Raw genomic sequence first — 72089 nt, forward strand, 5'->3', positions numbered from 1 at the left:
GATGCATGATACCATAAAGGAAAATGAAATATTAAAGTCAGCCTTCAGAACCATTTTCACTTGGGGACATGAATTTTTAGATATTACCAAAGAATTTTCACATAAACAGATTCTTGAGAGAACATTGGCGACAAGGTGGCGCTTTAAAAAGAGAATTTTTTATTTGAACTGATTTTCCTAAGAAAAATCTGCTCCTTAGCATTTTGATTTCTATAGTTGTGTTCTGGGAATACCTAATTTTAAGATTAAAAATGGTGAATTTATTTAGGAAAATCAAGAGGAGCATGATAAAAATAAATCTGCATGGTGAAGAAAAGGGACTGAGGGGTTGCTGTCTGGCTGTTGGAGTAGAACGAAATCACCGTGTTTGCTCCGGTATGTGGCGCTACTACACCTAGATGTTTTAAGCAGGAATTGGCTGACAAGAAGGAATCAATGCAGTGGCCAAAGAGCTGTGCAACTACCTGCCTTTACATACCTTTAACTGCGTTTGAAATGTTGGCTGTTTCACTGTGGGATTGATCACGCTAATACATTTGATAGTGCATAAAGCAAGCAAAAAGAGGAAAAGCTTTTCTTAACTTGAAAACTTACTGAAAGCTATTTTGATTAATGATGTGAAGGAGCTTTCTTAAAGGTAGATCCCTTGTACAGTCTTCCTAATGCTTTCATCTCCTTGGTTATGAATGCTGCTTTAGAATTTCAAGGAGCAATTACATCTAATACAGCTTTAGCTTCTTTCAATGATACAAAGAGTCCAGAGATAAGCTAACTATATTCCAGTCTTCCAGATGTTTTCTTCTATATAGCTGTGTAAGTTCGAACATGGCTTATTTTTTTGAAACAAGATTTTGAAACGGTGTTTACATTGCTTAGCTGGAAAGGCTTCCAGAAGGTAGCTAGTTATTGTTGTCATTGCAGAGCAGGTTTGTATTTGCCTTTAAGTACTGTATATATTGTTTTCATGACAGAAATTATTACATTTCCACTTGAAAGAACAGGCTGTTCCTGTCATGTTCCACCAAAGCATGTTGTGAAACCCTAATAGGCCCAATTTTACTACATATTAGTCCTATGTTCTCATCAGCTGTGCCTTCCTTTAGAGCGAGGAGGTTCTCTGGAACTGTTAACAGTTACACATGCTTAAGCGCTTCAGACATCATGATCCTGGGTACATTATTTTTCATACGTGGTAATGTACTGCACAGAAAAATAAAGTTTAAATTAGAGTCCTGAGCTGTTGGGTGACACTCGAATTTAAGAAAGGAGCAGCTGCAATTTAGTTACATCAGCCCTCTCCTGGTATAGAGCAGACCATGTTCCTTCAGGCAATGTCTCATGCAGGAGAGTTACCGATGTCAAACTGCACACACAGCCTTGCAGGGAGCTGTTGGTTTTGTGCATAGGTTCAGCAGGTTTCGATTTCTACGTGGACCCGGTGTTGCAGAGTGAAGTGGTTTTCTCCTGTGTGCCAGATGCAGCATTTTCACTGCACTTTGAACAGCAGCCTCTTGAAATTTCATGTCTTTCAAGAGAAGGAGTGAAGCTGTGAAGAAGCCCAAGTCTTGCCAGTGCCTCAGATAGCTGACATTTGCTGTGAACTTTTGAACAGCCTTCACAAAGATGCAATTTCTGTGAAGCAGTGATCAGACCGGTGACATTTGGAGCGCTTGTTTTTAAGTTGCCCTGAACACTACTTGCAGACAAAGTATTCGCCACACATTGTGCTAAAAATAAGCTTGTCTTCTACTTGAGCGTTCCATGCAAGTGTTTTCCTTTGGCTTTCAAATTTGGTTCTCTAGAGTAACCCTGTTTACCACTCCTCATGCCATAGGTCTTCAAAACACTTCACATTTCATAGATCCTAGCACTATTCAGGGCAGATTCTGGTCTCTAAAGTTAGTAGATGAGGAAATCACACTGCTAAAGGCCGCAGGTCTGCAAGTTATTCCTCGTAAGTGGGCATCTAGACTGAAAGATGAAGTGAAGTAGCTCAAGAAACTCTCTCCAGAGCACGTAGCATTGAGCCACAGGAACTCCCAGCTGCCTTCTCTTGGCAAGAGCCACTTCCAGCCCTCAGTAGGTGAGTAAAATGACTTCCTTCCATTATATGCAATAGGAAAAGGGCTGGGACATCCCTTATGCAGTAGTTCTCAGGTTATGAACTGTTATTCTGCAGAGTGATGAACTGCACTGAGACACCAGTGAAGTGGGGGATTTCAGTGTTTCAAGATCTAGTCCTTTAGTGCAGAAGTGGGCACAGGAATTCTGGATCATTTCTGAGATGATATCGATAGCGTTGCCATTTTTTGTAACTGGTTTTGTTGCATATCCCCAGCTGTAGGAATTTGTGACATAAAAGGCAGCTACATGCAGCATTATAATCTGACATCAAACAGCAGCAGTTTAGAAGGAAACACAGAATTTCAGTGTATTTGCAAAAATGCTTCAAGTTTAATGATATTGGCTGCTGATGGTTTTACTTTGACAAACTTTGAATAAGCTCTAGTGCCTTTGAAGGTGAAAGACTGATGATCTTCCTTGAAAGCAACAGTCTCCTTGGAGAGTTTAGAAAGTGTGTATGCAACGAATGAAGAGTTCTCTAAAACATCATCTGCATTTCAGAATATGACCTAATTCATTGATTTAAAGAGGTGATTTGAATATATATGTTGAAAAATTTGTCAGAAAAATCTGTGTAAAGAAATCTAAGCTTTAATTATGTAAGACAAGATAGCTGTAATAATCCTCATCCTTGTAGAATTCAAGTTTGGGCAACCTGTCCTGAATTAGGCACAATAGATACCTAGAACAGGCTCCAGAAATCCAGTTTGCTGAGTGTGGAGTTGCATCAGTTATCCAAGGAGGAGTGCCAGGACTGAGGGAGAAACAGAATTGCGAATTTATGGACAGAAATTTGCCCTTAGGAACACACTTTGCACTAATAGAGCATCTTCCACTATAGGAAGCCAAAGCCTTTTACAGATTTTAATGCTCTAAGCTCCCTGACACCCCTTAATTAAAATGATATTTTTAACCTTGTTTTACTAGCGGGATATAGAAGTTATTTTATATAGTGTACTGGGTCTGGCTGGGTTAACCTGCAACATACATACCCACAGGAAATCCACAGCAGCTGGAACAAGAATCTGCCTCTATTTTTGGTCTTACACTTCAGTATCTGAGGAGGCATCCTAACTGGTGTATCATGAGAACATGTATGGAAGAAATAATTAGAAATGTAAGTAAGCTTCTTCATAAGCTTCTCTCCCGCAAAGGAAATGGAGCTCTTCTAAACATGTGTGTGAGCCTAGTTCCTTAGCAGAGAAAGCAACTGGCCAGAAACAAACCAACAGAAGAGTCTTCAGCTGCTGGCACAGCTGGGCTGCTGCTGGCTGGAAGATGGGAGATGTGAGCATCAGTGCGTAGCAGCCAGCACTGGCCCCAGCTTCTGGAGGGGATGTTGTCAAGTACAAATAAAACAGCATCTGGTAACCAAGTTATGGGTTATTTTTAAATAGTGTAAAATTGATCTCAAGTCAGGGAGTTTCTACAAAAAGGGCACTGGAATAGTGGATGCACATTGTGCCTATAAATTCTGGGCTGTATGCCTGTTTTCATTTTGAAACGTTGTCTCTGATGGGTGCGTGTTCTGGTGGGCGGACAGGACTGTGGATGGAAACCTCCATTTATAAAAAGGGAAGAGCGTTCATGTTACTGACTTGGAGAAAGATTTGCTGTCCGTTGTATTTTCCTCCCTCTGACAGCCCCCTGCCTCTCCCCTTCCCTCCCCAAACACACCCAGCCACCCACCCACCCGAACGCAGTCTCTCCAGGTGGGACCCCAGCCCAGGCTCAGCTGACACCCAGCGCCTGCTGCAGAAAGAGGTGGGGCTGCCACAGCCACAGCTCCCTCCCGCCTTCCCCACTGACCTGAGTTCATGCTGCTGCTGCTGCTGCTTTGCCAGTGGCAGCATTGTCCCTGTGCAGTGTAATCCCGGCATCCTCGGAGCATCCAGCAGCTGCCGGGCACTTGCAGCCCTGTCAGGAATTTTTCTTCTCCAAGTGGCTGACTACTGTTTGAAGGCTACTGACTTCCATCTCATCACAGAACACTGTGAGTATAACTTCTACTGTGGCTCTTTAGTTACTGCCTTTGTGAAACTCATCTGTCTTGTACTGAATAGTACAAGTAGTACTTGTCTTGAACTACTAGTATTTGAACTACTACTAGTAGTTCAGAGTCTCTGTGAGGTTTGTTGTGGTCTCTGCTCCTGAGGTGTTCAAATAGACCTTTAGCATTTTAGTTTTTAGCTGGATTAAAACGTGAAATCAAAACAACTCAAAATGTTGGTGGCTTCCTGGCTGCCGTTTTCCTACTTTGTAGCTAAATTGCTAGTGTGTCCTTCTTTTAAATGCTGGTGCCTAGTGAAGTGGAAGTGTGAAGAGAAGCATTTCCATCCCTGCTTGTTTGCTGGAGCCATCTTTCTAACAATCCAAGGAAGAGAAACTTTAATGCATATTCATAAACTCTTGGGATACTGAGGCAGGTAATCCTGTGGCTTGCTGAAATGTAGCTAGCAAGGGAAGTTTTAGAAAGGAGGTAGGTGGGGGGCTATCTGTCTCTCTCATTCCCTTGAGTCCCAAAGGTGAGGTAAAGGAATACATGAGTTTAGGGACCTCAGATGGTTGCAGCAGTGTTAATGGCACATTCAAACTAACCATCATCCCAGAACGCTGAGGCCACAGCAAAAGGGCCTGTTTCAAGCTGTCCTGTTTCCTGACTGAGCTTGGTATGACTGTGAACTCCATGGTGTCACCACAACTCTGTCTTCTTATAGACAGTTCCCATGTATGTTGTAGTATCTGTGGGTTATCCTCTAATTGCATCACTCGGAGTTGCAGAGAGGATGTCAGTGTGTTAACACTTCAGAGGCATCACAGACTAACTTTTCATATTGCCAGTGCCCAAAGGCATTCTGAGTTGGAGAGCACACGTGTAATTCTGGCCAAGTTCCCAATAAAATTTGCACAGTTGCCCAAAATGTTGTTTTGTATCTGCAGAAAATCTCACATAATTTTGTAATTGTGTTTTACATTCTGAATTGGAAACTGGAAATGAGCATAGCACCAACTATTTGACATAGAATTGATTCAGGACACCAAAATAAGGGACACTATCTGAGACACTTGACTCATTTTTTTCTTAAGACTTTTTCCTGTGTTCACTTGTCTTTCGTTTGTTTGTTTTCCTCTTTATGTTTACTATCCTCTTCCACTGCACTTTATCTTGATAGGAAGGACTGAAAAAAAATTTATCAGGTGTTTTAGTGATGTTCTGTCTAAACCTGCTTTGAGCATATGGAATATGCATCGTAGGAAAACTGCTGTTTTCCCAGATGGAATCATGTATAATAATGACTACATATTCTATAGCATTTGAAGTTGTCATTATGCCTCCTGTGCTATTACTCTTTCCATCTCAGGTTGTCCAGATAGTTTCTGTGTTTTACATATATGCTAGAAAGAATTGTGCAAAAAGTTTGCTTAATCTTCTAACATAAGCCAGAAAGAAATTTGCTTTTTCCGGTCTTGCAACAGCTCCTGAATGAGTTCATAACCTGCCCACACTCACCCAATACAATGTAATGATCTGGTTTACTGTTCCGTCATCACCACCATTCTGAGTTGGACTGTTCCATGAAAGACTGGCTATTTCTAACTCTGTTACTTGTTTGCACTTATTTAAAATAGTATACCAAAAGGGTTCTTTAAGCATTTGCTATTAATCTGATTTTACTGATGATCTAAGCACAGGAGTTTAAGGGAAGAAGTCTTGAGCTCAAGGAGCAGTTCTGATGTAGGCTACGATCACTTCAAACTTTCTGCTTCGGGTTTTCATGTTCTAAACAGCATTAACAATTTCTAGGTGCAAACCTAGCTCCATTGTCAGGGTTTATTGACTGGTATATATTCCATGGTTTGAAAAGAAATATTTTTCTGTATATATGCATAAATGATCTCTTGGGGTACTCTTGAAAGTTATGTGAGAATGAACTACATAATGGTAGAATCACTGTGATTTTATACACTTTCTTTCAGGTATCTTCTTGGAGTATGGAATTTCTGTGGAAACGAAGGTGGTATCTTCAGCTGGGGTGTGTATTGATACTGAATTTGGTATATGCCAATCCAGACTATCAGAAAGAAATTCCTGCAAGCCTGGGTCAGATTGACCACCAGTGCTGGGAGGTGTCATCCCATGGACTGGTGGAAATGAAGAAACTCAAGGTAGCAGATACAGTCATTGATCTCTGGGACTTCATGATGTTCCTGAAGGAATCCCCTAAGCCCAAGCACAATGAACTCTTCAACGATTTAGCCCAGAACTTCTGGGATATGTATGTAGACTGTGTGCTCTCGAGATCCCATGGAATGGGCAGAAGACAATTAATGTCTCCCAAATATGCTTCCACATACTCACATAGAACTTTAGAAGGTAACTACAGGATATGGTGTTAGTCTGTTATGTACCAACATTAAACTGAACCACTGTTCCATCCTTGTCCTTGATTGTTTAGACAACTCAATACAGTCATTTCCAGTTTCTGTTTCTACTTGTCAGAAGTATTTGCATCTTCCAGTGGTAGCTACTTTCACAATATGTCAGTCAAAAGTAGTTAAGGTACTACACTTCTCTATTTAACAAAGTGTAAAAAATGATGGGTATGCATGTGGGAGTGTGTGGAAATGGATGCTGCATTCTCTGTTTATCACTGTGTGCATATAAATGACATTACGATACTAAAAGTTCCCTGGTACTTGCACTTCAGGCTCAACTTTGGGGAATCATCCCTCTGTGAAAGGGAGGCTTAAATCTCCAACCACTTGAGCGCTGTTCTTCCCATTAAAACTGTTGAGACATAATGTGTTCTCATGGTCACCATGAATCATCAAACAATGAAAAATTCTGGTCATCATGGTCTGGGATGAGTCTGAACTGAGATCATATAGGTGATTGGCTTTACATCTTATTAACCAATTCTAGATCTGCTGCCTTCCTTCATCCTCAGCAATAAGACTTTTTCTGATGTACCCAGACATTTTAGTCTCCAGAGTGAACATGCATAACACTTAATCCTAGCATTCCTAACCATATTGCTTGGAAAATAATTACGTTTCTTTCATAATCTTGCAGGGTCTGCATTCACCAACCCATTTTAGACCAAAATGGGAGAAAATGAAGATACCTCAGCAAGGCAACATCAAAATGAAGGAGCACAAAAACACAGCATATACTGTAGATGCTTTGACAAATTCATTGGCATGGATCAACCTTTTTTTTTTTTTTTTTCTCTTTGTATAAAGTATGGAATCACTGCTAAACTGATAAGTACATGAGGTCCCACATTGTCACTTTTGCTTTCCTGTCCTGCAGTCTACCAAGGTTGCGTTTTTCCCACTGCATGTGTGAATGCTTTTGTGTTTTGAGTCAACACCTTTGTTCTCTCAGGTAAGCTTGTAAGTCTGAACCAGTGGCGTATTTTTGTAGAGGCTCATTTCTTCCAATAATTCTCTTTTTTAAAAGTTAAATTTGATGGAAACCCAATATATTTTTATACATTAAGCAACAGAGAAGATGTCAACAAACATTTTATACAGTGTCTTACACACACAATCAACTTTACTTTTAAGAATAGCAAAAAAGTGTGACATCAAGCTAAAGGGAAGAATTATGTTCATTGTAATGTCCTGTGCAGTCTAAACTTTGTATTTTATCACTGCTTAGTCTAGGCTATGGATTAATTAAAGTATTTTTCTATGCAGCAAAGTTTGAATAGTAGTAATTTTCTTGACTATTAACATGTTATTTGGAAAACCACTACTACATTACATTAAGAACAGTAACAACACTGATCTTTATTTATGCATTCATACAGGTAAATTAGGTGATACAGTCCATCCCTGTCATAGCAAGCAACATCACAATTGAGAAGAGACCTATGTGTCGAGTGGTTTGACAGAGTGAGAGACTGGCTTGACTACTGCTCCCATTATAAGAAACCATCCAGCATAAATAAACTAATTCAGGGAGATTAACCAGATAGTTAATCCATTTCTCCTGATCACAGAAGGCCTGAGAAGAAATGGGAATACTCAGAAATGCTGACTGTTCTCTGCTTTACTCCTTGGGCAATGCAGCTTGTTCAGTCCCTGTTGTGCCCTAGCCTTTTATGGGATCCCAACTGGGTTTAATTATTGTAGGAAACAGCACTTACACAGTGAGAGCATATAAACCTTCATAAGTAACAAGAAATCCATCCCACATAATGCCTAATTCATACATAGTTTGTAAAATACCCAACAATTCCAATAGATTTGTAAATGTTCATTTAGGTAAACACAATATTGAATGGCATCTTGTAAAATACATCTCCTACAGTATTCTGGAGAGGGTACAAAAGTAGTGAGAAATTTCTCTTACCCATGAATAGCACTGTAAGTTCCTGATACAAAAAGTATTTTAAATACACCTTTTCTTTTGAGCAAATAGAGGGAGTCATGACACACCCAAACCCAGCAGTTTCAGGAACTGATACATTATGATGAGCAGCTATTTGACAGCCATTGTCTAATCTGTTCCAGCAATGTCCAGTTTATAAAGCTGGGTACTGCATTGCATTTGCAACAAATAAAGTGTTTCAACTGTCATAAACCAAATAAATTGCCCTTGCTCACAACTACAAATAATTTTATTCATCACCTACAGCAGTGTAAAACTATAATAACACTTTAAAGGTAGTGTTTCCTACAGAGTGATCTTTCAATTGAATGCCAGAGCAAGGTATCCTATGCAGTTTTAAAAGCTCCATCCTTCCTCAGACTGCAAGCCTTTGTTGTCGTTATCTTTCTATAGGAGACAAAGGTGCTTAGGATCTACCATAACTGGCTCCAGAATGTTTGAACAATCTATTGCTACGGTCACCCCACAGCGTCTGCCACAGGGGCAGGTGATTGTTAACAACAGGAACGCAGGATCATATGCAGCAGCAGAAAACAAATTCCAGGTGGACATACCTGCTTTGTCTATGACAGAGGCATGGAAAGCCGGCTGGCTGCTCCTGGGGTGTCTACGAGAGCGATTAACAGTGAACGGGATGATCTTTTCCTCCACCAGTACTCGGCCCTCCCTCTCTTCCCATCCCTGGGTTACTGCAGGAACAGCAAGCCCAGTTTTCTTGGGTTGCCCCCCAATAGCCAGACCATAGTCCATGGCTGGCTGGCAAAATCAAATGCTGTCTCTGCTGCTCTGAAGCCTTGTGCTAGTATTCCTTTATGAAGTATAAGCATTTTGGGAAATTCTGTCCCCTTCCTTCTCCAGTTTTTGTTACAATTAACGAGCATTTGCAGCTACTTGCCTGCAACATCAGGGTGTCTGTAGCAGCACAGCGCAGTTGGGGGAGGAATGCTGTGGGGCTCACTTTGTGCCCCGTTTAGTTTTTATATAAGCATAAACATAAACTGACTTCCAGTTAAAAGATCTTTTATATCCATACCTTGGCTACACTGTAGTGCTGTAGCTTTTGCTCAGAAATTGGAAGGACTTACATGAGGCCTGTATGGTTTTTCTGGAAAAAATGGGCCAGTGCCTTGCTGCCAGTAGTAATGAGTCACCCACAGATTCACATATATGCAAGCATGTAAAAAACTTCTAAATGTCACAGTCTTTTTTTCTCCTAGTCAAATATTTAATGTTGGATTTTAATTGTGAAAAGAAAATGGAGCATACTTTCTGTGGCCCCAGTGTGTAGATATATTTTCACATTCTCTAAAGCAGTAATAAAGCCGCATAGCTGCTGAAGAGCTGTCAGAGAAATACAAACACAAATAAATGAGCAAGACTTTACTTGACACAGAGGACTTTAATTAGATAATCTCTATATACCTTAGCTTACCTTTCATGCAGGCAGGCAAGAAATACACATACAGGCTTGTTTAATAAAACAAACTTTATGCAGATAATTTTGGGAAAAAATATCATAATGAAACCAGATTATACTTAAAAATTATCAGTTAGCAAAGGACCAGCATAAAAATTAAATTAAATTAGCACAGCTCGATTTAATTTCTCTAGCTTTAAGTACTAGATGACTGTCTTACTCTACAAAGTAATGTTTAACAGACCTGTCCAGAAGAAAATGCTTCTGATCTTTGAAAACTACAGATGGAGATTTATCTAAAGTTTAAATACCACTTCATATGGCTGTTTTATTTCATTATTTTCTTAGGGTTCTTATTTTTATAGAATTTAGGTACACAATTTTGAAACAAAAATCTCTGCCTTTATTTTTAATACCAGTACTGCTATGTCTTGTTACAGGGACAAACAGATTTTTAAGAAAGGCTTATACACACCCCACTCCCATCCCTCTTTCAGGACGTAAAAAAGGGAATTGGAAACTAAGTTCTACCTGATTAGCTCACATTTATTTCCATTAACAAAATGAAAGCTTGTACTTTTCCCAAAATTTTGCTTACAGGCAAAAATGACAGACTACATGCCAGAGCTTGTATGTCACAGAGCCCCTTGCAATGTCACAGCAGTTTATGCCATAGCACTGGATAGCAACTGGTTTTAAAATGAAGTAACAGCCTCAGGGAATCTTGCTGTATTGTAATATAGCAAAGTCTGGCTTTGCCCAAGTTAGGAAAGGAGACAATAGCTTAGAAACAGAGTCATCTACAAAAAGGTCTACCGCTCACAAATTTGTGTTGGTATTCTACAGGTGCTAGAGTAGAAAAGGATGAGTTCTTGTTGGAGACAATATGGACAATAAACCAAGAAATACTTAGAATAGTAAGATCTGTTAAAGAGCTGTGAGAAACCAATGAGGAGCGGGACATTTCAACATGTCTCCAACAGGCCTGGAGAAACTGTTGGCACAGACGAGCTTCTTAGTGGGTCTTTAGATGAAAGCTGAGAGAATAGAAGTCAGAAGTCCTGATGCTAAAGGTGGCAATTCAAGAAACAAAATGGACCTGGACAAAATCCATGTGGGTACATTATCCAGGAAAATGAAGAACCAAATGTGTTTGTGTGAAGGCTCATCACCCAGCTCAACAAAAGAGATCATTAAACTGCAATGTGTGAAATGTGTCAACAAGAGATGGAAATCTAAATAGTGGACCTACTGATAGTGGATCAGAGTAATCTGACACTAGCACACAAAATTATTAGACTCAACATACCTTTGTACCATACTGTACAGGGTACTTTATTAATAAATCATCCCCATGCTTGTATTTGTTAAGACAAAATATAATTTCACTCTCAAAAGAAACTATGCAATTCATCAAACAGATTTTATCTTGTATCTAAAATATACATACAGTTAACTAAATATTAAAAGCACTGTTCAGAACACTATTCTACAGGTACTGAATCTTTCTTGACTGAGTCCAACATTTTAACTCTTTTGATCTTTTTTAAGGCTCCTTCACAAACAGAGGGGTCTGTAACAGCCAGTGGCCCTCCAACTAATTGAGGAGGTGTACTTTGGACAGTTACTAAGCGACCAGATCCGATCTGAAAAACAAAATAAATACATTGCTTGACATTCATGTTAGCATTTAAAATGAGATGAGAGTTAAATCATGAACCGTCTTTCAAAAATATTATTCAGCTGGTGGAGATGCATGCTGAGGTTTCAGAGGTCCACTCAAGCTATCCTTTATATTGAATTCACAAATTGTTCCCATCAATACAAAGGAAAAGACAGAGTGGTTTTTCAGCAGGTACCTTTATGTACTCTGCTTTTCTGCCTTCATGTCTGATCTTACAAATAGAGCAAAAGAAGATCAAGCCTTTATTACATTACAAGTTTGTTGTGCAATGTCATTTGCATTTGTATATAATATCAGCCACAGTTTTTGTCCTCAGAATTTCAATATACACTAATACTTCAAAGAAAAAATATGGAACAGACCCTGTTTCTCTCAGAATGCAATTGTCTGTAACTACTGCTCCAGGAAAACTCCAAGACTGAAAGGGACATACACTTTCCAGTCTCATTACTACTCTTTATACTGAACAGGTTTGGGTCTTTGAATAAAAATCCCTGAGTGACACCTCTATCTTCTAACCATGACCTACTAAAATAAACAATGCAACTCTTTGAGTGCATGTGGCTCACATGTTTGATTACTTGACCTTGCCTGGTTTGCAACAACCATCTTAGCTTAATTTTCGTATCTCCCTACTAAGGGTGTTCAGCAGAGAGGAGGGAAGAAATTGTTCCATGAAAAAATTTGCCAGCCATATTTGTCATCTGTAATTCTAAGCAATGTACCCAAGGAATTTTGTCTGATGTTGCTGATGTGTTCGTTTTCTTAATACACTTGTTCTGCAAAACGGAATAACCTCTTCCTTGTTTTTGTCTACAGTTATTGAAATATTGATTATAGAACCATGAAGATATTTTCTCGTCAAATCCTCTCCCTCCAAAGAAATGAATAATCTTGGCTTGAGGTCCACGTCTTTAAAATAAAATCTAACAATGTATTTTTCTCTACCAAGAATTTTCAGAATATTCACATTTATATCTAAATTTTTCAGATACTTTCTGCAAAATATTGCTGATTAACAGTCTCACTGATATGTGCACGTAACTAAATCATTTTTCCAGCCAACTTCATCTTGCATTCACAGATGTGTCCCTCCATAGCTTTTGGAAGTTTAGGGCAAAGATAATTTGATAAAAATCCAGCACTCCAAGACCATGCTTCCTAGTAAGCTCCTCCTTGCTTCATCACATCAAACATGAACTGCCTCTTTTCTTTTTCAGGACGCAGCCACCTTAGTTGTCATCACTCATTCATGGTAGAGAGCCCATGATAATAGAAACTCTTGCTTTGAAAACAGCACCTCTTGTTTTTTCTTCCTTGTTTCTCCTTACATGTAAAAGTAACTTACAAGCAACCAAGATACTATCCCTCCCCCTGAAATCCTCCTCAGCTGTGATGCTTACACAGAAATCGTTCAGCTAGCTCAAAAATAGATACTGACTGGAATGGAGATTCTTCCACATCCTACCCCAGCTTGTCAAAATTCAACATCTAAATATGCTGTTACACCCGAGTAAGACCTTAACAAGAGCTTTTATTTTCTCATTCAAATTAACTGATAGAAATGAGAAGAAAAAAAACCCTTTTCTGCAGATGCAACGAGTGGCTTATCTGCAAACAGTCAGGAACACTTTTACTGACAAGGGATACCTCTACTGATGTATTAGATTTACTCAATGATAAATGAAGGTTTTGACCTCAGCAAGGTTTTCATAAAAGGCTGTCCCACAAGAGGTACATGTCAAGTAGCATAGGGACCATCTTGCCCAAACTTTTTATGAGTAATCTGCAGATCTGAATCTCATCTGTTGTTTGAGGATATGTCAGAAGGAGAAGTGTGCTTTGCAGGAGATACAGATTCTTTCTTACATACTTGGAGCTTGTCGACATAAACATTATTAAAGAAAGAGTGAGCAGCAGCACATATACAGCCAGAATAAACCCCAAACCACTTACATGTTAATGAAAATAAAAGTGTCACTGGGGTTTACTTACTGTTGTACTGAGGCCTTTAATATCAGTAGAATGGACTGCTCCACTTTGAGTCTTCAGTTTAGATCTGGAAGCCTCTACTGATTTTTCCTGAAGCCTTTTGGCTTTCTAAAGATAGTTAGAAAAAAGGCAAAGTTGTTTTAATCAGAATGAATTGTGTCATTTGCACTTGTTAGAAAATCTACAAACAAAATGACAAAATAAATGAGATGATAATTCTATTGTCCTTTAATCTCTCTGGTTTGTGACTCTCTCTTCGGGACCTGAAAACAGAATAAATGGACATGGCTTCGCAAGGACGAGAAGGGAATAATCACTTGCTATGACCTGCGGGCTTATTCTAATGTGGCCGTATATGCTGTTAGCCTTCATCACCACAAGAGCACACTGTTGCCTCATGTTCAGCTTGTCACCCCATACACTGTACACATCTACTTCGCCAGTCAGTCCCCAGGCTGTACTGATGCATGACAACCTCAGTACATCCCAGATGCATGACTTCACATTTTCTTTTCCTGAACTTTTGGTCGGCCCAGCCCTCCTCCAGCTTGTCAAGGTCCTTCTGAACAGCAACCCTGCCTCCCAGCGTATGGATTGCTTCCTCCAGCTCAGTGTCATGCATGAACCTGATGAAGATGCATACTGATCCAGTATCCAAGACATTAGTGAAAATGTTAAATAGGATCAACCCTATAACTTACTCTGAGCAATATCACTCAAAACTGACTGCTAGTTAAACTTTAATCACTGACCACTGTCCTTTGAGCCCATCACTCCAGCCAGTTTTTCATCCGACTTGTAGTCCGCCGTATGTAGTCCAGTCCATATCTCCCCATTTTGGCTACAAGGAGACTACACAAGACTGTGCTGAAAACCTTGCTAAAGCCAAGGGAAATAACATCCATCTTTCTCCTTTTCCAGAGCAAATAATTTTATCACAAAAGACAGCCATGTCAGCAAGGTATAATTTGTCCTCGGTAAATTCATGACAGCCATTACCAAACACCTTCTTGTCTCTCACGTGCCTAAAACAGCTTCCCAAAGACTCAGTTAAAACTAACCAGCCTGTAGTTCTCCAAATCCTTTTTCTGGCCCTTTTTGACTTCTACTTCTAGCACAAGATCTTTACCATAGGACAAGGAGGTGCTTGCCCATGAAGAAAATTGTTATCTTTTGCATCTCCTTTAGGAAATGAAAAAAATCAAATTCAGCTGCCAAAGCATTTCTTTTAAGCCTGATTTTGTTCATTCTCCAGCTTAGCCTGATCACCTAACCAGAACTCTAATATTTTTTATGTTCTTTTGGAAAAGCACAAATATTACTAAAATAAACTCCTTTCATCATAAAATATTTCCCATCTTTAAAGATGTTTGCTGTACTGAAAATAGAGAATGAGATATTACAAAAAATAAAGTAAGAATGACTAGACCTTTGCTTTCAACAGTTTCAGGACAAATATACATATACATATATTTTTATATATATATATATATACACACACACTGCCCCCCCCTCAACTGCAAGTGCATAACCAATGTTGATCCCCAATTCGTGATTGTAATCAGAAGAGCAGAAGAATCAAAGATTGCCTAGCTGTGCCAGTACATTTTATGGTTCATTCTTCTATGTCTGTGTGAATATAAAATTTACTACAATTTCTACTTGAATACTCTCATAATTCATTAAGAAATGTGTTTGGAACTTCGCAATTATTATAACTACACTGTGGATGTAAATTTTGCTCTATCACTCAGACTTCTTACCTTCAATGCCTCATAGTTTGATGTCCGAGTCAAGAAATTTTCCCAAGATTTATTTACTATTTCTCTCTGCTTATGGATAGCTTGGATCTGTAATACAAATGAGATTTTCAAGATGCAACACAATTCTCTTCTCACAAGCTCTTCTGAATTCTTTGCTTGTGCTGTTTGAATAGTATGTTCACCTGTGTCCCTTTGGCTACCTTAGCTCATCCCTCTCCCCTGAGATTGGATGATAATGTTGTAGTAATGTACTTGTCCTTTAAAAACTTTACTTATTCATCATCTTTAAAAAAAAAAAGAAAAGGCTTACCTTCTCTGTGCAAACTAATTTTCCCCTCTTCCAACACAGATGTTGGAAGAGCTCTTTCAGGAATACTTTCTCTATATTCTCACCCTCAAATGCTGAGTAACAGAGGTGGAATCAGTTCTGGTGGCAAAAGTGCAGGCATCATAATGCATGACAATCCCTCAAAAACAGTAGCATGAGATTTTAGACAACTAGACCAACTTATCTTACTCCTCAGAAAGCACAAGAGGATAAGACAGCAGATGAGCAAAAATGCCAAATGCTTGCCTTACAACCTTGTAACGGGTTGACGTAGTGCTTAGGGATATGGTGTAGATGAGAACGGTCAGTGTTAGGTTAATGGTTGGACTAGATGATCTTCAAGGTCTTTTCCAACCTAGATGATTCTGTGATTCTGTAACCAAAGCAGGAAAACGTCTATACCTGCTCACTTTCAACATGCTGGGAAGCACAAAGCCCTACTTTCTGAAGTAATGATGCTCTGTGAATATTCAGCCAAGGGAGCTTATAACAGAGGCATATGTTTCATTTTAAGAAGCAGAAGTAGTTGTAATAAGTACTTTAAATTGTTATCTGCTACAGATTAAGAGCTGCAACTCTATGGAAACATAATGATCACTTCCTACTACACCATTGCTGGTGCATCACTGATGATATTGCTTCATTTTTCACGCTACTCTCTAAATACTGGCAAAATTATACAAATTGGGAGAACTGAGGCTAACCTAATAACTTAAAGTTAAAATTTTACTGCTGAGACAGATTAAAATATCCTCAAGCAGTGGACACATATAGGATTCTCAACATTATATAGTAAGCAAATCTTCGTATAAATTGACAAAAAAGCTTACATGGGCTTTACTTGTTTAAATACTCCTTGTCTTACTTTTGTATATGTTTTTTCCTCTTCTTGGATTTCTTTGTGGTGTTGACTTTCAAGCACTTCAGTTTGCAGAGTAGCAACCATTCTTCCAGTATCTTCTGATACCTTTGAAATAAATTTCAAGGCCTCTTCATCTGGTGTAACAGGCCTGAATTCTTCTTTTAGTTCTGCACACAGTTCACGCCAAACTTCTCCAACCTGTGTGTGAAAAATATATCTCTTTTTTCAGTTCCAATTATTCAAAATACAATAGAGCAACCATCTCTCTCCTTATTGTTTCAGTTCCCAGAATTTTTATGCAAGGTTAGACTTCAGTAATGCTATGCCAAAGTCATTCATGGTAATCCTCCCTAAGCCTTCCCAAGCCCAAGCTTGACTCCACAGAGGAGTAAAAGGAATGCTGATAACTACAGAAATTCAGAAGAAATACAGACAGCTACAAGATACCAAATTACAAGAGTGAAGTGTTGTGTTCTACTGGCTGCTGCTTAAAATCTCAAATTGCACACAGTATCAGAGCAAACTGCAACATGAGACATAAACGAAAGCTGGAATTATCAACTAAAGATTGAGTCTTGCTAGTTCCTGAACATTTCAAACTCTCACAGATTTTGTTCCTAAGCAGAAAATTGACATAAACGAAGCATCTTTTGAGCAGGATCGCTCCCACAAATCTTGTTATCCTGTTCTTGTTTCCTATAGGCACATCATTCTTAACTTTTGACAGTATGGATGGATACTGCATTTGGGGACAAAGATGGGAAAGCACAGAAAAACCTTTATCAGAATGTGTATTTAATGTCATTTTTAATAGGAAACTGCCCCCGTAACTGATCTTACTGCACAAAGAGACAGTCCTACTCTCCAGCCCTTTCCCAATTTCTCACTCCTATCCTGGCACATTCCTGTTTCTTGAGCTGGCAAACAGTTAAAACTATTTTTTTTCTGAGTTATTTTTAACTAGCATTGGTTTCTAGCCTTATTTTCTATGCAGTCACAAACATTTGTAGCAGTACAAAGGAAGAGTCTGGGGAGTGCTGCAATGATGGAGGTGGTATTGTTTCTTTTGATGGTAAATACTGGCTTACACCCTCTCTGAAACTACAGGTGACTTTTGAAGGCTTATTTGTTTATTGTATCCTGAGATATACTTGCTATTTTGCAAATGCAGGTACAGCAATAATATCTTCTTCCACAATACTCACTTTAAAGTCAATGTAATGCTCTATGATAGCAAGTGTGACAAAATCCTTAGCAGACAAGCCAGGTAAATTTTCAAAACCTAAAAGAATATTAACCATGTCAGTATTAGCAGCATGAATTTATCTTAAAACATAACATTTAAAAAAAAGACACCATCTTATTTGTCATATAATCACATGCAAAATCTTCATCACACATACACTAGTCAGTCACTCTTCTAATCCTGAGCAGGCTTTTGGTGATAAAAAAATGTTTTCTCCATAATAAATTCACTCTATACTAACTCTTTACTTATGAGTGGCTCCAGTGACCTTCCAATCACTTGGAGAGCCAGGATAGTACTGCATTTGCTGTGCTTTTGTGGTAAGGGTTTGATCTTCTGTTAAAGCAGACAAACAGTTGAGTCCACAGGTCACAGTCTCTAAAGAAGAAATTCAGCACAAATGGAGTTTGTTTTAGATGTGAAGTAGCCAACAGGAGAATCATATTACAAGGTGTCCGGCACTTTGTTTCAAAGCTGTGTAATGAGGGTGTCCTCCATCTCATAGACTCGAGCCTTGAGCATAATGCCTTGAGCATCATGACTCCATCTTTTAAAAAATATGTTTACAATACGTCTAAAAGAAGAAGGTAGAGAAGTATGGTTGCTGAGACTATGCCTCATTTTTTGCATGCTGAATGTTAATTATACTTGATTTTTTTTTTTTTTAAATCTCTATATAGTTTATCAAATCTCATTCTAGACTTCACCATACCATCTCTGTGGTAACTGGGAATGTAGCATCTGTCTATTAAGAGTATAATTACATCATGTTTTGAAGTTAAGAAATACCATAAATAAAGACCAATTAACACTGGTTTTCTAGATCACCATATTACAGGCTGTTATGGAGCATAACTACAGTAAGAGGAAGACGCTGAGAAAAGGTTATAAAAATCTTTCCTTTTTTTATTATCCCTTTCATGTCATTTCAGTACTTCCCAGGAGAGACTACAATGTATATAACTAACATGAGGTATGTGTGAATACAGGAGAAAGCTGGATCAAAATCTCATGCCTTTTTGTTTTAATAAAAAATTTAGCTGTGATCCAACATTTAACATAATTAACACTAATAAAAACTTGTGAGAACCTGGGTTACAACAGAGGAAGAACTAGCTATAGTTTATTAGAGAAACTTAAAGATGTTTTCAAACTGGTTGGTTCTCTAGGTTACCCAGGGAACTGGTTGAAGCAATCTCAGAACAATTACTGATCATCTTTGAACCTGTGGAAGATGGATGTGAAAAAACAAACATAATGCCTATTTTTAAAAGGGGAAAAGGACAAGCCAGAGAATATGGGTTCAGTTCGGTTCCTGAAAAAAGACCGAAACAAATAATTAAACAAATAATGTTTATGCAGCTAAATGGCAACAGTGAAAACATTTATATCCAGCATGAATTAGTAAAAACTAACACCTAGCTTTTGTCTACAGCCAGATAAGAAATCTTATGGATGTGGAAGAGTTTATCATTTAAGAGTTTATTTTGACTTCGGTTTAAGTTTTTAGACAAGGGTGTAATGAGTATTCATATTCAGTGTGCAAACAATATAGAATTAGGAAGGACTGAAGCATTTTGAAGGAAAAGATTAGAATGCAAATTAATCTTGCCAATCTGAAAAATTATCTAAACCCACAGAATTTAATTCAGTAAGCATAAATAAAAAATTCTAAATGTAGGAATAGTCATCTGTACAAATCCAGATGACTGTACAAGATCCTAAGTCAAATGAGCAACAAATATCATGCCACTATGAATACAGCAATTGTTATATTAATGTCAGAATGTTTATTTACAAGATGAGTAGAATAATGTAACTCTATTTGGCTGTGAGGCTTCTGCTGGAGTACTGTGTTCAGTTTTGGGACACAACAGATCAAGAAGAATGTGAACCAATTGGAAAGACTCAATAGAAAACAGTAAGAACAATTACAGGTTATGCTAGAAAATGAGATCAGTGAGTAACATCTGCAGAAAGCAGTATTTCTTAATCTAGGGAAATAAAAGTGTTAAAATATGTGAAAGAGCTTGTGGGAAAACAAATTACAGAAAATTTCAAGCAAATCTTAGGTTTAATTCTAGGAAAACTCTTCGTAGTGGTAGGAACAGCAACATACTGGGGAAGTTCTGAAATCCCCATCAATAAGGACTTTTAAGAACAGGATGAGCAAGAATCTATTAATAACAGAGTGTTCATGATGCATCTAAAATTTTCTTTTGACCTTTTTTTTTTAATAGTGAGTTTATTGATTGCCAGTGAACAAGTTCAGTTTAATGACAAATATGACACTGACAAGGCAATTCACTCGTCTTACCTAGCTTGCACAACAATGAATAAATTTTTGCCCGTATGTTTTCTGAAATTTCCATGATGGCAAAGCTGGGACAGTTGGCAGGCATGGGGACGACCTCTTGTTGTTTCTGGAGGCTGCTAGCAATAGGTCTCTTCATGTCTAATAATTTCAAAACACAGAACCAGAGTAGAAGAATGAGGAGGTAGTATGTTCCCAAAGCTATTAAACTTAGAGGAAATTCTATGTACTGAGGTATGAGGATCTTTAGCAGGCAGCTATGGACACATTCTATGATGCCTCCTCCAAAGGAAGACAGTTTCATCTTCTTTGTGGACACTATGTAAATAATTTTGATAGTTTGGCCAGGAATTTGAACATAATTTGGGTCAGGAAATATTAATCAGAATGACTAAAGATTTGTGAGACCATAGCACTCTTCTTACTTCTTTTCACAACATATAACAAAACACAATGCCTTTTGTGGAAGAAATTAAGTAGTTTAACTGTCCAGTATTAGAAAAACTGTTCAGGATACTAGTCATGGTTCTGTTCATTACCTGGTTCATTCCCAGCTGATGTAGAAAATGCCATCTAGTGGCCAGACTCTAACGAAATAGAAGGTATTTTGGGTTTGGTAAGAATTACTGCATAAATCTATAAATATTTTAATTTACTTTCATCAGGATTCAGACTGCAAAATAAAATACTGTTTTTGTTTTACTTTATTCAGTGGAACTGCTCACAGTTTCACATGCACCATAAAACTTACCAACAATCCTTCCATATCGATCACGTTTGACTCCCAGCTCCAACTCCTCCTGTCTCCATAACTGTATTAGAAGGTTAGCTGCTGTTTGATCTTTCTCCCCTCGCCAGGTACTGATGTGGGAGGTGGTTTTAGGGTTGTCACAAAATTCAACCAAGATTCCAAGAATTATACTGTACAGGTTCTTTTGCTTTAACTTGGTGAAAGGAAAAGGAAAAAATGTTTTAAACTGTTCAAAAGACAGTAATGTCTACCTTCAAAAAAAAAAAAGAGAGAAATCGTGTAACTGCAGTCAAGAGTAATCAAGTAACTGCAAGCTTTTCATCACAACTATTTGCACAAAACTGGTGTATAAACTTGTAAATCTTTCAAGTTGCTGGAATCCTGCCACGTAAAGTTCCATAAATCAAGGAATATGACAGGAATGAGTGTAGGATCATGCAAGATGCACATACCTCTGCGTAGGATTACATAACAGGTTTTGTACACATGCCTCTGGGCTCATACGCTGGAGAATATACTACTACCAAGATTTAATTTTGTAAGAAACAGACTCTGAAGGCAGTGGCTGAGCGGTACCACACAGCACCTGTTCTATTTTGTGGTCAGATCTTTTAGCAGCAACTGCAAGGGCATCAGAGGCTGGCAGTACAACTGGTGAGAATGAGGAGGGAATGAAACATGGAAGGTGCATGCTTATTTTGTGAGGGGTGAAATGCCTGTGCCAGCTCTATGTCCAAGACCCACAGAAGTAGCTATACATACAAAATACATGTACAAAGTAACTTTAAACATCCAAACTTTCAAAGCCTCAAAGGGTATACTAACTCTGCTCTTACTAGCTTCAATACGAAGTAAGAACAGAGATATCATCCAGAACAAGAGCGTAGTTTGAGTTTTCTTTTTAAAAAGAGTATATTTTTGGTAAACTTAAAACTCTGTCAAATACTTATTTTTAAAAAAGATACATGGAAAATTCATCCAGTCATTTCTCAGCAGATATCCTGGTTTGTGATTACCCTCCTATCTTGGGGAATTATGTACACTGGTCTCTTTGTTAGTTGTATAATAGTCTTAGGAGATACTGTAATAAAAGTAATGCAATTTTCCATGTTGTTTTACTACTCTTTCATTCTATAACAACAATAATAAAAATACCTACTGCCAACAAATCCAGGAGGAGAAAAATGCCCTGCTTTTCAAGAAAATAATCCTCTGCAATGTAACATCCAACAACACAGGACCTTAAACAGAAATAATTTCACTGTGTAGAAACATTTTTATGCTTTAGAACATTCTACAAGCATCCAATTTATTTCACTGAATTGCATAAATATATTTGGTATGCAATACGCTTCTTACCTTCAGGGAGTAGAAAAATCATGTTTCACATGCCTTTTCATTTACAGTGTATAACTAAATATACCTTACTTGACTGCTCCTTCTTCTCTTGCAGGTGGCACACCTTCTTTGTAGCAGCCCAAGAAATCTGATGGCTTCACAACGGATTGGGTTAGAATATGGATTTGAACTAAAACTAACTCAGTAAAAAAGGCTAAAATTCAGCTACATGATGTCCCTTATTGCAGGGCTGCATGAATATTTCTGCCAGCAGAATCAAGAGGGTGACACAAGAAAGACTGATTTATTGGCAACAGTGTTTGCTTCTCCCAGCTTAAAATGATTATAAAACCAGCATTCATGTTGCTATTGCTTCCTTATTTCCTCACTTACAGCCATTAACACAGAAACTGACAGGATCACCTGCATCAGTCTTTTATCCCAGACAAACATATCATTTGGCTTTCAATGTATTTATCAACCCCTGCCTTAAAACAAATTCACTTTTGGTTATCCTCCTATGTATTGGCATTCTCTGATAGAATCTTTAAAGTATTTCTAGCCCAATATAGCCAGTTTACAAACAATTCTTATGCTTACACAGTTTTTAGCTAATATTTGTCTATTTTTGCCTTCTGTTTACTTCTCTGAAGTTATTTACAGACTCTAACCATACCCCTCTCTTAGAAAGTCTTAGGTAACTCTGCATGTCAGAAGGTCACTCTGTGTGGGGAGTTAGACTGACATGTAAGGAGTTAGGTTTTCATACTGAACCCTTATTTACATGAGAATACATGCACAATATTCTGTTTATTTTGTATAATTTTTAATTAGTCAAATTGTATGAAAGATTTTTATACATTTTAAATAGAAGAAAGGCCTGTATGTGCAGGGAAAGGCCATAGTATTGTAGACCTTAAAAATACAAGACTTGAAAGTTTTAAAAGTTACTGCTGCGATAATACTTTACTAACCACAAGCAATCGAGTGCACAGAAGAGGAGACAGTTGTGGCCTAATCCACTATATAACTTCTTTGGATCCATCTGAATGAATGGGATAAGTATATCCACTCCTTCATAGCTGAAGAGTTCCTGTTGAAATGTTAATTAAAGCAGTATGTTTCTTAAATACTTACGAAATAGCTACATATAAGAAAACACAAAGGAAATTGAAAAAATTTATTATTTAGATTGCAATAAATTTGGCCCACTTCTTAAGAGCAGGATATATTCCTTATGATATACATACATACAAAAGAGATTTTCAGTTTTTCCAAACTGCTAATCTCACTTGTTAACACACTTTTGTAAATTAGCAATTAAATAGGTGAAACACTTCCTAGTGGAAATGAGTGATTTTGCATTTTAACTGTCACTGTCACAGAAACCACTTATCAGACCTGACTTTTTAGTGATGAACTACAGCTGACATCTGCTTTTGAATGCAAAGAAAAAGGAGTATTCTTTAAATGAAAACATACCATGGCTTGACATTTTCTGCACAGCATGAGGTAGAAGGATACATACCTTTCTGTGGAGATCATTTTCACAGAGAACAGACAAAAGAAATAATATATTAGCTTGGATTTCCAGTAGAATGGCATCTTCTTTCTCTTTAGATTTGTTTGCTGCATACTTTAGGATGTCTATAAATAAATATATTTTATATATGTAAATATCCTATACACAAGTCAGAATTCTGTAAGAGGTGCTCATTTTAAAAAAATCAAATTTACATCAAGCGATTTTTAAAGGAATCTACTTATGCTGTTCAGTTTTAGCTCCTGTGTTTTATAAGTTTATGGAAATGCAGCACTCTGATGCTGTAGTTTCATGGACTTTACTCTTGCTGACAGAGTTAATGATAGCAGCTTGCATTGACTTCTTCCTTGTTTAGTCTCTGTGCTGCCCCTTGTATTGTGCCAGTGCAATAAATTCAGGGAACTATCTACTGATCTGAATTAAGAAACTCTTAGAAAAAGGCAATGAACTTACTGATTTCTCTACTGTACAGCTTCACAAACTGACAGTGGAAACGTGAGAGAGATATAAAATACCACTACTGTTGAGAAAATCAGCCTTGGAATCACTGTGAAAGAGGACATTCAAACACAGAACTCCCCCATAGAAAAGTTACTTGAATCTGATATGTAAGGCATAGTGTTAATTTGGCTTTCACTGTAAATTCCCACAGAGTTTTCACTGGAGTTCAACTTTCAACTGAGGATCTAAAACCTTTTATTTCTAGGCTTTCTATTAGAACATACTCTTTGAATTCTAAAGGATCTTACCTATTTTGTTTCTTCCAACGTGAGTCTTTCACAGTACTGGATACTTTTTATTATTGTAAGGAAATAACTTAAACCAGTGGGTATTGGAACTTAAAACCAAATGTAACAGTGGGCATGTGTTTCTGAACAATAAAATGCTCTAAAATTGCAGGAGCAGTGGTTAAGCAGTTTTATTCTGCTTTTATTCTTCATGATGTTATTCATATAAAAGTACCATTGTTATTAATTTTCTTCTAAAGAGGAGTTGTGGAAAGTGGGACCATAATAGACTTAGATAGAACAAGACTCATGGGTGGAGTTCCTAGGGGCTACCACAATGAAAATAAGATGTAAAAAATACAGTATAATAAAGGGAGAAGGGCCATCTTTCACTTTGAAATTCAACACCTATGCTTCTACAGGTGTCTGTTTTGCTTAATTAGTTCAATTCTGTGTGTTAAAGTGTAACAAAATTCAGAATAAGATCAATTACATCTTGGATTGTGAAGTTTTTTAGTTTTTTGGCAGTCAAAGGAGTAACACACTAAAATCACAGGGCACAAAAAAGCACAAACACTCTTACTGTCAACAGAAATGTACTAATTTAAGTACAGCAGTACAAACTGTGCTTTACCCAGCAGCTGGCTAATTGCTCCCTGGTCACACAAATTAAGGTTCACAGCATCATCATGAAGGGACACAACAGATCTCAGCACTCTCAGGCTGTAGCGCATTTGTGCAAGTTTGTTGCCACGACCACCTCTTCCATGGAAACTGTTACCTTGACCAAAGAAAGGATCTGTGGAGCAACCACAATGAATATTTTTTTTGACAGACAGCGTACGTTCAGAATAATAATGTGCTAAGAAAAAAAAAAAGGCTTATTAGTGTAAGCTAAGAACAAATAAAAAAAATCCCTTAATGTTAGACAGGCTTCTTGTTTAAAGCCATCTAGTAATGAGCCCTTCTCTATAGGTCAACCTTCTGATCTCCATTAGACCCAGATAAGAAATTATTCCTGGAAAAACTTACCAATTTTATGATGAAAACTATCTATCCCCAGAAAACCAGTCAATGAAAGTGGGTGCAGTTAGTTATCTTTTTGCTTAGCTCATACTCTTGGCTGATGGCCACAAGCCAGCTTTATTCTGGAAGCTGTCTTACTGTGTACAGTTCTAAGTTTGACTTATTGCACCCTGCCTCTTGGCAGGAATGACTGGTTGGACTTGTTGCCACAATAAGTGTATCTGACGAGCTTAAAACATGGGCAGTAGAGATGTGTGGCCACCCACATAACTGAAGGAATATCAGTATAGCGGTACACAAGAGATGGGGTACCAGCTTATCCTTCTGTAGAAAAAAAAAATATTACGGTCATTTTTTTAGAAAGATTCGTTTTCTAAGTGACCTACTGAAAAAGAATCATTCTAACTTCACAAGTTTTACATCTTTCCTTCTTGTCAAAGAAAGTTAAGTCCAGCTGAGTTGTGTTTTGAGGTTACTGTGCATGAAAGCCATGAGCATCTACTCACCTTGGCCTATACACCATTCTAGAAACACAAGGAGAAGAGTATTCGCTTGGCAGGACAAATATTTATCTACTAACAAGGGAGCCACTGAAGCTAAAATAGCAATTGCATGAAGCTGTAATTCTTCATATTGGGCAGTAGACCAGTCATGAAATCCAGGCTTTTGATTTGGTTTTACATAATAAAGCAAAGCTGGCATCACATCATTTTCACTGAGAAGCTGCAGAATCAAGACAAAAGAGAGACAGCTTACAGATTTCACATGTAAATAAGAAAAATTGAAAGCAATGAGTCAACTTTATCTGTCCTACACTAAGAAAATTATTTTTTATTGAGAAAATATGTCATGAACGCTACAAGTACAGACAAACTCTGTTTATATTCTGTAGCATTCCCACAGACTGTGGTTTGTTAAACTTTATTATGTTCTTCACATGTATTTCACTAATGCTTTGTAGCCACTTGACAGCTAATTTCCCTAGCATGGGCTAGGTTTGTAACTTTTCTAACATACAAACTGTATGCTGCTTTCAAACAGCAGGACTTGGTCAGAAGCTATGTATGAATTCTTGATTTGGAGAACAGCTGATTTCAGTCTACTAGACTATGCCAGATGGACAGCTAAATAACATTCCTGTGATTCTTTTGGCCTTTTTTTTTTTTTTTCTTATTGTATCTTCTGGTCTGTTAAAACTTACCTGTACAGCACGTGGGTCTTTAGATAAGAATCCTATTACATTAAATAGTAACTTCTTCAGCTCAAAGTCCTCATAAGAGTAGGTAAGTTTAAGACCTTTTACCAAGGGATTGGGAATTTTAACTATGAAGGAAATTGTAGATAAGTTACAGAAAAATCATCATTAAAAGTAAAAATAGTGTAATTATGCAGTATGAAATCTCTTACCTTCAGTAAATGTTGCAAGTACTATTAACAGCTTTGTAAATCCACTTTCCTAACAGGCATTCAAAAAACATACGTTAATTAAATTAAATTGCAGTGAAATTAAGACTTATGATTTAATTTTAGTTTTGCTTTTTTCTTCAGAACACAGAGCTTAATGTATCCTATAGCAGAATAAACAGAATTTTATCAAAGAGATTAACCATTTGGACATTGTACAATACTAACTAACTACAGTCCTAAGGGTACAATTAGTTAAACCCATGTCTCAATTCAGTACAAGTCTGAACTTGTATGGGGAAGTCCCAAACACATGTATTCACTACTATAATCTACCACACAAGAAAACCATATTCTCAGTACAGTTAAAGTTGCGTTTTTTAAAATGCATTTGTGCACATGTAAGTTTATACATCAGGGTCATCAGTACATACAATTTTGTGCCTTCAGTTGTGCGTACTAATACACTAATATTCCATTTCAGCGCATTTACAAGTAAGCACATGAAAACTGCATGTATGAGCAACAGGCATTTACAAATATTACATACTAAAAATTCAGAAAATAAAATCTTGTCATTCACAGCTCCTAGAGAGCTAACAGAAGAACAATTATGTCTAATATAACTACAGATAGAACCAAGGCCAGGAGGTGTCTATGCAGCACACTAGAGGCAAAAGAGCTTTGCTTCTGAGGTGAATTAGAAGCCATGGTTACCAGGACATTGGTCTATTTGAGCAACAAAATACATCAGCTTGGCCTCAGTACTCTGGCAAAGCCACCACAGAGCTTTCCACCAGCTCCCACCAGGAGCAGAGCTCACAGAACACTACACACACATCCCCACAGAATTAAGTGGTTCTATTGAGTTTTGCAGCAGCTTCTTAGATGCATCCCCATAAAACTGGGCTCAGATTTCTTCAGCCCATCTCTGCAAGTTAGCATACACCCAAATGATTTTAACAATCAGGAAAATATTGCAAAAGTAATTTTAAAGAAAATATTTTAGTACACAACTATATTGCCTATTAGCTTTTGTCTCTATGGTAGCTATACTCTCTTTACAAAGCCATTGCAAAGTGGTTAAATAAAAAACAACATTAAAACTTACTAATGGTTTCTCCTTGCTGATTAACGTAGTACTAAATTCTGATGGAAACTAGTAAGCAATTACCAAACAGACAGTTTTGTTCTCAGAGATAATCATAATGAATATCATTATAAGCTTTACTTTCCATATAATTTCCACTTTACTTGTGGTGAGAGAATGATTTTCCTTTTCAAAGGCTCAGATTCCTGTGCTGATTTCTAAATTACAGTCTTGTGAAATACAAGAGTTTTCTGAAGTTGCTTGGATAGCATATTAAGAACAAAACCCCAAACACTCTGATGATAATTTCTCTGGTATTACCTACAAGGCAGAATTCAATAGTAATGTTAATGTTTTTGTCTACCTGATATTTATACCTTGTAACTTACCTCCACAAGCAAAGTAAGTTAAAATCTCTAGGGAGGCTGAGAATACAGAATCTAAATGAAAACATTTTCATTTTTTCCTTGCACTGAAACAATTTTTCTTTCTTGTAGTATAAGGAATTAGAATAATGTGTCCTGGTTATTTATCTTGTTGGAAAAAACTGCCCTGTTTCTACAGCCAGATAAACAATTTGAATGTTTTAGACATCAAATATGTTGCTGCAATAGTATAACAGACATTTCATAATGGTTAGTGATAAAATGGAAAGCTTGATTATAATCTTTATTACAGACTATAAAATCTATTTAAGTAATACAGTCAATTGGGAAACTTCTACTCAAGTTGAGCAATGAATTCCCTGAACGTAATCCATTCCTGAACAGCCAATAGATCTACAGGAATTGCTTAATTATTCAGTATGTATGTCACAACTTCATGTAAAGTTCTAAATCTCAACTGTAAAACAGGAGAGTAAAAGAATATTTATGAAACATTAACTTCTCTGCAGTTTTCTCATAAAAATTCTGGAGTATTATAGAAGAATGAGTCATCTACTTTTTAGGCAAGTCATGATTGCATTTTGGACTACATTTATGTCACCTAGTCTTAGAAAGAATTTATGTGCCTCTTATTAACTGGATCTAAGTAATTATTTTCTCAGCATCTTATTTAGAGCTTCTGAGCTGATTTTTGGAGGACCTTCTTGTTCCCAGTTATGAGGCACAGATACTTCGGTTGAATTTGGGCCCTCTGAATACAGCCTGTACTACTACATCTTCAAACAACAAATGAGGTTTCATGCAAAACTCATTGTAACAGAATGGCACATCTGAGAATCTGTACAAGAATACAGGAGTTAACATTAACTTTTGCACATGAATAGTTAGTGTAAATTTCTAAGTATTAAATTAGGTTGATGCTAGTACTCCAGGCTAATGACCTACAGATCTGAAGTCTCTTTGAGGTAAAGGGAATTGCAGAAAGAAAAACGGTTTCTTGCTCAGCAAATCTAAGAAAGAGAAAAGCACTGGAGACAGAGCAGAACAAATACTAGAACCCCAATGGGGAAAAATACCGAGTATATAATATCAAAGGAGAAGTTATTAGTCTCTGGAATATAACTATAAATACTTACAATCATAGGTGCTGCAGGGTTTTGAGCCAGTAACATGGCAATCACCAAGAGGTCATTCCGTAGCTGACGATCATAATGCCGGAAACCATGCATGAGAAGGTCTACAAATACTTCTTTCAAAGCGCTTAAAAGAAAGTGAAATGCATTTTACCTTTTCTTTTCATATTCTAGTTTTAGACAGCTCTAGGTATATGAATCCTCATTCAGCATCACACTTTTCAAAGCCTTAGGGTTTAACTGCAAGAGAAGTAACTTAAAACTTTATTTTGAAATGGATTCTTATGTATACCACTAGACATCCAATTTAAGCATACATGCAAGGTGCATGTATTACCAATTGCACCTTCCACTGTATGTGTTATAAATGATTAATAGAAAGACATAATATTTACTCAAGCATGGAAATGGATGCTGTTGAATGATTACTGAGAAGAAATGGTCTAATCTTAAATAGTTAAAACAGTGTAACTCACTAAGGGAGAACTTGTTATTTACTCCAGCACAGGATCTACAACTAAGCCTTGTATATCATAGGATAGAATTTCCTACCAATTTTATAACATAAGCACTTCAACAGTGCAGTAATATTGGCCTACTGAGCCTAATACGTGAGCCTGAAAATGGTGCAATTAACTTTTTCATCATACAGAGCAACAGATAGGGCTATACCTCCTGCACTGTGCAGCAGAGCACCCTGATCTCCCTCTTGCCCTGTAACAGAAACAACTGCTGGTGGATTGCTGTGTTCATGAAATAAAGAGAGGCTTGACAATGAAATAGTTCTGAAGATGACTGGATGTGCTTTTAACTGGACCCTGGCCACCGAGTTTGTAAGCTATCTGCCAGGCACCTCTTGCATCATACACCATCTTCTGGCATCTCACAGGCCACAGTGCTACCTATAACTTGCTGAAACAGAAATAGATGCCTGAGGGGTCTAAATCATGGGCTACTTGGCTATGAGGTCTGATCCAGTAGTACTTCCATTTTGGAGAATCAGATATGTTAATACTGAAAACTTAATGAGGACTTAATGAGAGACCTCCATTCCCCTTTTGTATTTTCTCTCGATTAATTTCAAACAAAATGCTACACAATAGCAATGCTTTAGACGTCTCCAAAATTACAATATTAATCCACAAAATGCTTCCCTATACTTACTATACACATTCCAAGCTACTGAGCTGATTAACAACTTCTTCTTTTGAGGTGTTTTCTAACAGGTTCCATAGGATTTCTGAGGAGCGGAACACCAGCTGTCCGGAGGGATCAACATCATTTAGATACAAACAGAGTCTGCTGGCTGCTTGGGCCTTCATCATAAGTCTGCAATTTACTCCTGAAATTATTAAAATCTGAATAATTAATTCCCTGTAGGTCAGTAATTGGTTTAGGCATGTTCAGAAAACAAATGATCTAAGACCAGAAGTAATGAGATTGCTGAAAGAACAGTTTGTACTAACCGGAGCTGGAGAGATGCTGGAGAGCTTTAAGTACCCACAACTTCTCAGTAAGTTGATTTTCAACTAATGCTAGTGACAAAACCAGAGTTTCTGCTAATCCTCCTAACTCAGCCATCTGAATTTTATAGTTTGCACTTGTTGGCTGGTAACCTGCACATACAATAGCTGAAGTTATAATGCAGTAAATATTCAGAATTTTGGTTACTTTATAAAATATTCATCCCTTCTCAAGAAAGGATTGAGAACCGAGTATCATATTTCCTTGGCCCAAAATTCAATTGAAAAAAAAAAATTAATAACCAACAAGAGCTGCTTTTCTTGTATCTGAGTATTAATAGTGCTTAGAGCGTATCCAACAGACTTACACATGCTATATAAACAAATTAATTGCTTCGTAGAATTTACAGAATGAAATAACGAGCATGGTTATAGAGGGGTGAAAAACCTTCTTCAGGTCATGCAGTAAGTTGTTGGTGCAGGACCTAGTTCTCTTCTGTAGCCTATTCACTAGAGAATTGATACCTTTTATTATCGCATTACTTAAAATATGTGAATCTAACCCCTGATTTATAAGATTGCCTTTCTAATGTGTCCCTGTTTTTACTTTTGTCCATGCATACGCAAATCCGTATTTCATCACTGAACTATATGGGAAGGGGAAGCATTAAGAAAAGAAATTTATATATGCTAACTCATGAAAGTAAAATTTATCTTAAATAGCTTATAAAATATATATATATTAAATGACATGAAATGTAGGACTGATGAATGCAGATAACGCACATGGTGAAACGAGTCTTAACTAAGCATAAACTCTGATAGGCTCTAAGTATTACTTTATAGGTAATAGAACTCTGCAGGATCAAACTTTGGCAAGGTTTACATATATGCTTAGAGATGAAGAATTTGACTTTAAAAAATCAGACTGAAATACATGCTTCATTTTTGAGATAACATATCTTATTTACTAAATCTGGAGGAGAAGAATAAAATCCCTCAATATTTAACATTGACTTTTTTCTATTTTTCCCCTTATTTTTACTAGGGACCTTAAAGATCATCTCGTTCCAACCCCCCTGCCATGGGCAGGGACACCTTCCACTAGACCAGGTTGCTCAAAGCTCCGTCCAACCTGGCCTTGAACACTTTCAGGGAGGGGGCAGCCACAACTTCTCTGGGCAACCTGTTCCAGTGTCTCACCACCCTCACAGGAAGGAATTTCTTCCTTATATCTAATCTAAATCTTCCCCCTTTCAGTTTAAAACCATTACACCTCATCCTATCCCTACACTCCCTGATAAAGAGTCTCTCCCCATCTTTCCTGTAGCCCCCTTTAAGTACTGGAAGGTGCTATAAGGTCTCCCCGGAGCCTTCTCTTCTCCAGACTGAACAACCCCAATTCTCTCAGCCTGTCCTCACAGGGGAGGTGCTCCAGCCCCCTGATCATTCACTTATCTTGATGGAACTATTTACAGATATACCATTAAATGCACGCATAGCTGCTTGCAGGATTTGAGTTGTTTGTAAGGCAAAACCAGATTTATACACTTTCATATTTCTAGAATCTTGTGAGGGCTGTTGCAGCTGCAGCTTCTCTAGGCCTCCTAAAATAAATGAGAACTAGCAAGAGGGCACAGAAACTAGTGCCACGCTCTAGGAACACAGCAAGGGAGCACACTGACATCCAGCATGCTCCCTCACGTGCACTCTGGATCCACACTGTGACAAAGTTCATCTGTAGCTTGGCTGCCTATAAATCTAGTGCTGTCTCACGTGATCCTGTGCCCCTCTAGGAAGGGATCCTGACTGACTTTGCCTGATAACAGCCTCTGGCACCATCATAAGGGTCAAAGGAATAAATAGTACTGGATTCTGATGACAGTTTGCATGCCTATTTATAATACCAGAGGATCATGCTTGAGTTTGTACACAGCCATCATCAGCCTCTTTCTGCAGAGACAACTCACAAAATTTATTCAAAGCCTATGCTCAACTGTGTCCATATAATACGAACTCCATCAAATTTACATGGGCTCAGATCTATCTCTCACAAGCAACATAAGTGAAACCAGAGCTGCTTCTCTCCAAGCCACATATACAAAGTTGAAAATTACATTTCCCTTCTTATAATTTTGATCCTAACTACTCTTTCTTCCTCTGTTCAGAGAACTTGTGACTACTTCACATTTTCTGGATACTATTTAATCCTAATCCCATAAATGTAATAATTAATTCCTTGCTAATTGATGAACTAATTTCAGATTTTGAGTATGCATTTCTATAAAAACATGTTAATTGCACATTTGCCGATGCTATATATTTAATATATGAGATACGGTAACTATAGTTATAAAGAAAAATTAATCCATGGCTAACTAAAAGCATCATTTCAAAGTAGCTGGGATGATAAACACTTGATTTCTTGTGACGCTTCAAAATACTGTGCTTTACCTGAAAGCAGTTTTCTCGGTAGCTCTGTATTATAAAAGCTAACAACACACTTACAGATTTGTATTCTAACTTGAGAGCTTGGAACCCTCATCAAATAACCTGTCAGAAACAGAAAAAAAATGTAATTTACAAAGTTCTTAATTTTTGTAGAAAGTAATCTTAACAGTTCTATTTACAGTACTTAACGTTTCCTTTGGTAATACCCCCTACAAATCTGTCATTTCATGCGAAGTTTGATTATAAAACACTCAAGGGACAGGGACTCCCACACTGAAGAGGAAAAAGGGGCCTTGGAAGAGTAGCGTAATTTTAATCAAAAAGTGATCTCCTCTGCTTTATGGCTACAGACCCTTGTAAGAGAACGGATGTTATTCTAGAAGTTGTGGAATTCAGGAGCAAGCTACTACACTAGGTTGTTGTCATCATTACAATGTCAGAAACTCTTCTTCTAGCAAACATGATATGACATAAAGAGAGCACAGAAACAGACCTTTTCCCACAAGATAAAGAGAATTCCATTGAGAGCTACCAGTGCCTAACATGGATAATATAAACAATCTTTTAGGTTTTAGTGTCTTTTTGTACATGCTACTCTAAAGAGAATCTGAAACTATCTGAAACTAGGAGGCCATCCTGCTATCTACTTGGACCTGTGAAAACAGACTTCTACAAGTATTTTTTTCTCACGCATTTCAAAGGTAATCTTTTTTTCATTTGTGACAGGCTGATTGTGCTACCTCTTTACCGTTAAGTGAGCTGATATACCACTCCTGCTCTATTCTGAATCCTTTTTGACCTACAGTGCTTGCAGTATTTTCTTTGAAAATCACAAATGTGACATGCAAGCTTGTAAAAAGATATTTTGGTACTAAGAGGTCCAGTGATATTAAGTCATGACTGACACTTTTTCCTCAACAGGTCTCTTAAAACAGATTTCAGAAAGATAGAAACTCATGGCTCAGATGCAGCAAGAGGCTGAAGTCAGAAAGTGCTGCTCCTAGCAAGGCATGGCGCTAAACTGACTAGTATTTTGCCTTTGTAGGTGATAGGTCTCAGGCTTTTGGGTTTTGAAGGTTTGAGTTGGGAGTCAGGAGTTACCGTTTCTCACTTGTTTCTTCCATTTGGTTTCAAAGAATCAGGAAGGATACATGTTCCTCTTATCCCAGGCTTGTGTTTATAGTAATACACCCATTTCTCAGAGCAAAATGAAATGAAACAGGCTATAGACAGGTTTAGTTCTTCAGCTGTACTGATAAAGTTATCTCATGTACCTTCTGACATTGGCAAATAGGTAATTCTGCTAGCTAATCTGCAGACAGAGGACTGAATGAATAGTTGAAAAAAATTACATACATTTACAAAGGAGGTAAGAAATTAAAATTGCGCTAATAGTACAGTTAATTTTATTATGGCATAATAATAATTTTATTGTAGTATATCAGTTTACGCTCACCCAGTTGTGCAATGGATTTTGAAACTGCCACAGAATAGCTTATTTCATCAGATAATTTCTTTTTTTGGAATGGTAACCTGCAAAATGAAATTTAAAAATATTACAACTATTCTTAAAACACTGCAGAAGAACAGTTTAATCAAGTCACCAGAAAAGCTCAATAGATTTTCTCTTATTCCTTGACATTTTTTGCAAATAAGGACACTTTTCCCAGGACAAGCACATTCTTGGCAATGTTGATTCTACACTGAAGTTCCAGTTCCATAATCTGGCAATTACATTTTGGCAAGTAGTGGAACATGTTCATAGATAATATCTTCATAATTCATATTTAATGCAACAAGAAATAGTGAATAAACAAATGTCACTTAAATGTGGAAGATTAAATACTGGAACCTAGGCGCTATCAGGCTATTGCAGAGCTACGCTATGCACAGACATATGCAGAAGTGGAAAAAAAGAATCATATCCCTGGGCAAGGCCTCTTGGTATGGATAAAAATAAACCCAATAAACTGACCCCAAATAGCCCAATGACAAGTTTATTTTTAAACACAAGGTATTAAGAAATATTCAATAACATTTGCAAAGTACTCAGATATGACATAAACATGTAAGTGCTAAAAATTCTCTAACAGTAAACATTACAATATTACGCTACTGTCTCTGCAGCTCATAGTGTAGAAGCAGCTTTCCGGTAGGCTTACCTCTGTAAACATAGCCAGAGAAAAAGAAAGGAGAGAGCAAATAGTGGAATAAATGGGGGGAAGAAAGAAGAATCAGACGTTGAAAAACAACTGGGAAGAAGACAGGTAAACAGCAGCAGTTATGAGAGAGTGGAAAATTTTACTACATGACTTCTAGCATCTGAAAGGAAATTTTAAATAACAGCCTCTCCCTCTAGTTACAGGCTTCTCTGTCACATGAAGTAGCAGTGAATTGTGGTAGAATTTCCATAGTACAGAAATTAAAGCAAAACTCAAGGGTGCAATCTTCCAAAATATATTCACTGCAGAAACCACAATTATTGCTGAACTGCTGGAAGAGATGAAAAATCTTGAAAAATCTTACTCACAACTACATTTCATCGACTTTATACACTCATTCTCAGTTTTGTCACGCTTCTGCCAAACACTGAAGAAAATGAAACTTCGTAATGTACTTTCTCATTCTCCACTGTGTGGCAGCAAAGGAAAGCAGTACAACTGATGGTGCCCAGAGAACTGAAAGATGCAGCTGAGAAGTTCTACATTTATTAAACCTAACAGCTAAGAGGAAGCTGTGTAAAAACCTATTTGAAGATGTGGTTTACTGTGCGACTCATATTCTGTCTGGCGTAATTTTTCTCTTCCTTATTCTCTCCAATTATAATTGAATGCAGGAATAACTGTAGTTACAAGCATTCCACAAGTACCTTTATTAAATTATTGAGGAGGAGATAACTACTGACAAGTGTGGATACCACCTAAATTCTATTCTACAAATAATTTAAAGTACTGTATGACAATGAAGATGCCCAAAAGCTCATGCAATATGTTTTTAAAATAATTATAAATCCCAAATCCTCCAATTGTTGGGGTTCTTGCTCTTCTGCAATATGGCTTGCCATTTTGTAAAGCTTGCCTTCAAGGTATTAAAGGGTCTTTGTGTCACCTCAGGCCTTTAAACTTATACTTCTGAGGTACGTTTTGAAACAGCAAAACGTACCTCAGCAGGACTTAGCTGCTGAATTGTTTGAAGCCAGCAGTCCCAGAACAACTTACTCAGGTACCTTGGGGAATCTTGCTTCCAAGCAAGCTGGGGCCAATAACAATACAGTTTTGAATTACATAATCGGTAGCTCCACAGATACTGAACTGCTAAAATGGGTCCCTCCTTCACGCCAGCAGAAATTGGACTCAAGGAAAACACAGTTCATGAAAAGGAAGGATGATATAATAGATGCCTTGCAGATATAGATGCCTTGTAGGTAGGTGCTGTATGGATATGTCAGTTGCCTTAGAAAATGTATGAACATGTTAATAAGCAGTGTTTAAATCTCTAAAAGAAGGGCTGAAGTACTTACCCACATAATTTAATAAGTTCACATAAAGGCTCAGTGAAAGCTTCTTGCTCATTCATTTTTTCTGCACACAGGTTAAGAATTTTGATTATTTGTGCTAAATCCTTAAGGGGCTTTTAATTTAAAGTTAAGGAAATCAGATTGTTTGTACTGCTCTGAATCAGCAGAAAAAGTTGAAAACTGTATTTATCATACTTTAAAGATACAATCAAGAAAAAACAAGGCAAGTGCTTTCAAAGTTAGATGTCTAAATGAAGCATATGAGTCAATACTTAGGTTTTTCGAAGCAATCTTACAGAAGTACAACTCTTGCAAATCTGATTTAGCTTTATCAGTTGAACTCACTGTAAGTTCAGCACTGAGTATCTAAAAACATAGGATGAAAAGTTTTTACATCACAGTGTCAGATTTACCTATCTAAATTCTGAGACAGCCTTGAGGTATTTAAATTCTTTCCTACTCTAGTCCCAAGTGACTAAACTTTGAAAATCTGGACATATCTCATTTAGGATAGAGGCACAAGATCAAAACTGAACAGATCACTGTGACTGAGAAGTTACTACCAATCCATTGACTCATGGCAAGTGCCTGTTAAGTACTTAGCCACAACTCAATTGTGAAGTAATGCGATAGCTTAAATCACTGTGGCAACTGTACAAAATTAATCACATTTTTCCATATGCACACCCTCCCTAGTACTTCTGATTATTGGAAGTCTTTCAATTTGTAATGTAAATAGGAAAAAAGTTTCCCATAAATTAGTCTGACATTATTTGTTTTTAAAATGCCTCCTCACTGGAAGTCGTTGCTATTTTATCTACTGCTTCTTAAGTAGTGGCAATTATTATGCTTGTCTATTCTGAGTTGAAAGTACACTAATCACATCTTGAACACTCCCAACCCCTGTACAGGTGAGATCCCTCTACTGAATTTTGTAGTAAATTAATCTAGCATCCAAGAATCTTGCTAACATACCAACCTTGGCTGTGTGTGCACCAGAAGGCCAATGATGAGAATGTATGTGGACCATCACTGCTCTCCATGTAGAAGCACAGCACATCATAAAATGCTTTGCTGAAAAGTCAGAGCATTATCATACATAAAACACCATGACTCCAGAACTTTACAGTGGCAAAAAGGATACCAGCCCATTTTCAAAACACTTGACTACCTTCTTGAGAGTTTTCAGCTGCTCTTTTTCCAAATCTTTCTTAAGTAAAAGAATGAAAAGCAGGTTTTAATTGCAGTTTGCCTTAGAACATTAAATGATTACGTTTATCCCCTTTTAAGTTTAAATGAAAGTGGAAACCAGATTAAAAAATCACAAGACACAATGAAGTTCTGAAAGTGCTTTGCAGCAGGATTAGCTCCTTGATTAAGCCTCCTTTCTAAGTACGGAGTCTGCGCTCTTGTAACTGAACAGGCTTTTTAAAACTTACATCTTTTGTTCAAATGTGTGGGCTCTTTCTCTTATTCTGTGAAAGACAAATAAGAAAACCAAACCTATGTCACACAAGCCATAAATGTATAAAAATGTAGATCTAAGTGGCTTAGAGTAGAGCTTTGCCACCACTAGGAAACAGTCTGCAAATTCAAAGTTGAAAACAACTGAAGTGAGGATATGTCAGGGTGAGTCAGTGATATGCAGCATTAATTCCAGCTCTTCTGAGCACCTCCACGCTGGGAAAGAGCACTGCAATTTGAGGCAGGCCAGAAAGTTGTTTCAGGAATCTACAAGCCCAGAATCCTAAGGGCATTTTATCATATACCTTATACTCTCTAGACAAGCAGTAAGCAATATCATCCAGTACATTTTTCCTCAAGTCATTAGGTTTATTCTATCAGCTCTGTCAGATGGGGAAAAAAAAAAGGACATGAACTACTTGTCTGTGGGGCACTAACTTAAAATGTGGTTTGTTTAATCAAGATCTTGTTTTAAGAATATAAATTATTAGGTTTTTAGATCAAAAATAACTGATGGCTTAGTGAATTTAGTCTGCCAGATCTTCTTGTGGAAACCAAAACCAGTCCACGAGATCACGCTCTCCTGCGTGCGTAGATAGGTAGTCATACTTGTTTCTCAACACTGAACTTTGTGTATTTCTCCTTCCTTTAAAATCACCTCCACGGAAAAATGTTAGCAGTTAACTTGGGAATTACATAAATTCCCGACATATTTTCAGTAACCGTATGTATTTCTGTTTCTCAGCTATAGGTTTCAGCACTCTAAAACTCCCAGATAAACTAGCCATTTTGCATGTCTAGCTTTTAAGTGCACATGCTTTTGTCTTTTTTTCTGGAAAAGTGCCTGCGTGAGGATGTACTGGGTTATATATATTTTTTTTAATACAAAACCATCATTGATATAATTCCCTATTACAACTACCATCTTTAGAAGAAGCGTTCGAATACCAGAACAAATACTTCAGCCTTGTGCTCTGCAGCCCCAGCCACCAGTGCCACCTGGTTTATTTAGGGCAGGTACTAAATTAATCGTATAAAACATTTTTCTAAGCCCCATTACCACCTGTGTAACTGAAATCACGAGGTATCAGGCTTACTTACTGAGTCTGAAACTTCGAGTAGTTTGATGACGTGATTCAGATCCACTGATCTTAACTGTGCATCCTGGAAAAGTCACACTTTTTAACTTTTTGTTGTTGACTGTGTTTTAAAAGTGCTTAAACCTTAAAATGTAAAAGTGCCACGTTGAACCAGCATGAATCTACCCGCGGTCGGGTAAATCCACGCTGTGTGGAGCACAAACCGGGGCTTGTTCTCAGCCCGAGGTAGCGGCCAAGCCAAGCCCAGTCCAGCCCAGCCAGGCCCGGCCGGGCCCAGGCAGCGCCACCGGGCCGGCGGCGGCGGCAGCTGCAGGCGGCGGTGGGGGGGAGTGGGCGCCTCCCGGCCGCGGGGGAAGCTCACCTGGGCGGCGCCGAGGCCCGCGCCGGCGTCCGAGGCGTTCCTGTGCCGCTCCCCGCCGCAGCGGGAGGGGCCGGGGGCCGGCGACAGCGCCGGGGAGCGGGTCGGGGATCGGGTCGCGGGGCGGGGGGGCGCCGGGGGCGCCGCCAGGGAGGACATGGGGCCGGCCCCGCCGCCGCCGGCACCCGCGCGGCCTCGCGCCGTTGCCATGGGAGCGGGGCGGCGCCACCTCCCGGCGCCGGGGCCCGGGCAGCGCCCGCCGGCAGCGCGCGGGGCGGCGGGCAGCGCGCGGCCTGCCGGGACCGGCGCGGTGTGGGGCTGCGCCCCGCGTCCCCCCTGCGGCCTGCGGGCCCCGGCCCTGCCCCTCCCGCAGGGGCTACATGGCCGCAGCCCCGCCGCGGCGCCGGCGGGTGACGCCCTCCTCCGCCCTGCCGTTGCATGGCCCGTTGTGACACACTCCCGCAGCCAGAAAATGGTCTCCCCGCCCGCGGGGGTGCAGTGCGGGGCCCGGGCTTCTCCCGCCTGGTGGGCAGCCGGGAGAGGGGCTGGTCGGTCCGTAACTTCTGAGGATGAACAATTCCAGGGTGAGAGACCCCAATGGCAAACCCCGGCGTCGGCGGGACAGCCCTGCCTGGGGCAGCCTGGCCTGGGGAGAGGCGGCCGGAGTCTCGGCTCTGCATCGGCTGACACCAAACGGGTGCCTAATGCCTGGAAAGCAATAAAGGCAGGGACAAAGCACGAGGGGATTTGGGTATTTTCTCTTCTCCTTGCTCAGTTTTCATCCCGAGGTTTGTTATGGCATCTGCCAGCACAGCCGCTGCTGTGGGGATACCTACACACCCGAGGGGCGTGGGGTCCCATTCTGAAATGCGCTCTGCGGGACAGGACGGGAGCGTGGCTGAGCCCGCCAACGCCACACTGCCCGGGAGCACCCGGCCCTTTCTGGGCTTAGCCTGGAGGAGGAGAGTGGGGTACCCAGAGGTGGCTGCAGCAGAAGGTGACAGACACCTCATGGCGTGGTCGCAGGCCGCTCGCCTCGGCTGCCCGCCGCAGGGTTGGGATACGCTTTGGACAAGTTGTGCAGATGCAACTTTGGATATGCACGTATCCTAGGTTTTTGACTGCAGGCACTGTTGATACCAACCTCAGCTTTCATTAATGTAATTTTTAACTCCTGTGGTTCCAAATACATATTTGAATACATGAATAAATTTATTAAATGCTGAGATAGCTGTTTGAGTTTCCAGACAGCTTTTATAGGAAAAGAAGTGATTGATAACTGAAACAAGAAAGAAACCTTTATGGCTCCAGCTATAACCAGCACAGTTCATACTTTAATTCTCCCCAGCTTGCATGCTACACCCCTCCCATTTCACACCTGCCTTCTTCAGAAATAAGCAAGATGTGTATCATGTTTAGTACTCACACACGCTATACAGTTCTTCCATCAAAGGGAAAATACACAGTACCGCACGTACTCATCCACACTCTGCATTTTGTAGAAGTTCATCCTGTATACAACTCCAAAATGATAGCAAAAATAGAGCCTAGCTCTAGTGGAATGGGACTCTAATTTGAAAAACACAATGACCACTTTGACCTCCATACCATCCCGAGTGGCGTTCAGAGGCACACAGGTCATACAGTGGCAGGACCTGTAGGACATTATAGTGCATCCACCTAATGCGACGATGCAGCTGCCAGCCCAGTGTTTGATGCTTTTCATCCACTCACGTACACACATCTCTCCGTTCCTCTAACCATTTTAACTAGCCCTTCCATGTTCTCCTTAAACATTTGTTTCTGTGAAGATTCTCAGTGGCTGTCTTGTATCTGGGCCTACACTGGATGGAACAAGCCTTTTTGTTAAGTATTTGGAATGAATTGTAATCACAGTGCTTACAGGTCTGCGAGCAGCACTAAACAAACTGGATCACAGATCTTTTTGCCTGGTGCCCAGATACTTACTGAAGTTGTAGATATTCAAAGTTTTTAAGCTTGTGGAAAAAAAAAACCCACTAAAATTTAATTTAATTGTGGCTTAAGTGGTTTAAAGTTCTGTTGCTCGTGTTTTGAATTGCAAATGTATAGAGAACATACCTAAATTGGGCAACTTAGTCTGTAAATTATAAGCTTAGGTCACATGCCATTTGTTGGCTGACTGTTCCAAAGATCGTATTGCAAAGCTCCATTTGTTCACTGTGTAGGTTCTTCATAAATGAAGCTTTTAAAAACTGGGATGAAAGCTACACTGTGCAAGTTTGACTACAGGGAATCTGCTGCCCTTGGCAAATGGCAAGTGTCCATCCTCAAAAACCTGCAATCAGCTGTGAAAATATTTACTTAACAGTTTTCTGCCCCAAACAGGCTTATACTGTATTTTTATCACATTTACCTCTTCCATTGGTAACAAATAACATTCGAGATATCAAGGCTATCATACCTTCCGAGAGTATTAATTCACACGTATTAAATGTTAAATCTTAAAAAATCCTAAGAAATATGTTTAAAAAGCAGACTTGATGTAGAGAGGATTTCTGTTTTGACTGAGGGCAAACTCTTTTGGTGTGAAGACATTTCAGCAAACTCTATTCTTGAGGTAATGTTACATTTCATGAAACAACAGGACTGTGGTCAAACGCGTAGGGGATAGCTGTGCGTTGGAAGATCAAGGTCCCGTATCTATGTCTGCCATTAATCTCCTGTTGACTTTGCTGAGTGAATCATTTCGTCTACCACTCCGTATTTGCTGTCTTACAAATTAGGTGCAAGCCTCTGAATAACTATTATTCAGTACAGGATACACCTTTCATGTGCTGCAGTGGGGGTCTTCAGCCCCAGACAAGTCATGTCCTTTCCTTGGCTGTATTGAACCTGGAGACTTTTTCCAAAGCCACCTGCGCTGTTTACCAAATGACACCGAGCTCTTTAGAGTACAGAAATCAGAGCCTTCTAAGAATCAGTCTGTTGACTCCGTGTCTTCATTTTCATTGTCCTTTCTTTTTTTGGTCAGTAGGAAGGGGAAAAAGAAGGGGGAGCATAGGAACAGGGAAGTGCAGAACTGTCCTGCCAGAGCTTCTGTGTTTGATATCCACAGAAAAAAGACCTGTGAAGCAGCTGGCAGTAAATTCAACCTTAAACCTGTAAAGTCACAGAGCTTCCATCATCTGTATTTACCTGCCCATACTATTAAAATAAGAGTGTTCGGGCCATTGGGTGGTATGGATTTGAGGGGGACTTTCATGCTGATCTCTATTATTGTAAGGAAATGCAGTAAGTCACAGTAGACAGAACTTAAGACTTTTGTATAGTACAAGGTACAGCTGGACACAGGTCTAAGTTTGGGGCCCCAGCTGCCAGCATAGTATCAACACAGTAAAACGAGTACTGTGATATACGGAAACAGGGTGAGATTTTTAAAAATCTAAGACAGACAGACTTCAAGGACCAAAACATTACTGTTACATCAGGCATAGCACAAATAGATGTGAAATATTCTGAATTTTAAAAATACCTAAATTCCATTTGGGAATCTGGGAAGGCTATGTGACTTAATGTGAAAGCAATGCGAATCCTGCCAGCTTCACTGACTCATGCATCTTGACTTCTCTGAACTGCGAAGAGTTTATGCTGCTGACCTCTAGTTAAGCAGGATTTCACCTCTCATGTATTCTTTTCCTCTTTCCTCTTATGTTGGCCTCTTTGGAAAAAAGTTATTTATTTCCAAATGAAGGATTGCAAAGTGGTTCACCTGTTTTTCTCATTTACACAAGTAATGCTTCCCCCCCCCCCCCAACAAGATGAGTGTCTCTACCTGGCAAACTTACTTGAGCCTAGCAGTCTCACTTTTGCCAGACTTTTTTGTTTGTTGAATGAAAAGTGGACTGAATATATGCTCATAGTACTGTAGTGTTCACTCTGTGTTCTGAAAACACAGAGAATACCTTACAGTAGGATATGGGATGTAGCTTTCCAGTGTGTCTGTGTGAAATACCTGTTACCCAGACATTGCAAAAGAAACAAATTGCCCTTTAGAAATTTTTTTTATGAACTCACATTCAAGTTCTTCTTCTCAGAGAAAATGTTGATCAGAGCACACATGTATTACAAAGAAAAGCAAGCTAAAATTTATTACGCATAAGCACAGAAGAAAAAGCCAAATACCTGACACTGACTTTTTATTGATTTTTGTGTAAAACACAGTCTATGGAAAAATAGATAAAAGCATTACTAATAATTTATAATAGCCCTGTTCAGAGAAACAGCACAAACTGACAAACACAACTACAAAGAGAATATTGCACATGGGAGACATACTACGCTCTCAGCAAGGCATGAGAAACGATATATAATGATAGAGATCATTGTTCAAGTCAGTTCAACGTGACACTTATTTTAAAGGCTGTAATCTAATTAATTCAAGCAGTATCATATACTGATACAATATCTGTACTGCAACATTACTCATTACATTGATAGAAAATACTACTGGATGAACAGCCAAGACATCAAAAACTTGTGTATTAGGAGATGCGTTGTCTGAAAGAAACTATGCATATGCATCTATTACCACTGCATATATGGAAATACTATACTGAAAAACTCAATCTATCTAATTTTTATGCCCCTGATAAATCTTTCAGAGGAAATCTTCCAATTCAAAGGAAAAGCTGTTTCCTGACATTCAGAAAGCGTTCAGAAAGCTGTTTCTTAATGATATTCATACCTGTGAAATTTATAGCCACTTGGGAACTCATTGCCTTGTATTAATTAAAAATTTCCCTTAGCCCTAGTTGGGCAGCATGTATAGCTAATAACATATAAACACACACACAGAGACACAGTATTTTATAGGCAATTAATGCCAAATAAAAATATAAATGTACTTTCTCATGTTGGCACATCATATAAAGCACAATGTTGGAACAGAAAGTTAAACGTGGGACCAATTCACAGAAACCATCACCACAAGCTAGATATGCAAAGAACTTGCAAAACAATTACAAAATAATTAATCTCTAAGTAATTCAAGAACATGGATACTTAATTAGCTTGCACATAGTTGCCACAGTTAATAGAATTTTAAGATAAAATTGAGACACATGGAACCTGTAACAGAACTGTATTTTAGACAATGTTAAGAAAGAATACCTTAATATCCATAGAAAACAAATAACCTGTTGCTAAGTACATAGAGGTCTCCATTTTCTAATATGATGTGTACAGTTCTGAAGCACTGTTTTTTTTACTGAACAGTAATGAAGAGAAATGAGGTTTATTTCATTATTCATTTTTCATTAGGCAGTAAGCAATTTATACAAAGTTACAGAAAAATATTTTTATAGCAGGCTATTCCTCAAAATATGTATTTATTCTCCTAAGTAACTAAGACATCTAAATGAATTTACTTGTTTATATCTAGGCAACTGAAACTAAACTTTTAGCCTCTGGTCTTTTTCTGATGAGAAGTCCTAATGTGAGTTCTTCTATAGAAATCAATGTGTTTGATCACAGGAATAAAGATTCCTTATGTGACTAAACATATGCATGATATGATACATAATGTGTAGTAAATGCATGAGTGTAATTTTTCTTTCAGACTTAAGTGTCTTGTTAGAGTGAATTGGTCCTTGAAGAACACTAATAAAAAATATTAAATCACAAGTCAATTTGTTATTCCAGTTAGGAGTAAAATAGCTGACCTAACGGGAAACCATGTCATTTTGTAGCACAAATATTTCAAAAAATGTCTTCATATATTTGATCTAAAAATATCATCTTATTTATTCATACTTCAATATTTCAATCTTTCCAGTAACTTATAAAATCAAAACACATTTTTAATTTTCTACACACAGTTCGAAAAAAGGAACAACACATCATTATTTTCTTCAGACACCTTTGGCAGTTCAAAATTTAACAGTTTAAACATTCTTGAAGAAATTTAATGATGAAGTAACTTTTTGCATAGGAAAGAGGGCCAATACATTTCTGTATACACTGTCAGTGGTTGCATTACAATACAATATATATGGACTTTGACAGCAATTTTCAATTAGTACAGTATCTTAGTTCTGCAACATTATTGCTATTGCATCAAACGAATTAGATAATTGTAGGGAACGTGTAGAATTACTATAAAATAACAGAGGCATAGTCAATTTTGAAATGTCATCAGATTGTCGGCAGTAATGGTTTCTGCCCTAAATTTGTTCAGAGGTATGAAATTCTGCTCTCAGTTATACCATGCCATTCTAGTGATTTTAATCAGGTTTTGTACACAGGACTGGGGTAGAATGTAGCATGGTATTTATCCCATTAAAATTCTCCAAGACTTTGTGTATTGTGAGAGTTTTAAAATTAATTTTATTTAAAGAATTGAAGCACAAATGCCTAAACTTTGTGTGGTTTCTCTCTGCAATAATGGAATAGGAAACAGGCCAGGAAATTCCATTTCATATAATTCTGCCAGCCTTTCAAGAAATATACAGCTTTCTGTATTGGAATGTATTAACAGTCAGGCAAAGTAAGTTAGCGGTTGTAATTGTCACTCGTTCCTCATTTTTATGTGAAAACCTCATTCATACTAGTTTAGGTTCCTGTCTATCTTCAACAATGGCAGGTTTTTCACTTAATGTTTAGAATGTTTAATAAAATAGCATTGTGCTTGTGTATCAACACAAGTATCAATGAAATAGCTGCATAGTGGAGGAGGGACAATATTAGTACCTTGAAACTGATTTGGTTTTGGAAAAAAGAATGCAAACTTTTTAAATGAATTTGATGGATGTATTAAACTTTTTTTTCTCTTCTGTCTTTTCCTTTCTTTTCCTGTAGAAAACTGAGAAAGTTTCAAATTTCTAGAAAAGTTGGATACATTTTTGGGGGAAGTAGCTGTTAGATACAATAGTCCAGAGGCAGCACCTGTCTTATTTAAGTCCTAAATTATTGATTTCCAAGAGGCTGAGAGGTTCTGTCAGAAGAATAATCACTGGACACATGCCCTCTTTTTGGAAGCGTCTGTCACTTGTCAGCTCTCGGAAACAAGTCTCAAAGACCTTAGTCTGACCAATTATAGCTGTTATTACTGTTTAGTTTTTAAAAATAGCTGAAATAAAGAGTTTTCTCTTTCCAATTGCTTCCCCTCAGATTAAAAAGGAGAATAAAATTGAGTTTTCCAACTATTTGAAGTTGAAAATTTGTGAACTGAAAAAAACTTCCGAAATTTCTGTTGACATGCATGAAATATAGGGTATTTTTAAAAAATGTTTTCACAAACCTCCCATTTTCAAAAAGAATTCACTGACCTCTCATCTCTCATGATACAAAACATTTTAAAAGACATATTAAAAATGCTTTAATTCTGGAAAAAATCATGCAAATATTTTTCATGTCTAGATTTGAACATGCTTAAAATGAAAGCAAGTTAAATTGTCTCTTGATTTGCAACAAACCCAGAATATACACAGGCTTGATGAATAAGTTTGGGGAACAGGGATACTACAATAAAAATAGAATTGTTGTAGATTTTTTAAAATCTGAAATGAAATTAAGAACAACTAACATGAACTCTTTAGATCTGGGTTGGTGTAACTGGGGGCAGAGTTTGATTCAAGATTCTTGTTCTGTGGAGCTCTTGGTTTGATTACAAACAGAGATAATGAGATTTACAGGACCAGTGATGTTTAAGGATAAATTCAGGCTTAAGTACTGTATATTTCTGATGTATCGATGACAAATTCTTGCAAAGTAGTAAATAATAAGTGAAGGTTCAGCTAAGAAAGTCAGAGATCCTAACAGTCCATATATATATATAGATAAGAAAAATATAATTTCATACAAGTAAAGAAAATTACACATTTTGATTCATTGAAATAAAGGTTTTGCTAATTAAGCAGGCGTAGCCTGAAGGTATGAGTTGAGTTTGGCTATTTTGTTAGAGTAGAACCTGACAAAGCAGTAGTAATAAATAATTGTGAATGTTCTTTTGAATCCCACAGGAAATGCAAATGTTGAGTTTTAGAGATAAATTCACTTTTAAGTATAAGAATAATAATTTTGTTTCTCAAAAATTCAGGCATATTCCAGAGACACTTGTAAAAGTAAGACTTTTATATAAAAATAGAAGATTGGATTTGCACAAAAGATACTAAGAATTTAAGTCAGACTCTGGGAAATTCATATATAATAACTGAAACTCCAGTGTAGAAACATGTAGAACATGAGTATTGTGATGTTTCCCTGTTGTACCAACGTATTGGAAGTTTCACAGTAAAAATGGGTTTTTATTGTTGCAGATTTCTCACCTTTTTTTTTAAAGTATTTCCTGATATTTTGAAATCATTCTAAAATCAAAAACTAGTTGCTTGCACACATATCTGCAAGTCTTTCTATACTTGTGTAACACTGTTTTGAATTTTCATTATATGATGTATGGAAATAAAGAGATGCCAAAGGTCTAAAATCCGATGTGATACTTTGAAAAAAAAAGATCCCATTAGTACAATACCATTTGCTTACAAGAGGTACAATTACACCATAACTGAAACTGGTTTTGCATATTGAAATCATGGAATGGTGTAAAACCCCACACAAATAAATATACTGTACATGTGCAATACATCATTACAAATTAATTTGTGTCAAAACCTGATTATTTCCTAAATTATTAACTCTATTAGTCCATATTCTGAACTCACTAGCCCAGAAGTGTGGTTTTAATAAAAGAAACACTGCTCAGAAAATGTGGTATTAATAAATAGCACTCTGACACATATGCTCTAAGTCAAAGAAATATCTGGAAAGCATGGTTATAATAAAATATTGATGTGATATAACTGTGCAAAGGAGCATTAAAAAATTCTGATTTCATAATCATCTGCCCTCTGTAATTCAAAACAAAAACATTTTCATAGTTTTCTGAAGTAGTAGTCTTCTAGTTATAAATTTATCATAGTTTGGTTGAGAGCTTGTACATGCCAAGCAAGTCCACAGTGACTTTACTCATACTCTAACTAAACTCCTAAAAATACAAGTCTATGACAAAAAAAACAACCCACCCAAACATCTACAACAGTGCTGACAAATATTAGTCTATCATCACATCACAGTTATCCTTTCTGGGGAGAGATGTGGAACAGACCCACTTGCTTCTTCTATAACATGGCTTTTCTCCCATCCTCTTCGAATTCTCCTCAGTTTCCTACTTACACATGGCAAAAGTAAAACGATCTTACCTAGAATTACAATGGAAGGCAGAACAAGGGCAAGAACAAAATTGGGTGGTGTATAAAATCTGTAATACTCTTCTTCAAAAGCTCTTTTCCATCCATAAATCAGTACATGGAAAGTACTTATGAGCAGAGCAACGTATCCAAGTGTAGACTGAAAAAAAGAGGAAACAGGGAAAAAAGAAGAGATAATAGTACTTGGTCCTTCATCCGACAACTCTAACCCATTATTTTAACATTTCTATTAGACACCATGTTAAGATCTCTTACCTATACACCGTTTTAAATTAGTGATACAGGGTTTTAAGTTCACATGTTCTGAAAACTATGGCCTGAACTCAACACTGATTTACAACATATCTCTGCTATCATCTATAGGCCTTAGTCAAAGCTGAAATGAAGATGATATTTGCCCAAATTCTGAGTAATGGAAGTCAACTTCAGGATATGTATGTGAGTAAGGAACAATCCCAGTGAAGTTACTAGAACAATGTAAGTTGTGATTGGAAATTAAGTTCCCTGTGTCTTAACTATGAGAGTAGATCAATTCCAAGATTAATGACTGTGGAACAATGCAATTCTGCTGGCAGAGATCTGAGCCTAACACTGCCGATTTTTATCAGCCTGAGAGGTGCAGTTTGCTTCTTCCTCATAATGACCTACATCCACTTCTCTGACCATCCCTTACCGTTCTCCATCAGCTGTTGCCTACTGGTTAATGGGAATATCTGGACTGCAAGACTTGGGCATAATGGCACAAGGCAACGATGCAGTTTATCATAAACGAGTAGTGCCAGATGAAACGTGAAGTAGAAGGTTCCCACAGCACCCTGCAGAGGACCTCTTACCACGTATGCCACAGAAAGTAGTGCTAATAGAGGTCATTCACCATTTCTGCCCTTTTAAGAGCCCTGTAGTTGTATTGCTCTGCAGACTTGAGTTAAATGTATTAATCATGGCAAAAAAAAGACTACTATGCTTTGAATTCTGATGGTGATCAAATGAAGAAAAACTCTTTTTGGCTAAAACTGATGTAATGACTAATGTGGTTGCGAAACATTTGTAGAAAATCATCAAAACAGAGAATGGATATTAAGAAAGGTAACTGGCTAGCAAGGTTTGGTTTAATTCCAGTAATCAGAGAGGCAAACAAAAATGCAGCCTAAGGGTCTATAATAGTGAAAGAATTAATTCTATCTACTTCAGGATTAACCAGTTTCCAGGGAAGGAAGAATGTCTGAGCTAACAGCATTTGCAAGGATTCACAGATATAATGATATAAAAAGGAAAATACTTTTGTTAATTTCTAGAGATTGGTACCATGTTTTTTTAACTTGCCAATGTTTATGCAGTTTTTTGCCAATGATTTCAGAGCCATGTTGGCATGTTTTAGATATGCTGCACCCTTTTTTTAAAAAGAACAATTTACTCCCAAAATACTTCATAAGAAACAGAACAATCAGACAACCACTTGTGGATATGAAAACGGCATATGCAATATCTGAACGGAAGTTCTGGTAAGAAATCTGGACAGCAAACAATGCTATCAAACTTGATGTTTTTTGTTATTGCAGATTTTTGCTGGTATGACTGTCCTGAATTCATTGCCGTTCTATCACTGCCAGCAGGGATAAGGGCACAAGTGAATCATATCCCTCATTTCTTCACCAGGCTTACTGGTAAGAACTATAACAATTCTTGGAAAAGAAACAGGAGGGAATGTTATAAAGACTCTTCTGAAATCTTTCAAAAAAATTTGTAATGCTTGTTTAAATTCCATCTGAAAACTACAGTTTTGAGACATCTATATAGGTCTTTGTATCTAATGGTCAATGGAAGCTAATAAGTACATCAGTACATTTATCAGTATATTTTGAACTAACAGCACAAGGACAAGAAAAACATATGATGCACCTCTATTAAGTTCTTTTTTTTGCCCTGTGGAAAGTTGCCACATGCTTCTTTAAAGTGTTGGTAAGGCATGTGCTAGTATGTACTGGACCATTTCAACCACTCATCTAGAAATCTGACAACAAAGACACTCCTATAGGAGCTTCCATCAGCTACTGATGGTATTTTCTTCTACCAGGCCCTTAACTGCTCTATTTCTGTGCTGTACTTTTGACACTAATAACATTGCTTAGCTAGAAAGAGGATGTCCTCCACACAACTTAGCATTCTACAGTCTTTGGTTTGTTTAGTCAGGGCAGATCTGCACTAGGAAGTTCCATTAAAAGCATTTGTCCCAGCTTGCAGCTACTGGCAATGACTTTTCCAAGAAGTACAAGCAAGACTTGCTGCCTTTGCTACATAAGTAAAACCCCACTGCAGGAGGCTGTGTCAGTAAAAAACTCCTGTGTTTGTTATAAAGACTTGATTTTTATGTATCTGCAAATGTTCAAAGACTACAGCAATGACTGTACAGTAGTAAAATGAGGAAACTCAGAACTGGCGAAGCAGACTTGGACAAAGAGACATCAGCTACTGCAGGAAAAGGCACTGCTGGGCAGCTGAATAAATATAAAATAAATTAAAGAAAAATAAAAATCAGTTGGTAGCACTGGATCATACTACAAATCTTGGCCAGCGGCAGTGTCAGAAAGCCATATTCCAACATTGACAACCTCTATGGATGCTAACGTGAAAGATTTTCAATTATTGAGAAATAAATGATGATTGTGCTGTGGGAGTTATTGCTGGAAAGCAATCTGTTTCAATACTGGAAAGACGAGAGAGGTGCTGTCATTCAGGTATGCAAGGTTATTCTCTTCTGCACAAGTTTATAACTGGACAATGTGGAGGAGGGAATACAGGGATTAAAGACAACAGATTTCCTGAAATGTAGTTGTGTGTCAGATGGAATATACATATTGCATTTCTGTCTTCCTTTCCTGGCTTTTTAAGACACAAAAAGAAAGGATGAATGTGTCTGTGGGAGCTGGAAGATCACTTACACTGATGTTAGCACAGGGAGGCCAGGAGAGGCACAGGATGCTAACTTCTTTAATTGCAGAGGACTTTTGAAAGCAGCAAGAAGGGATACTTTTCCTTCACTGGTAAATTCACATTGGTGAGTGAGTAGCACTAACAGTCTTAAGTAAGTCCTGGGAACCCTCTGCCTAGGCTCTAGGACGGCTGCTGGGAAAAGGGGAAGAACATCTTTGGTTGCTTTGCTTCCTTATCTTCCATAATACCGTTTCCTGGAAACTGAGTAATAGATTAGCACATTTCCTACAGACTTCCCAGTCTTTTAGTTTTTCTCTAAGTCTTCCCTGTTTTGTTTCTTTTCCTTCCTGATCAAAGTCAGTTGTTTAGCCAATGTGGGAGATTCCTAGCCAAGGTCACTGATTGTTTGGGGTGAAAAAAAAGTGTTAGAGAAGTGGAAAGATGCAGGGGAAAAATCCCTAAAATGTTACCAGGAAGACATAAGGGAATGAGTGGAGCCTGCACTGCTTCTCTTCTCAAAGTCCTTTTCCCTTGATCAAGCAGGCTGGAATTTCTGGGGCTGCTGACACCAGTGTTGTGAAACCAGGCTAGGTAAGATGGAGGCATCTCCAAAATAACTGGGGATATCAAAGTCAGCAGTGATTTCTGCACAGTGATTACCAAAACTGAGATTTATTTACAGTATTAGGAAGACTGTGGTAGAGGTCTGTTTGAACCATTGTAGGTAAGGGAGATGCTGCTCAGGATTTGTACTACTGGAACAAGCCTAGAAAATAGTTTATACTGTATATGTTAATAATTTTTTAATCCTAAACTCAAGATATTCCCAGTAGGACTCAAGACTGAGTGTGTTTTAGTGATAAAACTCTTCAGAGGAGACGAGACCCTTATTTTGATGTAACTGTATTAACTAAGATGAGCACGCAATGGTGTATTGTTCTCAGTGGGAAGTGCTGAGGTGAGAAACTGTCTGAGTGCGCTGACTGACTGATTCTTCATCTATCAGATGCAAAACAAGTTCAGCAATTATTGTGGCCAATCATCCAAGATTCAGGGTGAAAGCTAGAGACATACTGCTTTTCCCAGTTAAAAAGAAGCAGCACTGAGATGATGGGCTAATAGTTCCACTGTTTGTCCCCCTGACTTAAGAGAAGATTGAGAAAATTAAGTTCAAATTCACTTCATATTGCACTTCAGTAGGAAAAAAATAAAAAAGACAGTAAGTATTATGATGTTTTATCTGTACTACTTGCATACGGGGCACAATGAAGCTTGTGCAGAAATGCAGACTCCTCTTACTTTAGTGAGGGATCACTGAAAATCTGTTTTCTGATTGAAGACAGCAAGAGGACTTTTTTGAAGGACAAGTAACTAAATGAAGAACAATTTACATCCGAAGAAGTAATTAATGACAAAGTACCTTTAATGATCATTAACTTCAAGAAACTTTTAGTAGTTCAGTACTTTTTGTGACTAAAAATTGCAAATTATCATAATTAATTACCAATACCAGTTCTCTTTAGCATGTAATGCAGTATCAACTGTAACATACCTCCAGAGCAACTTGTCCCCAATCAAATTCCTCAAAATACTGACAGATGATTCATTACAGTTCATAATTATTTAAATTCAGAACTATTTTGACTTTATTTACAGTGGAAATAAGTGCAATAAATATGATGACACAATGGAAAATGCCCTTGTAGACACATCATTATGTGATTATTGTGTGGGTTTTGACTCAGTCACACAAGCCTGAAAATTTGGAAATTTGAGTAAGGAAAAATAAGACACAAATGCTGGGTTTGTGGCTGGAAGTCATGACTGGATAAAGGCATCACCTCACTCATGGGTGAATACATATTTTTCCCTTTTGCACTAATATTTTACATCACCCAACAGCAGTACTATTGTCCCCACACAGAGAACTCTGGATGGCAGGGATGTTGTAGCAATACAAAATGGGTCTTTACTCCCTCTGAAGGCTCAAAACCATGAGCGAGAATAAACAGTTCTGTCAGGGTAAACTGAATTTGAAAAATTTTTCAGCAAACTTTTTGTAGGTCAACCTGGAGTGTTCCACCAATGGAAACCCTAGGGGAAGGGAAGATACTATTTTACAGACAGAAGACCTCTGACAACTACAGCCAAAGAAGTTTTCCCCATCACTCCCTTTAAAACGTCTGAAAATTATAAAGCGCAACTCAAGCTCTGAACGGTACAGTCAGTGCCTGAGTTCTGAAGGTAAGAATTTGTAAACAGTAACAGGACTAAGAATTAGGCAGTATCATTACAATAGCTATGTTGAAAAACCGTTAATCAGAAAAGACTGAGTAAAGATGAGAGTACTGAATTCAAAGTCAGAGAACAAAACAAGACATAACAAAACCCAGAACTGCATGTACACACTTAGGAAATTTATCACAAGATGAACTCCTAATAAAAATTGTCATTGCTGACTGCTACCTACAACTAATGGCAATTTTGTTTGGAAGGAAACATTAAGCTGTTTATTAAAGCCTGTATTTCTCAGTATTTTATGTCAGTGAGGTCTGCCTGTGGTAGATACTTATCTGAGGCAGGAGGGCAGCAGAAGACATGCCAGGACTTGGAAAAGCCTCTGCTTTTAATAAACAAAGCTGCATATTTTACTAATGGGTATTTTCAGCTAATGGGAATAACACAGTTGAGAGCTGTATTAATTCGCACACAGTGGAGGGGAAGCAAAACTGAATCAACGACCATGGCTGCCAGAGGGCTGTGCAATAAAAATCCTGCAGGACAAATTAAGTCTTCAATTTTAACAATTGTGTGCATCTACAAACAGTAGTGTCTCTCATCAGTATCACTGACTTTTGCGAGTTTGTCCAAATTTATCTAATTTGAATTTAGCAAGAAATTCTAACAATGGAAAAGGAATAGATTAGTGCTCATTTGGTCTTAGCTGTGTTGGTTATTTAAGACCAAGAAGTGTAAAATACAAATTCCTGTTCTAACACTCATGAAATGCTTAATGTGCCTTCATGGTAATAGATCTGCCGAGTAAGGATATGTTGTTTTTACTAACTTACCAGAGAAAGGGAAAAAAAAGCTCTCATCATGTTGCAAAGCACTTTTGTTTGTGATCATGATCATCATTAAGGAATTCTTATTTCTACAAAACCCCCTTATTTAAAAAGTAACACACCTGAATAAAACTGAACTCCCTCCAGTTTAAGGCACTGTTTACTGAAGGGATGGAAGTTACTGCCAGCAAAGAAAGCAATCCAAGACTCATTATTCCAAAGGAAACATACATTTCAATTCGCCACACTTCTTCCTCGTTCCAAGAATTTTCCACATTTGCATGAACCTGATGAAAGAACATATTAGAGCATAAAGAAGCACTTTATTGTACAGAATATTAAAAATATCAACAGAAGTGATTTTGCCGACTAAAGTCTGCAGTCACAGGACAACTATAAAATGGGGTCAAGTATTTCAGAGGTTTCTTCATGTCTTGGAGAAAAATAACTATTTCTTTACTACTGGTATTGGCTCTTGTTAGATTAAAAATATGTTAAACATAGAAACTTAGATGAATTGTTAAAAGCAAATGTAACATTATATACTATTTATAACAATTACGTAACACTGTTCATTCCTATATACTGTAGAAAGTAGCTGTGTTCTTCAGACTCTGGAAACTTAAATTTTATAACATAAATTGGGTAAACCTGCGATTTTAGTTTGTTACATTCAGAAATAGTTCAGCATCATTCCCTGGTTTTCCTTCAGCTCTCTATGCTGAGTCCAAGTTATTTTGCCTCTTACACTGCTGACATCAGATACATCCAAGATTGTTCTTGTCGGGGAGCTTTACCAGAAAAAAGAAACAACTCAGGTCCTTAACAATCAAGAGGTGTGGATATTCAATTATTTTTCCACTTTCAGGTGAACTACTGTGATATTGCATGTCTTGAAAGAGGTTCACTAAGAATATTAGCAAGTGAGATTTTTACAATATTATTAAAACCATGGTAATTTCTTAGTAAAAGTATCAGTGGATCCTTTACTAAGTGTGAACACTGACAGTTTCTTGCTGTCTTTTATAGTTTTGTTCTTCTTGCCTTTCTCTTAAGTTCAATTTTTCATGCTAGTCCTTTTAGAATTTGTGGACCCAATCCCCGTGAATTTGTTTAATTTGATTTGATTTCCTTAGTCTGCTGTTCTTTCTGTTCTGTCACATTTCTCTTTCCTGCAGGTTTTAGGTGCTGAATGGCAATGCTGCTCTTCTGGCAATGCTGCGTTTCTACCACTTTAAAAGGTGACAATAAGCTACCTCACTGACAGACAGGAGCATCAGACCCTCTTCTAAAGGATGACAGATTTGTCAGAGATTGTTTCAGGGTTATGCAAGACCAATTGCTCCTGGGAAATGTGAGTCAGTCTCTATTGCCCGGAATAGATGATGTTCACAGAATTTTTAATGAATAAAATATTTTTACCACTGGTCCAAAATGTTACAAAGTAGCAGCATTTTCATTTTATAAACATAGGTGTATCTGTAAGTGTTATCACAATACCTACACTTATACTTTTCACAGGTGTAAACACACTTATGATATACATACCTCCCCCATATGTTAAGTATACATAGAGAGGAACATACCTCAGAAGTTTCCTGCTGTTACTCTTAACCTGTCTATCCTACATTCTCCTTGTGTATATTACTATCAGGGATTTAAGTAGGACACATCCTTGATTTCCCCTGCCACACAAACTTGACTGCAGCTTGACCCATGAGGTGAGCACAATGCACGGATGTTTCTTTTAGTCTCCCTTCTTATTCAGCGTTAGCTATGCATAAGATAACCCATAACATTCTCTGCTGAAAACAGCGGAACAGATTAAGAAAACATATATATTGTATTCAGGAGCCATATGTGTACAGCCAAGGCATTTTTGGCTTACTGAACTAAAGATTGGCTTACCTGCTGATACGCCATATTGAGGAACAAGTATCGCTCCGATCTCCTCATAGGTAAGCAGAGGCTGTATGCCACATGCACTGTTGCAAAGAAAAAACTGAGCAGTCCAAGCTGCTTTCGACACTGGAGCCAGTTGTCCAGCCAAGGTGGAAATCGCCTATACTTAGTACCATAGTAAAGCTGATAAGCAGCTGCAATAAGTCCTGATAAATACACTAGAGAAAGTAAAGTGATAGCAACAATCGGTAGCGTCTTGTTCACGATCTCTATGGGGATCTTGTAAAAATCACTCTGCTGATTTCTCACGTATGGATGGATTACATCTCTGACGAAGGAATAGATGAAGAAAAACGTTGCCAGGCTAATGGCAATCACTACAGGCCCTTTCCACAGTGTGAACAGTCGCAGAGGTAAATTTTCAATCTCCCTTGAAGATGACAGTGCCCCCAAATCAATAGGAATAAAACCGAGTTGACGGGCAAGCTCAATAACTTGATGGCGAGCCTGAACATGGTTACTGCATATATAGACCTGTTGGGAAAGTCAAGTGAATTGTCTGTAGTTAGAGAAAGAGACTCAAAGGTAAAAAAAACCCCAAACAACACAAAAAACCCTTAAGGGCCTCCAGGTCAAAACCACAGAACTACTGCTAAAACTGTACACCGTTATCCCAGCTTGTGTCACCAAGATGAGAATGAAACCATATACAACTCCAAACAAAGTGAAAACACGCACACTGATTTAGAAACAGAGTACCAAAACAAAATCGTCTTTTTCTTGGAGTTCATAATGAGCTGACAGAGGGATGCCCTGGTAATCTGCACACTGACACCCTGCCCCGCCCTGAAATGTCTACAGGACTGGATTGAATTTGAAAGAATGGCTAAAAGCATTTCAGAAAATCACGAGGCTCTCAAAAATGCAGGAATCTTGAATGATGACCCTAAACCAACTTTAGCATAAACAGAATACAAAGCAAAAAACTAATCTCTCCACGTGTAACAATTCTAGCTTAATTTCACAATCCATATTTCCACAAAAATTAAATGTTTAACAGAAAGGACAAAAACTAGCAGTCAAATAAGAACTCCTTCTAAAGACCAGTTTATTACACAGTGAAAGAAATGCACTGCTACGAAGTACTTTAAAGTTCCTTTAAAATTTACAGTAGGCTATAGTTTGCCCAACACTGTTTGCTGATCATCTGCATTAGAGCAAACATGATCTTTTTTGACAGGAGTTAATTACTTATACACAGTGCTATTCTGAAAGGGGATAAAAATAGTATGGTGAGGTTATTTTTAAAATTATGCTAATTCTATATCAATTGCATTCCATTTTAAATCTACCTGAAGTGCCAGAAAACTCAATTTAGTCTCCAGTAGTCATGTTACACCAGTCATTTCTCACGCATTTCTTGGAGTTCATCAAGCTGTGAAGGACTGGGTTCTTGCATAGGCTGAAATCCTTTGTATCACTTCAGCAAAGCATCAAAAACAAAGGCTGTCTTTTCTATATGCAGGGTGAATTTGGGGAACATACTGGGAAGGAATTTGAACATGATGTTCCCAAGCAGTGCTGGATCAAATAAATGATCACTTAGAAACATATGTGTCTCCTTCTGTTTCCTCATATTTATGATCTTCGGGCATTCTAAAAGCTAGATAATTTCTTTCATTCACTTTGTCGTTACACTGAATGCGAGCATTTTTAGAACAGCTGACTCCTGAGCCCTGGGATCAGGACCTGAGATTTCTGTGCATTTCTTTCAGTAGTTCTGCCCCTGTTAAATCAATACTGAAACTAAAATATCCTGGGAAGGACTGTCTCTATCCTTGTATAGAGCATAAGGATAACAATTAACATATTTCCTACATAAGACTTTAAGACCAACTCCTCTCCTCTGTAGTCATCTAAAGGTCAGCTGTCTAGTCTAAGCTAGTATCCACATTTCCTCTGCAATCTTTAAAGATGAACAGGCATCTCAGGGGACGATTTGAAGCACTTACCCTATATGTCTTACAGTGAGATGAACTAACTCTGGAAATTTTATTGGCTGCTAAAATTTAATCTAAAGGCCCAACATTTTAGGTACGTTAGGTCAGGCAGGATGAATCCCATGAGTTCTGGCTGCTTACATTCTGTTCCTGTCATTCTGATCCTACAAACAAGTTAAATTAATACAAATATAACATTTACCTGTCTGCTGGCATCCTTTGGTCCTAACTGCAGTGACCAAGCTGAAACGACATTGAATCCTTTGACAATCAGGGAATCTGGGAAAAGTGATGCCAAATACTCTGCATTGGAGTCCGGATATTGGTCTACTCTTGTGTTATTGCTGACATCAATCAGAATTTTACCAGCAAGCAAATGTTTGAGGTCCCACAAAGAGGCATAATGTTCTCTATGTATGGCTACAAAAATGATGTTTGTTTTTGCTACTGCATCTTCATGGTGAGTGACATCAACCACATGGGGAAAGAACTCAGCAGCAAGTTTAGGGTTTCTGCTTCCTACGACCACGTGGTACCCACATCTGATAAGTCTAATCGTCAATGACTTAGCAAAGTCTCCGCTTCCAATGATGCCTATTGTGATCTTACTGGCATCCTTGATGCCATTGGCAACATTTGGTAGAAAAGTTTCATTGAGGTTCTTAGGACTTCCCATCATAGAGATTGATTCCATACTTCCAAGACACCAAACCTACAATAATTTCTTCTGGGAGGTTAAAAAAAAAAAAAAAAAAAGAAAAGAAAAAAGAGAAAGCAACAGAAGGAAAAATGCAGCATCATACAATTTTACGAGACATCAGAATCCATAAACACCTCTAGGAGCAAAATCTGTGGTTCTATGTTTCATGTTATATTTTCTCCATAAAAAAGTATGTGCTAATCAATTTTGTCTTGCAATGTTTCACTAATACAAGGAGAAACATAAAATACTTCAAGCACTTCAATAATACAGTTACAGAAATAAATTATATTTTTTCCCATCTTCTCCTATTCCCTATCTTCCACTGCTCCAGAATATTGGACCACAAGATAAACCTTGTGCTCCTGAAACTAATGGCCAATGGAATAAGAAGCAACATGTAAGGAAAACTGGGTAATTATGGAAAATATTAGAAGGTAGAGATAGCTGGCCTGTGGCTGCCATAAGGACAGTGAGTTCATGGAAGTTGAATTCCACTAAAAGCTTATGCAGATTATTATCGTGGTATCCTATATTGGCCAGGAAGGAAAGGATGAAAAAGTCTCAAAGCTGCAAATGTCATGTCTACCACCATAACGCATACCTGTCAGCCTGGGAAATGGGCTGCCCGCATGGATCCCATGGCAAAGACAACAAGGGAGATTTGTCAAGGCCTATTCATGAGATCATTAACAACACTGCTAGGTCAGACCGCTAGGCCTGGCCATGGATGTATAAGGATTAACTGTGGGTGGAAGGGTAAAGGATTCAAGGCTGTGGGTCGCAAATATGCTTAACAGAATTTTCTGACCTGGCAAAGAAGATAAATCCTGGAGACAAACACATGGGACAGCATTCTACAAAAAGCTTATGGCAGGAAGAGATAGATTTCATGCAATAAAAGGTAAGAGAGTTTCAGGACTCAAATTCAGTGCAGTAAGAGAGGCTTTGAAGAAGAACAGAGGCTAAAGCTCACAGAAAATTAAAAGGAATACTGTTATATCTTTGGAGAGAAGAGGTCACAGAACTGCAGTAAAGCTGTAACAAAGACAAAAAGACATAAAAACCCAACAAAACAACACCCAGGAGGGAAGTCTTCACATGAAACCACAGTTACGACATAAGTGGTTCTGCACTGTAGAAGAGAAACGAGTTCTGAAAATGAAGGAAGCAACAAGCAAAGGCAGGCTAAGAAGGAGCAATGAGAAACCATGAGGTTGCTGTCTTGAGAGCAATCAACAACAGACCACACAGAAAGGAGGAGGTGAATGAACCTCCTTCTGAGCCACCATCCAAGAGCTGATATGATCGTAACTAATCAGCAGTGGGGGACTTCACCCAGCCATTGGCTAGGAATACAGTACGTGTGGTGAACAACCTCCCACAATTAAAAATAGCTTTGTGCTTCAGAAAGTAGAGGAAGCTACTAGAAGAATGGGCACTTTTCATTTTCAGCTTTGACTAGAAGGAAAGAACTCACTGAAACTGGACTGAGACTCTAAAGACAGAAAGCAATATGTGAAAGTGACCACAAAATCAGTATTCTAAGAAAAGGTTCTAACACTGAATCTTTCCAGCAGAGGCAGGCCACATAAGATTTTTATGCACGCACTGAAAAAACACAGACTTCTCTCTTACCACGCAACCTGAAACGTACCTAGCACATGACCAAAATACCAGTATTTCCTGTACCATGATGGATTCACATCCAGGAACATAATGAGAATACCTGTATTTTGATCAGATAAGAGATATACATCAACTGGATGTGACAGAACACGCGTGCTTTCACCATGTGATTAGAGAGGCCCGTTTCAGTTCCTGCCATGTGATGTGAAGGTGCTGCAAAACTTTGGCATAGAAAGGGAACCACAATGAGGGAATGGGCTACCAGTAGCATTTAACCATACTGCAGCCTACTTTCAGTTTTTGTCCCAAGGATCCTTAGGAGGGTGGGCATCAAGGATTTGGATATGATGAATTGCTTTGGTGAGCTAAATTTGGCCCACTGGCCCAAGTTTCTCACTGCCTATTCTAAGGAAAGTAGAGTGTGAGGAACAGAATAAAACTAACAGACTTCATAAAAAAACCTCAGGAAATAGGTGGACATGACTCTTGGGCAAATAATCTAAGAGATGGAAGAGATCAGAGAGCTAGCAGTTACTGAAAGGAACTATATTAAATTCACAATAGCAATTCAGAGGCAAGAGAGTGTATAAGACTGTTTTAACTGCATCAGGAGAGCTTTAATGACCTGAAAAATCACACAAAAAGTAAAAAAAAAAAAAAAAGGGTGTGTGTGCGTGCATGGCTAAGGAACAGCATAAAGAGACAGTGCTATCATGTAGGGATAAAATCTGAACAGCAATGGTACAGGAATGAGTTATAACTGGTGAAGGACATAAAGGGTAACAAGTAAAGGTTCCATAAATACAATAAAAGACAGAAGGTAAGACTTAAGAGGAAAAGGAACAAATTACAGGTGACACAAAGCAGGACAAGGTGTTAAATTTCTTCTTTATTTCAGCACTCAGCTGTGTGTGCTGAAATATCTGTGAATAGATATCTAATGAAGTTCCTTTTACAGGGAGGCAGAAGGTGAGGTCAATGTGGAAGAAGGTAAGTTAAGAGTAAAGGATAAAGATAAGATAAAGATTTTCAAGTCAGCAGACACTTATGAAATCCACCCTTGATGCTTAAAAAACTGATCGAAGTGACATCTTGAGAACTCAGAGGACAAGAGAGGCAGACTAGCACATAGCTGTAAAAGAGGGGAGGAGGAGGACTGAGGAAAGCAAAGACTTGTTAGCCTAACTTCAGCCTCTGGACAGATTTGACATCATTATTGAGCAACCAATTTGTAAATAGTTAAGATGGGAAGCAGATAATAAGAAGCAGCTAAAGTGGGTTGTTCAGAAACAGACTGCAACAAAACCTCTTACAAGATATCTGCTTTCACAGACATAAAGAATAGTAGAAGCGACATAAATCTGACATTTGCCCTTAGGTAAGCTAAGAAAACACTACAGAGCTATGTCTGCCAGAGGGTAACACTGGCGTGAAAAACTGCTCTTGGAAAAATAACTACTGGAGTTGAAAACCGAACAAACAGCCGGGTAGTCACTGAATTTGTGACCAGCCGCTCGGGCGAGAACTTACAGGGCGAGGGCTGAGGCTAGTGGCTGGCCGGGCGGCGGGTGCAGGCCGGTGCCCCCTCGGCAGGCTAGCGGGCAGCAGCGCGATGCGGGCAGCCACCCCAGCGGAGCTCGGCGGGGCCCGGGTCCTGGCCGGCATCTCCAGCTGCAACGACAACATCGCCCGTGACAAGAGCGGCGACCGCACCACCCGGCCGCCTCCGCCCCGCCGGGCAGAGCCGGGGCAGCGCCGCCAGGCCCAGGCACCCCGGCTCCGCGCTACCGCCGGGCACCGGGGCGTTCTCGCGGCTGCCGGGGGCCGGGCCGCACCCAGCCCCGCCGCCCAGCCCGCTCCGGGGGGCTCCCGACACCGCCAGGCCCACCAGAGCCGGCCCGGACACGGGGGCAGCCGCGGCGGGAGCCCGCCGCCACGGCGGTCGGCAGCGGGGAAACCCCCGAGGGGCGGCGGCGGGCCCGGCGGGCCTGAGGAGACGCCCGGCGGGGATGGGGCCCCCTCCCGCCCCCCGGCCCCGGCGCCGCTCACCTCCGCCCGCCCGCCCGCCAGGGGGACCAGCGCCGCCGCTTCTCCTCAGATTCCGGCCCCGCAGTGGCGAGCGGGCGAGCAGGAAGGCGGCGCCTCTCCTGCCGCTGCGACCCGCCCCCTGCGGCCGCTCCTCGGCCGCAACTGCCGTGGCCGGGCGGGAGGGAGCGGCGCCCTCCCGGCGGGGCTGAGACGGCGGCGGTGGGGGACAGCCCCGGGGGTCGCCGCGTGTGGGGAAAGAGAGGGGCGCGACCGGCCCCGCGGTGCCCTCGGCCCCAGCCCCCGGTCACTGCGCTCCGGCCACAACCCCCTCAGGCCTGCGCAGCACCCCCAGAGCCAGAGCCGGAGTCCCAACGGGTGAGCGCGGGGACCTCGCCCGTCCCCCGGCGAGCTCACGGCCCTGAGGGCAAAACGCACCGGTCCGCCGCGCCGTGCCCTGTCTCGGCTGCTCCGGCCGGATTTGTCCTTCAGCGGCAGTCCTCCTGCGGCTGCTTTTCCTTATTTCTGCTGGCAGAAGGGTGCTGATGGCCCTCAGCTGGTGCCAGCCGCAGGGCCGCGGGTGAGGAATCATGGAATCATGGTAGAACGCTTTGGGTTGGAAGGGACCTTTAAAGGTCATCTCATCCAACCTCCCCCGCAATGAGCAGGGACACCTTCCACTAGATCAGGTTGCTCAGAGGCCCGTCCAACCTGGCCTTGAATGTTTCCAGGGAGGGGGCATCTACCACCTCTCTGGGCAACCCGTGCCAGTGTTTCACCACCCTCATTGTAAAAAAATAATTCTGAGGGGTTGTTGGATGTCCCTGTGGCCCAGGCTGGCTTCCCTGGGTGTAGGAAGCAAGGAGGTTGCTCCCCATGTTTGCTGTGTACCCGGTGTACTCTGTGCAGGTGGGAGTTGTGCTCTGATTTCAGTGTTACACAAAATGAGAGGACATACAGGGATCAACTGCATAAAAGCAAAGCTAAACCCCAGGATCTGAATTCTACATTGACCAAGGAAATTTCTAGTTGAAGACAAATGGATCTTTTTCCCGACTAAGTGTAGCTTCTGATTTTAACAAGGATCATTAATGATCCTTGAATTCTGTTACCTGTTTCTTGTGCAGCTGTTTGGCCTGTGATTGCTCACTAGCTGCATTTTCCATGTGAAAACATCACAGGTTCTGCCTTGCAGCCTGTGCTGTGTTGGGTGTGCCAGCTGCAACCATGGTCCTTCATGCCTAACCCACCTGGGTTCCCATGGGTGTAATTCAGTGTCATTTCTCACCTACATGGTTCATTTCTTCTCCAGTTGTTTCTCCTCTCACTGTGTGCGAACCTACCTAGCTTTAGCCTTTGTGCACAGGGATAAATGAGGAAACTTTTGAGTCAAGGTCATTTACCAGCCTGTTGGACACCACTAACTTGATATCTAATATATTTAAAAATTGAAATCAAGGCAGTTTGGGGGATATAACTTGATCCTGTGTTTTCCTTGCACCTTTTTGAGGTTTTGCAGTTTGAATATCCTCATTTGAAATCAGGACTAAAACAGCTACAGCCTCCCTTCCATCGCTGTGTAACTGATTGTGCTGGTTTTGGCTGGGATAGAGTTAATTTTTTCCATAGTAGCTGGTATGGGGCTGTGTTTTGGATTTGTGCTGGAAACAGCATTGATAACACAGGGATGTTTTAGCTGTTGCTGAGCAGTGCTTACACAGCATCGAGGCCTTTTCTACTCCTCACCCCACCCCACCAGCAAACAGGAGGGGACAAACAAGGAGTTTGGAGAGGACACAGCTGGGACAGCTGACCCCAACTGACCAAAGGGGTATCCCACACCACATGACGTCATGCTCAGCATATAGATCTGGGGGAAGAAGGAAGGGGGGACATTTGGAGTTATGGCATTTTTGTCTTCCCAAGTAACCGTTATGTGTGATGGAGCCCCGCTTTCCTGGAGATGGCTGGGCATCTGCCTGCCAGTGGGAAGTGGTGAATGGATTCCTTGTTTTGCTTTGCTTGTGTGCGTGGCTTTTGCTTTGCCTGTTAAACTGTCTTTATCTCAACCCGCAAGTTTTCTCACTTTTACCCTTCTGATTCCCTCCCCCATCCCATGGAGGGGGAGTGAGCAAGCAGCTGCGTGGTGCTTAGTCTCTGGCTGGGGTTTAACCACAGCACTGATCCATTCAAGCAGGATAAGCATAAAGAGGTCTCCATTTTGTATGGGGTTTAGCATGAGAGCAAGGGTATATACATACCTTTTATATACTTAAACTCCCCAGAATTGGACCATGTCTCTTTTGTGAGAGGATGAAATTGTGTAGTTACAGTTCTCTCAAATTATATACAAAGATCTATGAGCAACAAAATTCTCAGATATCCTGTTAAAGGGCTATCTTAAACAATCTGTTAAAAAAAGGAGATTATTTTATTTTAGCAGGTGTTTTTCTTTCTTTAGCAAAGTCCAGGGCAGAATTATTTCTTCCTTTAAGGGATGGAACATAACAAAGGAGTTTCCAATTGGCAAATGGAAACAGATATTCTGGTTCTTCCTCTTGGCAAGGGGAAAGCAAAGCCCCAGAGATTTCCCTGTGGAAAGAGAGTGAAAACAAACACACAAAAATTTGCTTCCTATCAGGGCAACAAACCCAAATACAATGGTTTCTGGCATACTACCCTCAACACAGCTAATTTCATAACTTAGCAGAAAAATACAGTATTTCCCAGCCAGGAACGTTCAGGCCAACTAATTTTTTCTTATGACAGCCTGCAATGACTCTAAAAATAAAACTTACACCTCTTACCCATTCTTTGTAAGGACAACATGTATCTGAGAGATTTAGAAAATTGAAACCTCTTTTTACTTTTTTTTTGTAGAAATAAATTGTAGTTTTGTTCTTTGCTTCTTTCTGATTTTTTAATTAATCTGATGTCATTGTTTACTTGGAAAGATGCTGTTTTTAAATAAAGATACTCTTTTTAAGAAACCCCTAATCACTAACTAATCACTAAATAGGTAAATACCTACACTGAAATCTCTTCCCTTCCTTCACGCTTTTGAATTTCATCAATTTGTGATGTTCCTGTTTCACTAACTGTCCAGGTATCACTCCTTCTTTCAGACCCTGTAGGATCAGAATTTCAGTAGTCAAAAGCAAGGAAAGAAGGACAAACTGAAATTGATAAATAAAAACATTCAGATATTCTTTTGAGGAGGAGGGGAGGGGAGGGGAGGGGAGGGGAGAGGAGAGGAGAGGAGAGGAGAGGAGAGGAGAGGAGAGGAGAGGAGAGGAGAGGAGAGGAGAGGAGAGGAGAGGAGAGGAGAGGAGAGGAGAGGAGAGGAGAGGAGAGGAGAGGAGAGGAGAGGAGAGGAGAGGAGAGGAGAGGAGAGGAGAGGTAGAAAGAAAAAAGAAGGAAGGGAAAAAAGAAAAAGGAAAGGAAAAAAGAGAGAAAAAAAATGAAGGAAAGAGAAGGAAAGCCTTTATAGAGCACATTTAATAAGCCATAGTTGAGAAATCCTAGCAAGTTATGAGAAACAAGACCAGGTATCTCCTTCTTCTCAAGAGGAATTACAGATTAAGGGCAATTCATCCAAAACAAAGAACCCTACAAAATAACCCAAAACGCAAAGCAACCAAAAGTACAGGAGATTCAGGCTTACAATTCTATTTCTAAGGCAATCCAAATAGAAAATAGTTAGGATTGTTTCTGCTTTTATGATCTAGCAGATTAATTTTATTCTCCAGAAAGAAGCTGACGGAAGGAAACCTCTCCTTGCTTTCTCTGACTATGGTTTTCCATAGCTATTGTTGAAGCGCAGTTAAGGGGCTTCAGGACATTTGTTCTTGGCTTTGTATGGAGCACAAGGTCATGTATGAGCTTTCCACTTTTCCCTATAATTCTGAAACAACATTTGCTTTGTAGTGTAAGTTATAGAAGGTCAGAATTTGTCTTGGTTTGTGGCTGTTCGTCTTAGAAGGCATCTACAAAGTGAAACAGTAGGTTCTAAAAGTGTGATCTTGTGCCTGCAATAATTGTTGGACCCAAGGCCAGAGGAAATACAGATTATTTTTATAATGCAAACAATTAAATCCAGATCAAAACTTTCAGTCAGTTGACTTGTTAACCAAGAACAGACGTATGTCTTTCCTAGTGAAGCATGGATATTGCAAAACTGAAAAACTCATTTAAAAGACAATAATACTTGCCCCATTACTAAAGTAGCTGAGGGAAGCATAGGCTAGATTGTGACTTAAACACCAGCTGAGAGCCTAAGACTGGTATGTTTGTTTTACTAATAGGATTTAACTCTTTGAGTTGAAATTTCCTTCACAAAGCTGCAGACCACAGGTTTTTCTTGAGAGCAGGAGTGAAATGAAAATTAATCAAGATCACACTGTGTAGTATGTAGCATCATGGTTGTGAAAATGTAGAGATCTACCATTTAACATGTAAAATATTTGTAACCTTCTTATTACATGTACGTTGTCATAGGTTAGGTCTTCAGTTAATTTATTCTGCACATTTTGTTTCACTGAACGGGACCATGCCAGCTGTGTAAAATATTCCCTGACAAACAAAAATGAAACCATGATAATTCAACAGCAACTTAGCACTGTGAGAGGAAAATCTGTGTCTTTATAGAACAATCTTTATAGAACTAATCCTGTGAAGATTTGTGTAGTTAATTCCACAGAAATGAACTAAGGCCAGTGAGTTGCTACAGAGCCTGAGAGTTAAGCAGTTCTTTTCAAGATCAAGGCAATAGCTTTTTCTTCAGGATTTAAGTTGTCATTCCCAACACATTTGTTTTCCAGCCATAAAACTTAGAGGAGTGTATCAGTCTGAGAGATTTCCTCTCAAAGTGTAGGAACATAAGGAACACCCTACTTGGTTAGACCAATAGTCTATCTAACCTGCTAGTACATGTTCAAGAGCAGCAAAACAAGATGCTTTATAAGGAGACCGTGCAAGTGTTTTGTACTCTCATCCCAAATCCATATTTGTCTTAGTGATGTCATAGCGTACATGCCTGCAAAGTCCTTTTAGTGTAGCTTTAGGGGCTGTTGTTTCTGAATTTGTCTAACCCCCTTTGGAGACTGCAGACGCAGTTTGCCCCCACAGCCCTCTGTGGCAGCAAGCTCCAGAGGCTCTCTGCCCACTGCATAAAGATGAGCTTTCTTAATCAGTTGTAAACTGATCTCCTAGTTTCATTGAATGCTCTCTAGTTTTGGTAATGTGGATTTGGTGAAAACCAGTTCTGTGTTTATCTTATTCACTGTCTTCAATGTTTTGCAGACTTTGATTTGATCCCCTTCCACCTTCTCCCCCCTCATTTGAAGAGCTTCCACCTTTTTATTCTCTGCCTGTAAAGCAGCTGCTCCACATCTGAGATGCTCTTCTCTGTACTGTTAAGTTAAATGATCAAAGGCTAATCATGGTGAACACAAAGACCCAACGAGGGTCAGAGGAGCAATGAGAGGCAAAGGAACCCTGGCAAGCTAAGCAATGAAAAGGAAGCAAAACTGCCTACTGCCAAGACCATCCAAGGGGAATGACCAGATTACTGTCCCTGGGGTGAAACCCACCAGGGTGACCAAGGGAAGAAACTCTTTCCCCTGAAATGTAATGTGAACTAAAGAGGTGTTTTCCTAAAGGGCCGTGAGACTTGTTATGGTATGCAAGGGGAAGAGAATTGTATGAAAATTATTATGGACTATTTTAAGGGGATTATGAGAGTGTGCAAGATTTACTGTGGGATGTTTAGGGAAAGGACCAAAGGCGGGGAAGGGGAGGGATCAAGGTGGATCAGGAAGGAATGAGAATGAGAAAACAGAGGGAAAAGGGCATTAAAAGCACCTGTCAGTACATGATACCCCCCCCCCCCCCTTTCATCTCCCAGACTTTTTGTAGGCTCTCAGTTTCCCCCTGCTTCACTCACCCACCCTCACCTCATTCTAGTAGCTAAGTGTATCCCATTCCCACTTGCCCTATGTGCTTAATTTTGCTCTTCCTCACCACTGGCATTCCCCACCACCAATTTTTCCCTATTCTTTTAGCACCTTTGTATCAGAAAGGTGTAAGAATCCAATTATATGGAAGAGTTTTCAGGGAGGAACTTAGAAATAACTAAGCAAGCATAGGGTGTTAAAACAGGGCTGAATGAAGCTGAGCAGTTGGTGAGGAGGAGATTTTGTGGCTCAGCTGCTGTGTTGTGATATGGAGTGCTCCAGGCCAGGCTCTGGTAATGGAGAAATGGTGACAAATTTTAGTGCTCTTCCCTTGATAAAGCTGTCTTGATGGAGCGTACATGGCAGAATAGAGTCCATCCCAAACACTGGAAAAGGTGAACAATTTATTGGTAATTGTGTCAAGGAGAATGTAGACCTGAAGTATTTATGTGACTGCAGGGGACAAACCTGACTCTGAATAGCTAAATAAAAGTCCATTGATTTCACTGGGAATTTTGTCTCTACAAGAACTAAAAGGTGAGGATTAAATATTTGCAATAGAATAGTGATATCAGAACAAGGATAAAACTGAATTTATTAGGAATATAGTTTAATGCACCGTCTAATTCTGGTTTCAGTTGGTTCCTTATTCTGCATATGTAATATTTAAGAGTGGCTTAGCTTCATTGTGTCTTACATAAACGTTTTCCTTCATTTAGCACAACATACTGTACACTCTACCAGGAGGTAAAGCAGCCATGTCTGCTCCACTATAAGGACAATCTATTTGAAGATAACTCAGTTTATATTTAGATTGTTATGAAAAGTGGAGCAATATCTATGACTCATGTTTCCCCAGCTTCAGAAACAGTATATTCTTCATCTATAATAAAATTGTAGGGCTACATCCCAGGGAATAATTCCTCCAAGTCACAGAACCACTTCTAACCTTGCTGGTGTTCATACATAGCAGTGGAATTTGAACAAATTTCCCTAGAAATGCCTCAAATGGTATTTCAGGGATGAAGAAGTGGAGAAGTGGTTGCAAGCTAGTAGGTTCTGCAGGCCAAACTCTGCACACACCTGGGCTCTTTGTATTTGTTCATTCCATTCCCCAGCTTCATGTGGATAACCAACCTACCCATCCGCTCCATTTCAAGGATTCACTGTGTTTTTTTCAGACTCTCTCCCATCTGTTATTCACTTGTCCTCCATTTTACCCATCTCCCTGACTAAGGATTTCTGTTCCCCACTGTCTTGATGATGTTGCATTAATCTCATTCAGTATCCTCCATCTATTTATTTTTCCCCTTTAACATCCATTGGGCTCCTTTGCTCTTTCCTCTCAAGAAAATCTGAGTGCTTGCAATGTGTCCTTTGCTCTTTGTTCCAGATCTGCTATTGCCCTGTTCCTTCCCATTCCATGTTAATGCCTCTTTGCATAGCTTCATAGTCCCAGCTTTCCTCTGCCCCAGAATACCCTTTTGTCTGTCATTAATTATCTGGGAATAAATAATTTAGGATGTTCATATCCTTGTGAATGTACTAAGTCTATTGCAAATTAGAAGGCACAAGAGAAAGGCATCATTATTTTAATCATGGGTGCCATCAAACAATTGTTAGGCTGCTGAACTGTTGCAGAGATGCTTGAGGTGCCCTGTAAGTGGCTTGTTTTTTTCCCATTCTGGTTTCTTGGCTTTTTTTCTTTTTAAGGTTTTCCTGTTAGAACGCTTAAGAGTATTTTTGAATGAATGAGATGCAGGTCACATTAGAGTATTAGTATTATGCAGGTCACATAGAGAACTTTTGAATGAATGAGATGCAGATGAGATCACAGGTACAGGTGGACAGGCAAGAGAGAAATGTCATTCAGTTGTATGTATGAGTCACAGGACTGGACAAAAAGGCAGAGAAAAAATTAGAGATGGGTTATGTGGCCATTCCTCAAATCCAGCAATAAGATACTTCTCAGCATTTCAAGTGATTGAGACATTCACATGGAAAATTCTTTTTCAATAGAGTACATCCAGCAAAACAGTGTAAGCATGTATATAAAGACTGCACATGACTGCAAACTACAAGATTGACTGTCCAGTTCAAAAAACCCCACAGCTGACTCACTTCTTTTTTAATAGTGAGCCCATAAGATGAAATTTAAGGACCAAATACTTTCAACAGTAGCAGTGGTAGTATTCCACCAGTTCCACAGGGACTACACATCTTTAACCAAGTCAAGGACATAGCATATTTATCTCAGTTTCATGCTACAAAGATGAAATATACATAAAAAGAAACAAATAAAACACAAAACAACTGTATCTTCTGTTGCATCATCTTTATTGGAAGTAGCTGTGGTCTTCTTTTTTATAAGTTTATAGAGTTTGGTTCACTGACTGGTTTTATATATTTTCATTTGAAAATCTCTGAAAACTTATTATGCATCCTTAATAAATTAGCCTCACCACACCCATTCAAATGTTACATTCAACCTATAGAAAAGTTAAAACAACGATGCAAAAGTTGTACCCTGATGCAACTGAATTCAATGAGATTTTTTTCAGGAGTCCAAGGTCTCGCCAAAAGAAATTATTTTGCCATCAGCAACAGAGCATGCTGATGGGATCAAGAAATCCTAGCACTACTGAAAAAAATCAGTGGCGATGATCAGCCATTGCCAATACTTGCAGTAACTACAGCAGACTACATTCTCTGGGGGTGGATTCAGCACTTTTTTGAAAATCTGTTGTTTTGTTCTT

The 72089-nt window shown here is 39.0% G+C and overlaps 3 protein-coding genes across 5 annotated transcripts; 1 reads left to right on the forward strand and 2 right to left on the reverse strand.

Annotated features, from left to right (window-relative positions):
* Positions 1-800: 800 nt before the first annotated feature.
* Positions 801-7778, forward strand: FAM237B (family with sequence similarity 237 member B). Of its 2 annotated transcripts, XM_074892345.1 has the most exons (3): positions 801-4117; positions 6103-6499; positions 7199-7778. In XM_074892345.1, the coding sequence occupies exons 2-3, from the start codon at positions 6118-6120 to the stop codon at positions 7222-7224; spliced, it is 408 nt and encodes a 135-aa protein (XP_074748446.1). In that variant the 5' UTR covers positions 801-4117; positions 6103-6117; the 3' UTR covers positions 7225-7778. The 2 variants fall into 2 exon arrangements, with proteins under 2 accessions (XP_074748446.1, XP_074748451.1); XM_074892350.1 differs by lacking the exon at positions 801-4117 and having other exon boundaries at positions 5850-6499.
* Positions 7779-9909: 2131 nt separating this feature from the next.
* CFAP69 (cilia and flagella associated protein 69) lies at positions 9910-40092 on the reverse strand. The gene is made up of 23 exons (XM_074875605.1): positions 39886-40092; positions 39526-39588; positions 38105-38170; positions 36964-37073; positions 34900-34976; positions 33447-33545; positions 30996-31145; positions 30694-30871; positions 29533-29656; positions 26924-26972; positions 26718-26839; positions 26023-26239; positions 25125-25289; positions 23748-23866; positions 23194-23312; positions 22041-22122; positions 20882-21074; positions 20134-20271; positions 17776-17852; positions 16574-16768; positions 15381-15467; positions 13621-13725; positions 9910-11587 (listed from the first exon to the last, which is right to left on the reverse strand). Exons 1-23 carry the CDS (start codon positions 40090-40092, stop codon positions 11426-11428), a joined length of 2904 nt encoding a protein of 967 aa, XP_074731706.1. The 3' UTR covers positions 9910-11425.
* A 3951-nt stretch (positions 40093-44043) lies between these two features.
* Positions 44044-63022, reverse strand: STEAP2 (STEAP2 metalloreductase). 2 transcript variants are annotated; one of them, XM_074864847.1, is made up of 5 exons: positions 62885-63022; positions 59228-59752; positions 57032-57559; positions 55246-55410; positions 44044-49266 (listed from the first exon to the last, which is right to left on the reverse strand). In XM_074864847.1, the coding sequence occupies exons 2-5, from the start codon at positions 59717-59719 to the stop codon at positions 48982-48984; spliced, it is 1470 nt and encodes a 489-aa protein (XP_074720948.1). In that variant the 5' UTR covers positions 59720-59752; positions 62885-63022; the 3' UTR covers positions 44044-48981. The 2 variants fall into 2 exon arrangements, with proteins under 2 accessions (XP_074720948.1, XP_074720953.1); XM_074864852.1 differs by lacking the exon at positions 62885-63022 and having other exon boundaries at positions 59228-59885.
* Positions 63023-72089: the final 9067 nt, after the last annotated feature.

Source organism: Strix uralensis, chromosome 1, assembly GCF_047716275.1.
Source record: "Strix uralensis isolate ZFMK-TIS-50842 chromosome 1, bStrUra1, whole genome shotgun sequence".
NCBI lineage: Eukaryota > Metazoa > Chordata > Aves > Strigiformes > Strigidae > Strix > Strix uralensis.

Bases quoted from the DNA above. Each gene is read 5' to 3' on its own strand.
- FAM237B (XM_074892345.1), top strand. From the start codon at position 6,118: ATGGAATTTCTGTGGAAACGAAGGTGGTATCTTCAGCTGGGGTGTGTA. The intron at 6,500-7,198 runs GTAACTACAGGA...ATAATCTTGCAG, and splicing joins CTCACATAGAACTTTAGAAG to GGTCTGCATTCACCAACCCA.
- CFAP69 (XM_074875605.1), bottom strand. From the start codon at position 40,092: ATGGCAACGGCGCGAGGCCGCGCGGGTGCCGGCGGCGGCGGGGCCGGC. The intron at 20,272-20,881 runs GTAAGTTTTATG...TGAAATTATTAG, and splicing joins TCGATATGGAAGGATTGTTG to ACATGAAGAGACCTATTGCT. The intron at 13,726-15,380 runs GTAAGAAGTCTG...AACTATCTTTAG, and splicing joins CAAACTATGAGGCATTGAAG to AAAGCCAAAAGGCTTCAGGA.
- STEAP2 (XM_074864847.1), bottom strand. From the start codon at position 59,719: ATGGAATCAATCTCTATGATGGGAAGTCCTAAGAACCTCAATGAAACT. The intron at 57,560-59,227 runs GTAAATGTTATA...CTTTCCCAACAG, and splicing joins CAAAGGATGCCAGCAGACAG to GTCTATATATGCAGTAACCA. The intron at 55,411-57,031 runs GTAAGCCAATCT...TTCTTTCATCAG, and splicing joins TCAATATGGCGTATCAGCAG to GTTCATGCAAATGTGGAAAA.